Genomic DNA, 72,089 nt, shown 5'->3' with positions numbered 1-72,089 from the left:
AATGAGCCATTGACATCACTTCGTCTTCTTCTTCTACTGGCAGGCCGCAAACAACTTCACGGCGTATACAGCCACACGAAGTCCCCGTCCGGAAGTCCCCGGAGTTGGGGACTGGCAGACCGCCAGAACGCCGACACCTCCATGTTTTTTGTGTGTTGCCATAAATTATTCTCTCTCCGTTGGTGCGCGGGGCTAATGCTAATAATGCTAATGCCAGCAAATACAATGGCGACTTCACAAAACTTTTCAGAGTTTTACGGGGCGTGGTTTGCAATTCGCCCAGCCAATAGAAATGGGTACTTTTTTCTCCCCAGGAAAGTACCACCTCTCTAGTAGGCACTAAACATGGGGGTAAAAGTTCCCGACACTAAGTACTCTTTTTGGTGTGAACACAAAATAAGGGGTACTAACGGAACTAAACGGGAAAAGTACGGGGAAAAGTACTCCGGTGTGAACGCGCCTATAGGCATTTAACACATAATAATACAAATAAAAAAACAAAAAAAGACAGTTCATAAATGCGATGAAATACTGGCTGTAGCTAAAAGTCCAATGATAAGGCACGTTTAATAAGCCCCAAGCCAGTTTTTCAGGTTTCAGGCTTGAACATGACATGCCCAGAACAAATGACTATATCTTTGCTTCAAAAAGGGATCAATTAATCATCTTTTTTCTCAAAGCAATGATAAACCTGTGAGTTGGATGTAGAAAGTCAGAATCAATATAGAATTCTTTTATTTTAAAGTAAATTCAGATTGAACATATTACACATTTTGTCCAAAACAAAAACATTACTTATAGTGAAAACCACCCTTGAATGATGGGATGGTAGACTAAAATCTTTAGGAATACAAACTATAACATATAATAAGTACCCTGTAACAAGATTGATGCAAAACAAGTTACATTTGACCTTTTTAGAGAGGTTTAGCAAAAAGAAACCCACTTCTGGGGTCATTTGGGTGGATTTGCCGTTTCTCTGAAACCCATTGGTCGATTTTGGTGATTGACATCTCTTTTGAACCGTTAGATCCAATAGAATGGAAGGGGAAGTTCCTAATCTAAATATTACCATTGAGGAGTGAGAGTGATGTGCATGCAGTTTGCCAAAGCTATTACGCTCTGAAAACTGAAAACTGAAATGTCCATAAATATGATGATTGATTATCAGTAATCATTTCAAAGTGACACAGACACATTGGATTAACCGTTTTGGCTCGGTAAAGCTACGTTGTGTGATGTCTGGGTTTGCTTACCCTGCTGCGATCGCACAGTGATGATACTTATACCTCTAGAATCTGTGGAATCTCAGCTTTAATCTGATATCTTGTTTGTGCAGATCCGATAAGTAATAAAGTATTTCTACCGTGAGTTCTGTGCTAAGTGCGTAAGCACTTTTTAGCTCAGGGCTAATTCAGAGGCTCGGCGTTAGACTTGTGTTTTGTTTAGCTAAAAATGGTTCATATCGTCAGTTAGCTGAGTTTCTTCCCGTTAAGTGGATATGACACATTAATAGTTCGTTAAATGTTAAGAAGCCCTCAGACGCTGTTTCTTGCAAGATGTTGCGTTTTGCCCCCGGTCTCGGGGGCTCCTTTAAATAAATAGAAAACTTCTATCAAATATAAATTTAAATCACTAACAAAAAGACTGAGTGAAATGCACCCTTTAAACAACAACAAAAACATTTTTATTTTGTTCTACTCAGACCTTATTTAAACGTTTTCTCTGTCTGCATGGAGTCTCATCCCATGCTGGTAACAGGCTTTATTTCCTTTTTTAAACTGGCGACTCACAGTTTCTGCAAAAAATGAACTGAGTATTCGTTTCAGGAGTATCACGCTAAACGAGGTCATCTTTTTTGGACCCCAACCCATAGGGTCTCCGCTTAATATTCTGGGCTCTCTCAATAAAAACATCCTCCCCTCGGTCATGAACCTTGGAGTGACCTTCAATAGCGCTTTTACATTTGATAAGCAGGTCAGCACGTAGTCAAAACCTGCTTTTTAACAAAATAAGATTTTAAACTCCTTTTATTTGTTTTTAAAGCCCTAAATGGGCTGGCTCTGGCATATATAGCCGAACTCCTCCATCGCCACACCCCAGCCAGAGCTTTAAGGTCGGCTGACCAGCTGCTGCTGATAGTGCCCAAGACCAGGCTCAAAACCCGAGGTCACCGAGCCTTCGCAGCAGCGGGCCCGAGGCTCTGGAACACTCTGCCCCTCCATGTGAGGTGGCCCAGACCCTAGGTTTTTTTTAATCCATGCATGCTAAAGACTCACTTCTTCTCTCTGGCCTTCTAGTCATTTCCCTGTGTTTTGTTTTTATTTGCTGTTGTAGTAAAGTGTTTTTATTACATGTACAGCACTTTGGCTAGAGCAAAAATCGTTTTTAAATGTGCTATATAAATAAAACCTGATTTCATTTGAACCTTCAGGGTCATTCATGACAACTTTTCACTTCTACTTTTCCAAACTGTCAGTCAATCTGCACAACTTTTCACTTCTACTTTTCCAAACTGTCAGTCAATCTGCAAACCAACATCTGTATTTGTTACACACAGTGCGCTTACGTTTGACTGTTTTTAGGCCAAAAGATACTACATATGTTGGCTTACAAAAAGCTCACCTCAATAAGGTGTTCTGGAGCTTTCACAATCACAACATTCGTCAATAGATGTAGTTTTCCCATGTTGATGTCATTATTAAAGTTAAGAGTTAAAATTTCTTTTCGTCCACGTTTGTTTGAAAAATTGGTTCTGAAGTTGATTCTCTACCAATTTATAATCGCTGTTTCCAAGGTGACAAATAAACTCTTAATCTTTGCTTGTTATCTCTTGTGAATCAAAAAAATGCCCACTCACTTCAGAAAAAGAGGAGATCTTCAGGAACTTAAAATATCCAAATCATTTCCTTGTGCAGAAGGTGAAAAAGATGATTGTTCTCTGACTGAAACCTTGATTTGTACTACATTGTGTTGGCCTTTGCACAGTAAAAATGTTTGACAACATTAAATAAAACATTTTATATAGTTGGTGAGTCTATTGAAAAGATAAATCCATTACTTTTGAGCATGCAAAGCACAAATGGGGTCTTAACTTCTCCTCTCTTTTAAAATAAATGTGTTTTTGAAAATGAATTTATTCTCACCCAAAGTGAATGTCACACAGATGAACACATATATTGGAGGTCATTTGTCTTGTAATTTATTATCTGTACACCTTTTTTGATTAATGCAAAGGCTGTATTGCACAACACCTCTGTTAGAGCAGATAGAGCAGCTTGCGCTAATAAGGCAGTTGGCATGACAAATATATTGAGACAATTAACAAATCTGATAAAAAAATGTTAATGTAATTCTGCTCACTATTGGACTTTTCTTTAATTAAGACACTGCACATATGCACCAGAAGTCTCAGTAATCAAGCTTTACATTTCAATATTTCTCTCAGTTTGACAGGAGACTTTTGCAGCACAATAATCTCAAAACAAAGATAGTTACCTTTGGATGTATTACCTATGTGATACTGGTCATCAGATGTTACATGCAGCACTGTTCCTCCGTCTCTGTTCCCTTCGAGAGGTAATCAAATATCCAGCTTCAATGCAGCTGTATGTAGAAGGCGTGGTGAAAGAGAGGGAAGCCGGTTTGGCACACAGGTCTGGACAAAGCTGCAGTTTGTTTTTCATTGTTCTTGAAGATGTTTGGCATTCTACACATACGTTTCAACAGAATTCAACTTCATAGCACCAAAGAGTAAGTGAGGTTAACTGTAGTGTTGGTTCAAGGGGCAAACAAGGTCTGGTTCATATTATTCAAATCCTTTGCGAATAGGCTTTGAGGACCCAAAGAGTACAGTAGTACATTATGAAAAATGTAGGATATAAGGCTTTGGTTTCAAACTACTGTTCCTGCTCCACTACTGATGACTGCCTGAGGTTTGCTCTCTTGCACATGCTTGAAGTATTTTGTAATGGTCTTCACAAAAAAGTTAATATTCTAAACAACTTAGACAACTTATACAAACAATTACAACATAAAATAATAAAGAACAGGCATACCATCAGGTTAAATAAGAGAGGTGTATGGAGGTTTGTGACGGAGCGGATCACAGAGTGACTGACAGCCGCGCAACACACACACACACACATGCATAAAAAGCTCAGAGTTGAACTGAGGCCGATCCCCTCTTTTTAAACAATTATTTACACACACACACACACACCTATATGAGTCACTGTGCTTTTAAGGAGTGTGGAGAGAAACACACACACACACACACACACACACACACACACACACACACACACACACACACACACACACACACACACACACACACACACACACACACACACACACACACACACACACACACACACACACACACACACACACACACACACACACACACACACACACACACACACACACACACACACACACACACACACACACCAAACATTTCCTGCTATCTTCTGTTCCCCAAGCCTGTTTTTCAGGTTTCAGGCTCGAAAATGACATTCCCAGAACAAATGACCATATCTTCCCTTCTAAAAGGGTTAAATTAATAATCTTTTTTCTCAAAGTAATGATAAACCTGTGAGTTGGATGTAGAAAAGTCAGATTCAATATAGATGTTTTATATTTTAAAGAAAATTCAGATTGAACATGGTAAAAAACTGTAAATTATAGTGTCCGTCCAAAAATATTTTGTACTTATAGTGAAAACTAACCTTGGATGATGGGTTAGTAGACTAAAAGCTTTAGGAATCCAAAGTACAACATATAATAAGTACCCTGTATCAAGATTGATGCAAAACAAGTGATATTTGACCTTTTTAGACAGATTTAGCACAAAAAAAACCTCTTCTGGGGCCATTTGGGTGGATTTTTCATATCTCTGGCCCCCCTTGCTGGATTTTGACATGTGACATCTCTTTCTAACCGTCAGAGCCAATGGAATCGAGGGGAACTCCCACATAGTCCTTATTTGGTAATGTGTGTGTTAGACTGCCGCATAACCAAGACCGGAAGCAGCAGCCACTCTGGTGGCTACCATTAGCAGCTAACTATTGCTCTCCGATTTTTACATAAAAATGGAATTATGGATTATAAATGAAATAATTTTTTTATACAGAGACATTAAAAACCTATGGATTAACCGATTCAGCCGCGTTTTTTTTCATTGTAATGCCATTGAACACGTCTTTTGATCAGATTGACAGCTACGGTGAGACGATCTCCCTAGAAGCTCCGTAAAGGTACGTGTTGTGATGTCTGTGTTTGCTTCCCCTGTCGCAAGTTCGGATGAATCAGTGATGATACTATATACCTAAACAATCTGTGGAACCTCAGCTTTAATCGGATATCTTGTATGTGCAGCTACGATAAGTAATAAGGGTACTTTTATCTTGAGTTCTGTGCCAATGTCCGTTAGCATTTTTCGCTCAGGGGTCATTTAGATGCTTCTTATGAGACTTGTGTTTTGTTTTGGTAAAAATTGTTTGTATCGTCAGTTAGCTGAGATTATTCCCGTTAATCTGGTATAACACATTAATAGGTTCTTAAATATTAAGATCCCCTGAGACTAGTGGTGCACGATAATTATCGGCCCGATAATTATCGGTCCGATATTAGGAATTATGACGTCATCCCGATAAACCCGATAAAAGTATTAATAGCCCCGATAATATACAATTTTTTGGGTTAAAAAAAAGAAAAAAATACTGCGGTGTGGGTGGATTGGGATGAGGGGCACTTGTTTTTCACTCAGCTCCTCCCGTTTTGCCAGTACTGTGGTATTAGTGGTTTAGGAAGAGGGGAGTTTTTCACAAATCCAGCGCTCCCTAACTCATGCCTGGCTGTGACGTAAATGGTGTGCGGCCGTGAAGCCAGGACAGTAAACAAACATGTCGTCGGTAGTATGGGACAATTTCAAAGTTTCAGAGTTAGATAGTTCGCTTGCTATTTGTATTAACAAATGCAATGCAGAAGTTCCACGAGGAGGGAAGAAGGCAACGAGCTATAATACTTCCAATCTGATCAGTCACCTGAAACATCGCCATCGCTACGATGGTGTGTTAAAAGCGTACGAAGACGCCTGCGCTGCTAAACTAGCGGCGAATCCAAAGCCAGCTGCAAAGGCACCTGGGCTTTCACCTATCGACGAGGCTTTTGAAAAAGGCAATACTCAAAAAAATACTCAATTATATTTATTTGGGAAAATAAATATGGTCACTTTGAAGAGTCAAAACTGTTCTTGGCTTTGTTTTGTTCATAGTAGTAATGCTCATGTCATTTGCTCACTACTAGTCTTTTTTTTACCACCAGGTGTGCAAAAATTACAGGTACATTTAATATATATATATATATATTAGGGCTGTCAGTCGATTAAAATATTTAATCGCGATTAATCGCATGATTGTCCATAGTTAATCGCGATTAATCGCAAATTAATCGCACATTTTTTATCTGTTCTAAATGTACCTTAGAGTAACATTTTTCAAGTTTTTAATACTCTTATCAACATATGAGTGGACAAATATGCTTTATGCAAATGTTGTTATCATTTGAACAATCACAAATATTCTCATGAATATTAAATATTAAACAACAACCTCTGAACATTACAAATATTCACCTCAATTCAACCTGGAAACTCTCTCATTCAATAATACAGTGTGTGTGTGTGTGTGTGTGTGTGTGTGTGTGTGTGTGTGTGTGTGTGTGTGTGTGTGTGTGTGTGTGTGTGTGTGTGTGTGTGTGTGTGTGCGTGCGTGTGTGTGTGTTGGATCGTTGGAGCTATGTGCAACTCAAGGCATATGCTCGAACGGGAGCTGCCTGGACGCTGCAATCATGTTGTGCACTATCCGTGCTGAGTGTGCTGACTTTTCGTACAATGTCCCGCTGTCTGGCTTCCTGCATAAAGTCAAGTGCTCGGCGCAGTTGTGGCGAAATGTCGCTCCTCTGTTTTCATTTAAACAGCTTGTTACGTTCCCTTGTAGAGCTAGGGATACCAAGGGAAGTAGCGACACACCAGACAGCCGGACGAGAGAAAAAGGAGAGGAAACGGAGGGCTGAAGGAGTTTAAGTGAAGTTTTTAATCCGTCAATACGTAAGGCGGCTCACCAGCCACATTACCACACAATGGTACCATAAACAACACAACTAGGCTGGGTTGTACACAGAGACAGGCTGCACACATGCAGCCAGACGAGAAGGAGAGAAAGAAGGCCCTCACTGCCGTCCTCTTCCGGTCCTATATGGAATCCTTGATTGCAAAGTAGGAGCACCTGGGAAGAGGCTGCACCTGGGAAGAGGCTGCACCTGGGGACAAATCAGAGGGAGAGAGAGGGAAAACACACACACACACCCACACACACTACGGCACGTAACACAGCTCCTTATATCCGTTAGCGCAGCTAGCTAGCACCAGATGCTAACAACAACAATGCACCACACGTAAGGTCTCTCTCTCGCTCACTCGGGCCACACATACACACACCCTCCCGGTCCTCCCGATGGCCAGTCGGTGCCTGCCGGTGAGCGTGGAAGTGTGGTCTGCTGCAAGAGGGCGGCAGGAGCGGGGCTGTCAGCATCAGCTTGTATGGTATTTTAAACTCGATGCGCTCTGAAACTACGGGGCGGCCGAGGACAAAAAATACACATGCGTTAATCGCGTTAAAATAATTAGTGGCGTTAATTTTTTTTTGCGTTAACGCGTTATTAACGCATGTGTATTTTTTGCGTTATTAACGCGTTAACTTGACAGCCCTAATATATATATATATATATATATTAAATGTAACCGATAACCGATAATAATATAATATTATTATCGGTATCGGTCTTGAGAAGCAGGAAGTTATCGGTACCAATATCGTGCATCCCTACCTGAGACACAGTGTCGTGAAAAAAAAAAAACAGGGCGGTGACCTTGGGGCTTAACAGGTTAAATCATCACTAAAACCTGACCCTTTGTCCCCTTCCTTTCTGTAGCGCGACCATAAGTGCTCGCTTGTGAGTATACAATTATTTAAACATACATGTAACTAGTGATGTTACGTATTGCGCCGAGGCTTCGGAGCATGTGTCGAGTAATCCCCGAAGCTTTTTGTGAAGGCTTGTATCGTTTTGGGCCAGTGACGTCACCAATGACAAACGAATACCTGTCGATACCACGTGACTGCTTCAGGAAGCGATTCAGATCGGTTGAACCTTATACCACAACGCTCATAATACCGCATAATACCCATGGATGTATAATAAGAACCATATTACTCTTCCTGTACCCGGTGACACGATGGAATTAAAAGAACTCAGACCCTCACTTATATAGAGGTCGGAACATGTCATAAGTATAAATGGATACAAGCATAAATAAATGTAGGAATAAAAAACTGAATAAATAATTGAATAAATACAGGAATAAATATGATACTGTGTTTTCAGTGAGATTCAGCGTGTGTGCTGTGGCTCAGCTGGAAAGCAGTTGACTCATGACCGCAGGGTTCCTGGTTCAACGACTGAACAATACTTATTTTTTGTTGTTTATAAAAGCTACAGCTCAATGAGATAATGTAGTTAATAAATGTATTCTTTGATATGGTTTCGCCTTTCTCAGGCTACAACATGGTTAAGTTTAAGAATATTATTAAGGAATACAAATCCCTCTTTGCAATGTTTACCAGCCTCCTTCGGCTTTTCAATCACAATCATTCAGTTTGTGTTCAAATGAAGCCCATGATGAAGCCTCATGAGAAGAACCCTTTTGCGAACCAATTGGCTGGAAAGCTTCAAAGCTTCATAGGGCTTCATCTCGCCATCACTACATGTAACTATATTACACGATACTTTCGTGGGGAGCGGCGGGCGGAGTTTCGCTGCCGTCTCCCCAGCAAAGGGAATGTGGAAAAGACGGAGGCGCATCACTTCCGTGATTTAAATGGAATGTCATGAACCATGCAATTTATTATTTATTTTGCGTTTATTAATTATGGGGAATGATTGTGTTAAGAGGTAGTTAACCTGTGTATGTTTGGGTCGGATAGTGTCCTCATGTTTGAGGGATTACATTTATGTTGACAATGTGGTTTTGGAGTTAATTGTGTAACCTGTTGACGGTAAGCCTGTGGGGAGGGGCTATTGGGTTAGGGTTAGGTGTTAGTACCGTAGTGTCGTGTCAGGTGGGCGTGTCGTATACCATCGTGTACCGTCGTGTACTGTCCGCGGCCGCAGCTAGACCCTTCTCGAGTGGTTTGCCATTTTTTTCTTTTTTACAACGTCTCGTGAGTAATGTGCAGTACCGGAGTCCAACAGAGAGGCAGCAGCTACGGGACAGTAGACTGCGTACTGCGAAACCTTTCCTGCCCTTGAAGCATGCTCCCCCCCCCTTAAAGCATCAAAAGCACTCAGTATGCATAATAACCGTCCATCGGGGCTTACTACCACAGTGCTCCGATAACCACTGGAACTTTACTATTGTAGTGCCGAGAGATATGGAGTCAGAGGCGGTGCATCGAAGGTGCAAAAGGGAACTTTAATGAGGAGCAGAAAAGGACATGTTGCTGGCTTGCAGTCCGAATAGACAAGAGAGAGATAAAGGAAGGAGGACACAGTATATGCCCCGGAGGTACAGTAGGCATTAGTGTCCGTGCGGAACAATACCCCCAACCTGTAGTTCCATGATTGAATTATGTACCAGTGGTTAAATAGGTGGTCACCACACAAGCCCCCCCAGAATTCAAACATGGCAAAAAAAATATATCCCCACGTCCGTGGAGGAAGCACCACAAGGGCCGAGGAGGGTGGGGCCGCAGGTGAGGACCGGGCCATGGAACGGGCCACGAAACGGGGCCGCAGGAGAGGGCAGGGTCCCTAACGAGGGCGAGGGCACCCACACCGGGGGCGGGCCGTCGTAAGGGGGCCGCACTAGGTGTTGCGGAGAACCCAGCAGGAAAGAGGGCAACCCGGCCGCAGGCAGACGCACAACGGCGGCGGGCATGAAGTCCTCGGCAGGCGTCGAGGTATCCCCGGAAGAGAGGAGCAGTCCCCCTGGGAGGAAGGAGCGCAACCCGGCCGCAGGCAGACGTGCCGCGGCGGCGGGCATGAAGTCCTCAGCAGGTGCTGAGGCATCACCGGGAAGCAGGAGAGGCCAGACAGGGTCTCCGGAGCGCGCCACCCATGGGCCGATGGAGCATGGGCGACGTCCGGAACTGTCGAGGCGAGAGGGGGTCCAGGAGTGCGCCACCCAGGCGTCGATGAACGTGAGTGGCGTCTGGATATCCCCGGAAGGCAGGAGAGGCCAGACAGGGTCCCGGAGCGCGCCACCCATGGGCCGATGGAGCATGGGCGACGTCCGGAACTGTCGAGGCGAGACGGGGTCCAGGAGTGCACCACCCAGGCGTCGATGATACCGTGAGTGGCGTCTGGAACCGCCGTCGAGGTGGTGAAAAAGATGAGAGTGTCCACATGAGGTCAACCGGCTGGTCGAACCTCCTCTCCGGCACCGGAAAAAAAATTGTTAACAGTCAGATGTCAACACGTCGTTAGTTGCTAGCCGTTAGCTGCCGCTGTTAGCCGTCAGTCATCGTTGTTATCCGTTAGCTGCTAGCCGGCGTTAGCCGTTAGCTGCTAGCCGGCGTTAGCCGTTAGCTGTCGTTGCTAGCCGTTAGCTGCCGCTGCTAGTTGTCGTTAGCTGTTAGCCGTTGTTAGCTGTCGTTGTTAGCCGTCGGTAGCTGCTAGTTGTCGTTAGCTGTTAGCCGTTGTTAGCTGTTAGCTGTCGTTGTTAGCCGTCGGTAGCTGCTAGTTGTCGTTAGCTGTTAGCCGTTGTTAGCTGTTAGCTGTCATTGTTAGCCGTCGGTAGCTGCTAGCCGTTAGCTGTAGTGGTTAGCTGTTAGCTGTTAGCTGGTGTCGACGGCCGCTAGCCGGAAGCCGTTAGTCGATGTCGTCAGCCCCAGAGCCTCTGCTAGGCGGCGTGCCCCCACCAGGGAAGGTGCCGCTGCGCGCAGTGGCCAGCACCTCAGGGGTAAATTGCCGGGTGGCCAGGAAGAACCGGTCAGCTTCTTCGGCTAAAGCACAGGGCTCAACACGAGCCGTGTTAGCTAGCGCAGCCTGGACACGCAGCCGCATGTCCCGAAGAAACAGTTCCATGAAGTAGAAGTCGGGGTCTTCCGTACATAGCAGGTCGTGCATCGTCTCCTTGTAGTCGGAAGTCTTGCTGTCTTCCAGTGCCGAGACGATGGGGGAATGGCGAGCAACGTCCTCAGCCATTCCGTGAGGGGCGCACCGAGCCTCAGTCCGTGTGCACGTGGCAGCCACGGACGTCTCCAAAATTCTCCGGCAGTTTGCGAAAAACGGCCTCTCTAGCCATGTTCGGTCCAATCTCGGAAACTTCTCGAGACTTGTCAGGGTCACCAGTGTAGTGCCGAGAGATATGGAGTCAGAGGCGGTGCATCGAAGGTGCAAAAGGGAACTTTAATGAGGAGCAGAAAAGGACATGTTGCTGGCTTGCAGTCCGAATAGACAAGAGAGAGATAAAGGAAGGAGGACACAGTATATGCCCCGGAGGTACAGTAGGCATTAGTGTCCGTGCGGAACAATACCCCCAACCTGTAGTTCCATGATTGAATTATGTACCAGTGGTTAAATAGGTGGTCACCACACTATACAGTATATCACTAATGTATTACCTTTTATAATGTTTCATTTATAAAATACAAAACAAATGTGTTGCCAAAAGGCATTAAAAATATATAGGGGCCATAAATAGCACAGTAAAAAAAATATCAAAATTGTATGCAATTCTACCACTTAAGTACATTTACTTTACACCAATCTACTCTATAATTTGCGCAGTAAAATGTTTCCAAATTCCATCACTGAGTCAGATATGTTGGGTGTGAATATCTTTCCTAAGACGGCAGACTTATGAGAAGGAAGCAATTACAAAAACTAAAATACCTTCCCCTGTGGTTCTGGACAAGACCGTGTATGGTCCATTCAAGACCTACTATAATAAAGCTCTCGATGGGTGGATGAGATCCAACTCAGGCAAAACAGCCTCAATATACAACATTGCCGGATGTGTAAATGAGGCTTTCCTGTCAGCAATGACACCGCGAAATGTCATTTCTGGATTCAGGTCCACAGGGATCTACCCATACAATCGAGATATCTTCCCTGATGCAGAGTTTGAGCCATCCATGGTGTCAGACAGGCCAAACCCTGAGTTACATTCTGCTGCTCGAGATCATTCAACCACTGCAGATGATCCACCCGCTGCAGATGATCCACCCGCTGCAGATGATCCACCTGCTGCAGCTGCAGATGATCCCCCCACTGCCTCGACCTCCATAACTGCTGAGCTTCCATCAAGCTCCACTCCTGGATGTGCTTCACCAGATGACACAGATCTGCAACCTAGCCACACTGCATATGTGTCTCCAGATAAAATACTTCCGTTACCCAAAAGTCCACATCCCAGGGCACAGACGAAGCGAAAGCGGGTGAAGACCAGAATATTAACTGATACACCTGAAAAGCAGGCAATTGAGAGGGCTCATGAAGAGAGAAAAAATAAACAGCAGGGGGAAAAGCAAAGTAACAGCAAAGAAAAAAAAGGAAAGCTCCACAAGAAACCAACCAAGAAGAAAATCGCAGTGAACAGCAGCTCTGAAGAGAGTGATGCTCCAGTCCAATATAATGACACGTCAGAGTATGAGAGCTCTGAGGATGAGCTAGGTCAGGGGTCTTCAACTAAAATTCAACGAGGTCCAGTTAGAGAAAATGTCCCCATGCAAAGGTCCGGAACATCAAAATGTCTAACTTGCTTCATGAATTAGTGTGAAATATATTGAAGTGACCTGTAGCTTTATCAACGTCTGCATGTAATCAACAACTGACTGCCAATCAAATAAAGAAAGTACAAAAACAACAATATTTATTGTAAATTAACATTACTTAAATACTGTGGATATGTGTAATGTTCCTCTCGGGCTGCATTTACAAATAAAATAGAGAAAATAAATAAAATAGCTTTTGAAAATATGTGCATCTTAAAAGTGCTTAATTTTAGATCAATCAAATAAAGTGTAGCAGCTTGAGTTTCCCTTTTTCTTTGTTAACCGTTTCACATCATGACTTAACTGTTTCAGACGATTATAGAACAATATCAGTCTTTACACATAACAATTGAACAGTGTTAAAGTTTCTCTTTCTTTCCCTCTTATATTGCAGTCCCTCACTCACTTTTTTTTAAATTCAGTGTGAGAATTGAGCTGGAGCTTGTCCTGCCAGGAGTTTGTAAATCTGGGCCGACATGGAGTCAGGGCCATTCTCATTGGTTACAGTGATGCAAACATAGGTATGGGGAAAAAAGAGAGAACTATTCGAAGCAGAAAAAAAACAGCGTAATATACCATCTGACAAAGGCCTGTGCTATAATGCTTCAATTAACTGACTATTCTACTCAGATCAATAGGAGACAGAGATGTTATAAATCAAGGGTTTTTATTATTATTTACAGCAGGGGTGGTGGGGACCTTTTTCATTCAATTTTTACAACATCCTCGAGGGCCGTACAAATGATTGAACTCAGCCTCTGCTTAAAAAAACTAAAATCACAGCCCATTCATTTCGCCTTACATGCTGTGCAAAGAAAAAGCAACCTCTTAATCCAGATATCTCACCATGACTCACGCATGCATGCACGTGCACGGTGTGACATGACCACCAACACAGAAAGATATGGACACAAGATGTGTGCAAATGTATTTAGTATCCTATCCATGTGAACATGATTTAAGTAGAGGGGGGACCTAACCTCCTCTAGGGGGGTCCGGGGGCATACTCCCCGGGAAGATTTTTTTTTTTAAATATTGAAGTTAAAAGCATCAATCTGGTACACTTTGAGAGCAACATGAAGAGATCTATGGATACATCTCTCAACACCCAGATGAAACAGAACTGTAAGCATATTTTTCTTTTTGGATATTTTACAAATCACTCCCCTTTTAAACTCTATTCCTGTTATTTTTAACAACTTTTTTGTTACTGTCATATAGTATTTTATACCTGTTTTTCATTTAGTCTCATTAATAACTATATTGATCACATCAAGGTGTGCCTTAACCTCACTGAGCTGAGGTTATTTGAGCCTCTCAGGAGAGAGCTCTCTTCCACCTGGTTGTAGAAAAGCTCTTTAAATTCGTTAGCATAGCTAGCTAACCAGATGCTAATAACAACAGATCGCCACTGTGCTTACAACTAAAGACACAGCCACGCAAACACTGCGGCATGTATCCGGCTCCTTATGGGTATTGCAATATTTTAAGGGCTGGAGCGGCGTTCCGGTGCTCTTTGTCAGCACCCCCAAAACGAAAACTCTTCGGTTCTCCACAAATTACACAAGTCACCCAAATCAGCGTTAAAAAAGCGGGAGGCGCCGAAAAATCCCCTATTAATGTATTGATTATAGCTCCGGGTCCGTATAGGTCGGCGTCTGGGTCCGGATCCGGACCGCGGTCCGCCTGTTGCCGACCCCTGAGCTAGGTGAAACAGACACCACAGATTTGTTAGTTGGGGACTTTGTCATCGTAAAATTTCAAACCAAATGCAAGTGCTACAATTACATCGGAATGGTTGAGAAAATTGACGGAGATGAAGTTAGTGCACGATTTCTCCGAAGAATCCCGGGGAGCACTGCCAAGGTGAAACCCACTTTTTGTTTCAAAGAAAATGATGTGGCACTTTTCCCACAACGTGATGTGCTGAAGAAGCTACCTCAACCAAAAAAGGTTGGAGGAACTGCACGGAGGGAGCAACAATTTACATTTCCCTGCAACCTCAAGGGGTGGAATGTGGAGTAGCAGAATAAAAGTAGGCCCAGTTGAGAGCTCATTGTAGGCTACATTTAAAGTTCAATTTACCCTGTTTAAGTGGTAAGATGTATGAAATTGTATCTTTTAACATGTCAAAAAAAGAAATCAATCAATTAAATCGAACTTTATATTAAAATATTTGAAAAACTAAACTTGTATTTGGTAAGTTGTTCATTGTTTATAGTTACAATTAAGATTGTTTGTAGGTATGCCCAGGTTTAAACTAGAACAAATGAATTGGTCAATTTACCCAACAGTGGTTCAATTTACCCCCTGACCTGGCTCAACTTACCCCTAACCCGGGGCAAGTTGAGCCACAATACCACTTTTTTTGTACAAGTAATATTTTCACTGCCCTTGATCAAATATTCATTCTTATCATTGCCATTGATAGGGGACATCCTGAATTATAGGTGTGTGCTTTCATTTTTACTCTGTGTCATTTCTCCTTGCTTAGAGGACAGCATGACTAAAACTTTCTTTCACACACACATACGGATTTTGGGCCGAGGGCGACACCGTACTTCCGGTATCTGTCATTTCACGCGAGGTGCAAACAGAATATCATAGTCTATTGCCTTAATCAATATAGTCAACTCTAAAATACCACATATATGCATTGGCATGATAATATTATTGTGACAAGTTTGGTATTCACCTGGTGTTTCCAGAAGATAGACGTAGATGCTGCCAAAATCGACCGAAGGCCACTTTCGAGAGTCGTTTTTCCATAGGCCTACATCTGCAGGCAGTCTGTAAGGGCAATCGGACAACCCACACAGCTCTAGTTTACGCTGGTAACGACCTAGAGCGCACACCCCTCAAGTCCAGAGATGTAATCCGAAGACATGCAGCGATTTCTTCGGTCGTTAATTCAGAAAAAAAACCTAGTGCGCTCTACCTGGCTACGTTAGCTAGCTGTTTATATTAGCACCTCCAGGATATTAGCACCTCCAGGAAAATGGCGTATTTATATATATATATATATATATGGCGCGCGTTGCATTGTCGGTAGCTCGTGACGTCACTGTGTGTGAAAGAATGGCTCAATTTACCCCACTCTCCCCTACATAATACTCTTCTATTTTTAAGATTAATGTATTTTTTATCATAGACTGTATATATAAAGATTGTTATGCATGGTCCTTCACTGTTCAATAAAGATTTTTAGATTTGTTGTAGAATTGTTTCCCATCATATTGGCGGAAATGTCCTGCCATACATGGGATTGCTTCAGCGAACAGGGCGCTGTTCCTTTAACTGAGCGCCGGCTCTGCGCAGAGCTCAGCCCGCAGTGACGACTCTCCTGAACCGCTCTAGAAACATCTCTGCACCACTCGGGTTTTACACATAGACTGGTTTTACACTGGGTTTTTAGCCTTTAAACCTTGACGACAATGTCTGTCTTTAAAGACACGTGTTTATAGCGTCTAAACACACTCGATGAAGTAGAAGCAATATAAGCATGTTTTCTTCTTTCTGACAAAGTAAGGCTCCGTTTCCTTCACAGGTTTAGCTAGTTTAGCTTTTTGCTAGGTAACTTCTGCTGTCAACATATAACGGTTATTTAAATATGAGAGCCGTTAGTTTGCTCTTTTCTGAAGGTTAGTCATTGTTTTACTGTTATTTACGGTTGTTGTTAAAAAGACGGCTATCCCTCTAAAACTTAGTCCAAGGTCAAACTGTTTATCAAAAATTGGAAAGAAAACACGTTTGTATTTTATTTGACTTATTACACCATGTTAATACTAAAATGTAGTGCGTAGATATTTGTTTAATATAGGATGCGAAATTGGCAGACAGTTCTCTCAAATATATATATCTTCTCTCCGTTTTATTATTATTCTGAAGATTTTTCGATTTTGGACTGGCAAAAATATATCACCTTGGAATGCTAATTTAAAAAATAATTATCTGCAAATAATTAAATGCTGAAATTAATAACTGGTTGTGGCCCTTGTTAGTTTACGCCGCTGTTTTGATTCATTTTAGTCGATAGTTCAAGTTATGTTCGACTGTTTTCCATAAACCGTATAAGCAGATCAATAGACTGTTTGATGGAGCACTGCTTTACTAACAGCTTTAGTGATTAATACATCGACTTTTTCCTGTAGGACAAACATCAACCCTTATGAACCCAAAGGTGACAAACACAACTCATCCAGTGTGAAACAATGTTAGCCTATCAATAATACATCTTAAACTAGGTTATTTATTATATAAGTATAGGGAAATTATAGTTATGTTAATAACCAGTTAAGCTGCACTTTTTCCCCCAAGTTATTTACTGATCATTAAGTATATCAAATGTCAGAAAATACTGAAAATGCCCAGTATATATTTCTTCCAGAGCCCAGGTGATATCTTCAAAGCGGTATTTTGTCTGACCAGCAGTCAATATACAAAAATACTCCTCTGACAAGTTATACAGTATTTACGTCTCCTATCCTTTAAGTGATTGTAGTGTGTTATCTACAGTAGCTGACGGTCGGCACCCCCCAGTTTGGAGAAACAGACATTAGTACCAGCACAGGAGCAAAACAGTTTACTTCTGTGGACGTTACATTATATATATATATTAGTTATTATGTTAGAAGGCCGTTTCATAACGGGGAACTGAAGCTGTTATCAATGCTGTCCAAAGACACCTTTGACAAAAAAGCAATTTAGCTTTGAAGATCAGAGCAGATTTGGGTCTACTCCTTCTTCAATCAGTTAGATTGTAGTTGTGTTATTGTGAGACTTTGTTAATTCAAAGTTCAGCTGGTACTCCTGTCTGCTTCTTCAAAACGGGGGTGACCAACATCTTCTCTTTACTCCACTTTCTGTGGAGTACCTTGACACCCCCACTTTGACAAATCAGATTTGCCCTTTTAAAAATCTTTATATAATCCTCTCAGTTGGTTCTCTTTGAGTTGTCGAAACATCTTATAACCAGGGAAGGCGCATTTGCAGAGAGAGAGAGAGAGAGAGAGAGAGAGAGAGAGAGAGAGAGAGAGAGAGAGAGAGAGAGAGAGAGAGAGAGAGAGAGAGAGAGAGAGAGAGGAGAGAGAGAGAGAGAGAGAGAGAGAGAGAGAGAGAGAGAGAGAGAGAGAGAGAGAGAGATATAGATATAGATATAGATATAGATATAGATAGATAGATAGATAGATATAAGAACTGGTAAGATAGCAGGGTTTCCCACACATAGACTTTACTTGGGCGGGCGGGCGGGCCGCCCAGGTATATTAACGGCCGCCAAAGTATAATTCGCGAGCTATTTAGGTTTAATTGTTTTAATCCGTCGGTGAGCACGACGGCATCTGCGATCCTCCCCCCCCCGTTCATAAAGTCAAGTACCCCTCAAAAGGTCCGGTTTATTTCATTTTAAGGATGCGCACAAAGCAACATCTCCAGGTGCTCCTTTGAGAACCAGGGCAAAAAAGTTATGTGCACCCCTGCTTATAACAGTTGATTCTGTGTAGCTTCCCTAAAGCATGGAGAGCTCAGAGTCCGGCCCATCATCGGGGCCCTTTGCAGCGCCGGACAGAGGCACGGAGCAACCCTCAGCATCCCATAATCAGCCCTCCAAGCACCGGGAGCACCCGCCCAAGTCACCAAGGAGACGGCATAAGGGGACGAGGTCGCAGCAACGGGGGGTCGGTCATGAACAGCTGCTGTGGGAGAGTGAGCGGCTGAGGTTGCCAGGCCAACAGGAGCACCTGGAGCCCTCTGGCTCGGCGAGCGACACAGCGGAAAGCTCTCCTAAGAGGTTTGCACTGCAGGTTGCCAGCTGGTCGGCCGTGCCTCTGCCACAGCTCTGTTGCCCGGGACGTGAGCTGTTGACCTGTCCTCATTTTTTTCCTCCATCCTCACAGGAGAGCCCACTTTCTACATGGACCGTATCCAGCCACTCACTTCGGACCCAAAGCCTGTATTCTTCCCAACCCAACTTCAGTCATGTAAGCATGAGGGTCGAACTTTGTATAGTGTTCACACTAATTGAGATTGCTGTGATTGGGTGGCTAACAGAACATAAGACAGATGCTAGTTTTCACCTGGTCTAACGAGTGTTTACCTGGACTTGATCTGAAATCAGACATGAAATTATCTGCACAAAGCCTGTGATCAGCCATTCAAAGGAGGAGAGACACAAATGGTAAAGAGCGGAAGAAATTTATAGTCTGATGTTTGGAGTTTGGACCTCACTCCCCCTAAACTGTTAATGAATGACTGCCGCTGCAGATGTATTTTTACTTTACTCAGAACATGATGTAAGACATGGTGGCATTTGACTTTATTTGAAAATCATCAGGATCCAGCAAACTAGCTTAAAGTAGCAAGACAATGTAACGGTCAACTTTTTGGTCTGTTTCTGTGTCTAACGTATTGACACTGACACCGAGTGTTCGTTTACTCATGTGTATGTGTGTTTTCTGGTCTCAGGCACATCCAGGACCCGGCCAGCCAGCGGCTCACCTGGAACAAACCTCCTGTCAACGTTCTTGTCATCAGGAAAATCAGAGATGAGAGCCTCGTCGATCCTTTCAAAGAGCTCTGCAGGTTTCTAGTGGAGGTACTGGATTACAAAATATCTCCTAGTATTTTTGACAAGATTAATGTTTTATGATGTTAATGTGTTATTGCAGAGGCGGACTTTGGGATCTTAAACTAAAATGAAAACTGATTTTTAGTTTCACTTTGGGGCAATAATAACACTAAACTAACTTTAAATAACACTAAACTCAAACTGTAATTACCTCTTCATCAAAAAGAGAGATAAAAACAGCACGACTTTGATCTACCAAAGCTGCAAGGAAGATTGTGGTGATGACAAAAAAGTGAATTAACCTTTCTGAGACATCTGCAGCAACATGACAAAAATGAAAATAGATTAAACAAAGTAAACTGATGCTCTGAAGAAATGATAGACACACAAAGTAGTGTTTCAGGGTTCCTGCAGATCTTAACAAGTATTTAAAAGCCCAACGGTTTATAAGGGCCAGCAAGATCATTCATAACAATAGCAATTCATAACATGGGCAGCTGACCATGTTATGCTGACAATCACTAAGACGAAGGTACCATAAAGCTTTTATCTGCTATTGAGAGTTATCATATCTTGTAGCTAATCTCGCACACTGGCTTTTTTCCGTAGAAATCTTGGAACAATTTCTCTACGTTTCATGTCATGTCTGGTATATTAAAATGACTTGAACCTAAACCACATAACAACCAGATTTACAAAATAAAAGCTTAGCCGACTAGCATGCTACAGCTGACAACAAAGACAGCATGAGCTGACAAAACTGTCTGGTTCAAACGATCAAGTGTTATTGTGTGTGTATGCAACATTAACAGCTGTTTGTGTACCAGGGCATATCGAAAGCACGTTGCAAACCCCAGTATTGCCAGAAAACTGTTTCCATGTGAACTGAAAAATGATCTAACTCTTAGAAAAACAACCCAGGAAATTATTCAGACATGTAAGGTTACTGTCTGGTCTGATGACTGGTCAAAACAAGCGGCTCTCTGTGTAACGACACTGTCTGAGCGAGCTCATGTATTTACATTCCAGACAGGCGGCGTCACATTAAAGCACACATGTTGCCCTGTGCTTAACTTCATCACAGAAACAGTGCTTTTTGGAGATGTCTGTGTGTGTTTTGGCTGCCGTCACTAAAGCGTGTGTTTCAGGAGAAACAGATGATGGTGTACGTGGAGCGCAGAGTAGCAGACGACGCTACGCTGTCGAAGGACGAGGCGTTCGGATCCATCCGCAACCAGCTCTGCACCTTCAGAGAGGGTGAGGCCCCACAGTAAACACACAACCAGTATAATAAAGTAGGCCATTTTATATAAATATTCTGGTTTTTATTTACTATAAATATCTAGTCGTCATGTGATTTAAAAATAAAATCTAAATTATATAAACATTTAAAATGACAGTTCACATGCTCCGTGTTATGCATGGCTGCTGCACCTCGCGGGAGCGTGCACAGCGTAACGCCAAAACTCACAGACATTTCAATGATCTGTACGGCACAGTTAGGTTTGGAAACGGTATGATTTCCTTTTTGGAGGGCATGCATAACACGGCATAACACCGGCGCCTCGCTGCGGGGAAACTTTGGCGCTGTTCCGAGTTTGTTCTAATCTAAAAAATGACGGACTGCTTTCAGATTTCATTGTCAAAAAAAATCCGTCATAGACGGAAAATATTCGGTTAACGCGACCTCTGATCAAGTCTGAAGCCACAGAGCTCTTCTGTTACCGTCCTTTTTCTTAGAGGAAGTCCAGAAACACGTAACTCTGGATTTGTTTTAATCTTTGAGGAGCAATAAACGACACAGCAGCTTTTTGGCATGATACAACTATTATTTTCCGCCTCGCTCATGAGAGTAACAGCCGGTGTTCCGGTTTAACTGGTTCCCCGATCAACTGGTTGACAGATGTGGGGGCGTGGCCTTCGACTGAAATACACATTTCGATCGCTTCTTCTGTCGTTTACATAAATCTTTTGGTATATTTGGCTGGATAGGAACACTTTGATGCACATTCAGTACCAGTGTGTGAGGTTGTGGTTACGATGGCGATATCCGGACGCGAACAGCGAGGACTACAAAAAGAAAAACGAGTTGACATGGGCATGTCTGTTCAAAACATTGCGAGCTCCAATAAATCATTTAAACCAGCTATTGTTGGCAGACTTATTACTGAATATCGTTCTTAATGTGATACCAAGTCCATCTGAGACCTGTGTACACCTTCAGACAGCCTCCAAGTGAAGCACACGTTGTTTACTCACAGTTTGAAAGCAGCGTGGAGAAGTCTTCAGCTGTGTTAAGCTGTGATCCGCTCGAATAAATCCTTAAAACCAGATATTGTTGCCCGAATTATCACTGAATATCATTCCTAATGTGATACCAAGTCCATCTGAGACGTGTACACCTGCAGACAGCCTCCCAGTGAAGCGTACGTTGTTTACTCAGAGTTTGAAAGCAGCGTGGAGAAGTTTTCAGCTGTGTTAAACTGTGACCCTCTCAGGTAAACTGTGATTCGCCCAGGGAAAATGGGATCCGCCCAGATTAAACTGTGTACATCTTCTGTGGCTATCTACCAGCGATCATGTTTAATATGAAAGACACACACATATACATCCCTTATAAAAACGGCATTCTGCAGCACTCATCCAGATCACATGTGACTGTTAACTCGTTTTGCAAAGATAGCAGCAGAAATGTCATTGCTGCATGTGCAGGGATATTTAGACTTTAAAATGCTGATGGGTCATTAATCTTGGTCTCGGCAAACAATATTAGGAATCTTCTATTCCAACTACATAATATTCAGTGTCCATCGACATGAAAATAACAAAAAAGTTCATGCTGGACTCAAACCCGAGTCCCAACAGCGAAAGTCACTCCAGCCCTGCACGTTATGAGTGCGGCGGGGATGTAATTTTCGCCCGGAAGTGACGTAGGTGTTACTCTCATCTATGGGAAAATAATTAACTACGGTCTTTAATTGTCTTATGTTGCTCCTCTTACACTCTTAGAATAAATGAAATGTATTATGCACAACTGGCAACACACATATGCTATCTGACTTCTGAAACAAGAACTTTTACAGTACATTCATGAATTAAATCAGATTTTGAGCATACATAATGTCGGTAAATAGAAAATGATTTGTTGATTATATCGGTGTTTTTTGTTTCAGGTTACGATGATATCTCTGACTGCATCGACCTGATCATCTGCCTGGGTGGAGACGGGACTCTGCTCTACGCCTCCTCTCTCTTCCAGGTAATCACTCTTTGATTGACGAAGTCAGATGTCTAAACATTTTATACTTCAAACATAAATAAATGAAGAAATATCCATACATACAGACTACATACATTCATGATGTCTATGTCCTTGACTTGTGCTTTCACTCTCCATATGAAACATATTTTAGAACACAATATTTCCTCTATAAAGACCGCTCTTTAAAAGTAAAAAAACCTAAGCCACAGAAATTGCACGAGTGATCTGATGTTGATGTCTGGACTGATATTCTTCCTGCAGGGCAGCGTGCCTCCGGTCATGGCGTTCCACCTCGGCTCTCTGGGTTTCCTGACGCCCTTCAAATTCGAGTCGTACAAGACCGAAGTGGCCAAAGTGTTTGAAGGTAGAGAAGAGCATTCCATGAAACATGAATCGAGATGTAAACGCTCCTTTTCCTGAAAGCTCAAACCTAGAAGTAAATCATGCTCATGACACAGATCAGAGGAGATTAGATTTAACTTCATTGTCATTGCAGAAAATAACATACGTCAGTTTAGCACCTAACCAGAGCATATTTACCTATGTAGCATGTGTTCAATAGTGAGATAATGTGATTTATATGCAGTAAGGTATACAATATAGTATGGGTTGAGATATATCATTGAGCTTACGTTGCGTTTTAAGACAATGCAAAGCAGCCAATTAAAAAAGCGTCCTCCCCAGTGTAAATGACTCCTATGTATACACAGTATGCACAGTGCTATACCTAATTATATATATCACTACAGACTGTGAATAGTGTGTATTTGAATGCCACGTGAGTGCTTAAGGTGTCAGTATGTCTGTGTTTGGACTTCAGGCAATGCAGCCATCACTCTGCGCAGCCGTCTGAAGGTGAAGGTGGTGAAGGACATGCTCCAGAGGACGGGCCAGCAGCCGAGCAGCAGAGAGACGCAGCAGCAGGAACACAACGGACTGCTCCCTCACACACACACCAACAGCGAGGCCGGAAAGGTCACCCTGCAGCTCCAGGTGAGGACCCTGAGGAGCAGGTAGGAGAGAGGAGGCCAGGAGCTTATTGAGCGGAAAGATAAATAACTGCAGGGACTTTTACAGGGGAACCATTTCAGGTCCTCTCAACCCGACGACTTGATTTAGTTTATTTTCCAGGTGCTAGAAGAGTCCCTGCCCCGGCCCACAAACTATTAGTATGCAGTGCTTATTAGTCAAACAATAAATACTGTACGCTTCTACAACTTGGTATACAGCTTAATTCACACATTAGGAGGCACTAGGAGAGACTAAAGTCAATATTAGAATGACACTCTGGCTTTTCTGCTAAAGTGAATTGACCTTAAAAACAAACTTCAGCTTTTCAATTAATCTAAAGAGAAAGTAAAATGGAGAGAGGGTAAACAAGCTGAGAGGAGCATGGATCAGAGCAATTGGCTTAATGCTCATGGCTCTCAGATGCAGGGAAAATGCAAACATGGATATGTAAGCGAGCGTTGGGGTGCTGTGCAAAGAAAAAGGCAACCCTGTGTGGTATTAAACCAAACACCTGATCGGTGCACTGCATGTTACTACCATGTGGCAGCCACTAGCGAGAGGAACATGATGATCGTACTGGGAGAGCCCATCAATAAGCAAATATTGCCCCGACTGTTTTAGATACAGCATGTTGCCATGGTGTCACCGTTTTATTCCATCTAACTCTGCCTTGACTTCACCCCTAATCCTCATCCTCCCGCCTGTTAGGAGAGAACCTCCCTCTGGGGGGAACACAGGGGTGCTAGCCTTTTGCAGACCATTGGCACAGAAGACTAATAGGGCCTCTTTAAACAGGGATGTTTAAAAGACGATTTATAGTTCTTCACTTTAGCTTGTGTGGGTCTGAGGTTGAAAAGGGCGATTTGTTGTTGTATTTTGTCCTCTTCATTCATTCTTGATCACACCCGGAAAATGATGCGTGTGTGTGTGTCCGTGTGTGTGTCCCTAGTTTTCCTGTTTCATCCTTGGTGCTTTTGCATGGATCATAAATGTGTAGCGAACCGTGTGGCCATGGCGACAGTCATAATAAAGCTGCTGGCTGCAGATTTGTACTGAAGTTCTGTTGAGCCAGTTGCCATGGAGACCGTGGCATCAACAGCATATTCAGTGAATGGATATTTAATGAGCTCTGACGCTCCTCTGTCTGACACACACACTCCCTAACTAAACAACTGCCTCACTGCCACGAGACACACGCTCACACACACTGCTGCAGTGAAATACATTGTTTAGTTACAGAGCAACATGCACACACACACACACACACACACACACACACACACACACACACACACACACACACACACACACACACACACACACACACACACACACACACACACACACACACACACACACACACACACACACACACACACACACACACACACACACACACACACACACACACACACACACACACACACACTCCCTAACTAAACAACTGCCTCACTGCCGCGAGACACACGCTCACACACTGCTGCAGTGAAATACATTGTTTAGTTACAGAGACACATGCGCACACACACACACACACACACACACACACACACACACACACACACACACACACACACACACACACACACACACACACACACACACACACACACACACACACACACACACACACACACACACACACACACACACACACACACACACACACACACACACACACACAGTAACTCCTGCGAGACACATGCTCACACACACTGCAACTAAACAATGTATTTCACTGCAGCAGATACACACACACACACACACACACACACACACACACACACACACACACACACACACACACACACACACACACACACACACACACACACACACACACACACACACACATGCAGGCTTTAACCAACAGTTAGCTCTCATGACGTCATGTCTGCTGCTGCAGGATGTTGGCTCTGCTGCTCGGCTGTCGTCAGGCAGACGTCACACTCAGCTGCAGAGCTCTGAGGGGGGGACGGGGACGTGCTCTGTCTGCAGCTTGTCGGCACGACAACATCTTTGAACTGCTTTTACTTTCCTGCTGTAATGCTGGGATGTAATGCTCTGCTGCTGCCTGAGTTATTGTTGTTTCATATTTATTTATGTTTTATTTACTGTCTGTGGAAGGAAAGGCTTGACATTAAAACTGATGTTTGGCAGAACTTGTGGACAGCACATCTAACATCCACAATGTAATAATAATAGTGTGTCGAATGTGGAGTAGAAGCCAAACACTCTAGCACTATATATTTTGATTTTGCCATATAATATTTTTAAATGTTATACATGGTATACATTCTGCAAAAGCTGCTAGGATATGATATATTTATGAGCTACTCTGTCTATAATTTAAATGTTACTGTAGAAAATGTGAGAATAAGGCAAGTTTATTTATATAGCACCTTTCAACACAAGGCAATTCAAAGTGCTTTAAAACAATGAAAGACATTAAGAAAATGGCATTTAAAAACAGTCATTAAAAAGCAAAGATAATAAAATAAACATTAAAAGAAAAAATACATGAATAAAAGTTACAGTGCAGTTTAAGATATGAATATATCAATTAATAGCAGCGGCAAAAAGAAAAGTCTTTAGTCTGGATTTAAAAGTAGTCGGAGTGGTAGCGGACCTGCAGGTTTCTGGGAGTTTGTTCCAGATATTTGGAGACCTGCAAAGACACCATTACAGTCGTCGAGTCTACTGAAGATAAAAGCATGGACAAGTCTTTCCAAATCCCGCTGTGACATTGAAAATAAGGCGAAACTAAATATTTTTGATAGCTTGTAAAACAGCTTTCACAAAGGAAGCGGGGTAAAGTGGATCCTCTGCCAGGAACAATGGAAGGAGACGGTGAAGGAAATCTATATAATGGAAAAACTGAGTCATCCTCTGAGATAACAAGAAGCACGGAGGGAAGAAAAGTGGGAGATTTAGACATTATTCAAGGACAATGAGAAGAGACTAGGACATGGAACACCATTGTGTTCTTATACAGCACAGCAGATATGTGTCTTTATCATCTCCACCAGAGAGCTTGTTTCAAAGTGTTGTGCTTGTTTCTTAATTTCTTTTTTAACAGATATTAATGACATTGTGCACGTTGGTGTGTTTTTGTTGTGGATAGAAACACCATGTGGATTGTATAAGCACTTTATTATCAATCAATGTATTGATCAAACAACTTATCATGGCAGTTCAGCTCTGTAAAAGTTTTGCTTTTGTAATAATATGATATTATTTGTATTGGTTGCCAAATTCACATATTCTGCATATAAACTGTATTTGTCTATTCAGATAAACATGTGAAAACCTTTACAGCATTTGGCCTGTAGATGGCACTAGAGTAATGTTCAACTTTAAATGGTACCAAGTCTAATTTAGATTTGTACAGATATTTAGATGTTACTTAGGATTTAAACATGGACACGTGTCACCATATCTGCCGTTAAGAGTCCAATTAAAGGGGTGTGTGTTCAGGTGTTGAATGAGGTGGTGGTGGACCGAGGCCCCTCCTCCTACCTCTCCAATGTGGACTTGTACCTGGACGGTCGCCTCATCACCTCGGTGCAGGGAGACGGTGAGAGCAGTCATGTGACCCCCAGCTTCTGTCTCCCCGTAGATATGATGAATACATAATGTGACAAATGAATAACTCAATGTCCCCTCTGCGTCCTCCAGGTGTGATCGTGTCCACGCCCACAGGCAGCACAGCCTATGCAGCCGCAGCCGGAGCCTCCATGATCCACCCCAACGTCCCCGCCATCATGGTGACCCCCATCTGCCCCCACTCGCTCTCCTTCAGGCCCATCGTGGTGCCCGCGGGGGTCGAGCTCATGGTGAGAGGCACACACTGAGATCCTTGCATGGTGTTTACAGAAAGGTGACAAACAAAAACCGTAACCAACAAAATGTCTTAGAAAGTATTGGGTCAACATCATCCCCAAATGATCAGAGGTGGGAAGTAGTGGAGTACGAATACTTTGTTACTGTACTTAAGTAAATGTTTCTGGTATCAGTACTTTACTCCACTACTTATTTTTCTGACGACTTTTTACTTTTACCTCTTACATTTTTAACACAAATACCTGTACTTTCTACTTCTTACATTTTTTCCAAACAGGCTTGTTCCTTTAGTCTGAATGTGTGTTTGGTGGCGTGATCATTATTATTTAGAGTCATTGCGTGCCTATTGATTTGAACACGATCCGTGTATCCATCATTTCCTGGTCTTTTCTAAAGAAGAGGGACCAATGGAAACGTTGCCGTTGTTCAGCATGGAAACATTCATTAGCTAACAATGACATTATTGTTCTATTAATATAAAGGGAGGTCAGGTACTCTTTAAAACAGCTGGTAGTTATGGGTACTTTTTACTGAAGTACATTTCGAAGTCCATACTTCTTTACTTTTACTTGAGTGAAGAAGTTTAGTCAGTACTTCTACTTTTACCAGAGTATTTTTAAACACGAGTATCTGTACTTCTACTTGAGTAAAGGATGTGTGTGTACTTTTACTAAATCTCTGCAAATTATATTTCTTATTTGAGTGTTTAGTTGTTCAGCTGGGTTGAGATCATTTTGAAACGATATAAAGATAATACACTTTTTTTTGTATGGTATCTTTCATGCAAGAAATACAGCTGAGCACGAAGGGCTTTAAAGTACGGGAAAGTAGAGTTTAAAACACGGATAGATTACTAAGTTCATGGAAAATAAAATAAATAGAATACAAAAATATAAACAGAAAAAGGTTTCAATACATAAATTGCATTGTATAATATGGACATTAAAATCCACTGAATAATAAATAATGACCTCAATACAAATCAACAAAAAATAAACAGGCAAATTACAAACAAATGTCAAATAATAATCTTAGTCTAAGACTTAAAAGGCCCAGGATCTTACTACTGTGGGGGAAACTTCTGAAGCACTTGGAGTCAGGACTCAGAGAGAGACACGATGGAGAGCTGGAGCTTTGATGGCAAACACTGACGTTTTATTCGGAGCTTCGGCCGGAGAATTCACAAGACATGTCACGGGCCACGGTTTGACCACACAATCAATTCTGAAGAACCCTCCTGTAGCTCCAGGTTTTAACGTTCAGAGTGTAATAATCAACATTCTTCAATAGATAGACTAAACAGCTGAGGACACTGAATCACAGTTGTTGTCGCTTATGGCTCGGGGTCATCTACACCCCGAGAAGGATGTGTTCCAGGTGTCCCACAACAAGAACTATCTCAACAGAGAGTTGCCCGGTCACAAACTGGCAACATCAACAATATGCTAGGGCAGCCCCTCCTTGAGGGAGATAGCATGCTGGGCATCTGCGTCAGAGGGCGAAGGAAGACATGCAGGGCAAATGATTCCCCAACAACTAAGGCATTTTTATTTTAAATATTTCCATGGACACTTTTTAGCAATGCCAGCACCTTGTTATAGATTAAAAAGTGACCGTGTGTCCTCCTCTCCATCAGATCACCTTGTCTCCCGATGCGAGGAACACGGCCTGGGTGTCGTTTGACGGCAGGAAGCGACAGGAGATCCAGCACGGAGACTGGTAACGCTCACTATCATTGGCCTGTTCCATCATACAGATTAACGTTACTCACTTTAACATTCATTTCCTTCTACCTTTCCTCCGAACAGCATCAAGATCACTACGTCATGTTACCCCGTGCCCTCGATCTGCTGCCACGACCTGGTGTACGACTGGTTCGAGAGCCTCGCTCAGTGTCTGCACTGGAACGTCCGCAAGAGGCAGGAGCGCCTGGCCGACGTCTCCGACTCCTCCGACACAGAAAACTGAAGGGTTGAGTTATTCTCTGTCACATGTTTAAGTCTGCGCTCTCCAACACCACCCAGGACCTTTAAGTTAGAGCAAGTGTGTCTAAATACCAAATCAGTGTTGAACAGTCCTTTGAATAGCATGTGTGTATTCAGTATTTTATACATTTGAGAAAGCATCTCATGACGTTCCAGTACAAACACCATCTGTAATTGTATCTGCAGCTTACTGGAAGAAAGCATGTTACTCGCATAGAAATGGGGAAGCAATACAATCACTAAAAAGGTTGCAATATATTTACATCATTATTTGATTATTCAGTGTTTTAGACATGGAGCATTTCATATTGAATATAATGGTTATTTTCGAAGATCCAGGCTTTACTGGCATACGCTTGGGGGATTATGGGTAAAAAAACAGCGATAGATTGAGAAAAAGGACTGCAAATATAAATGTGTACATACAAGATTAAAGGATACGTGTATTTAAAGGTGGGGTAGGTACATTTGAGAAACCGGCTCGAGATACACTTTTTGTTATATTCCATGGAATGCAGCTGGCCCGGCTAAACGGATTGGATTGCCGTCCTGTCTGTCACCCTTCCATCTCGTGCACGCACAAATGTATCTCGTGCCGTCATTGGGCGTGCCGTCATTGGGCGTGCCGTCATTGGGCGTGCCGTCATTGGGCGTGCATTGCAGCAGTACTTCAACGACTCGCCAGCAACAGACGGCCACTTTCACCAGTCTGCTGACGCCATGTGCGCGTTCATGTGTGTTGGAGGAGGTGCTCTGTAAGGAAGTCTGAAGGAAGGGGCGGATTCTTTTCGGCTGTGTCCTTTCAAATTTTAGTGCACTCGAGCCGGTTTCTGAAACTTACCTACCCCACCTTTAAAGCCTTATTTATTTGATATTTATATACACTGAACAAAAATATAAACGCAACACTTTTGTTTTTGCTCCCATTTTTCATGAGATGAACTCAAAAATCTAAAACATTTTCTATATACACAAAATAACCATTTCTTTCAAATATTGTTCACAAATCTGAAAAAATCTGTGATAGTGAGCACTTCTCCTTTGCCGAGATAATCCATCCCGCCTCACAGGTGTGGCATATCAAGATGCTGATTAGACAGCATGATTAGTGCACAGGTGTGCCTTAGGCTGGCCACAATAAAAGGCCACTGTGAAACGTGCAGTTTTGCTTTATTGGGGGGGTCCGAAAACCAGTCAGTATCTGGTGTGAGGGGTAGGATTAGGGTTAGGGTTAGGGTTAGGGTAATGTTGTGAATTGAGTGGCCCATGGTGGTGGTGGGGTTATGGTATGGACGACGAACACAGGCCACTCGATTCACAACATTACCCTAACCCTAATCCTACCCCTCACACCAGATACTGACTGGTTTTTCAGATTTGTGAACAATATTTGAGAGAAATGGTTATTTTGTGTAAATATTTTGAGTTCATCTCATGAAAAATGGGAGCAAAAACAAAAGTGTTGCGTCTATATTTTTGTTCAGTGTAGATGGGTGCTTGAAAACACTGATCCTTAATTTCTATTACTGAGTCAGCCGAAGACTACAATCAAATTTTACAATTCAAAGCCGACTTCCTGTTCATCCTAACAGCAGCTGTTTACGTTTAAATACATATGCTGCTCTCTCATCTTCTCTGCCCAAGTTCTACAGGTTAGATTGCATGTTGTAGAAGAATACAAACTAAAATGAGGTGAAGACACTTCTGCCAGTCATGTTTTCATTTTCATGAAGCTGTTACTGAAGGGGAAATAAAGTTTAAACTTGTTTTGTGCTGTCGGTTCTTTGTGTACACCTGTACTAAAACTGCTCTAATTCTTATTATTAGACAACGTGAAAATAAAATGAAGTACTAAATGGTTCAAAATAAAACCAGTGGGCCGAGTCCTTCATTGAGTTTGACCAGAAAATACATTTGTAGGTATTTTTTGTAGGACATACTATACTATGACATCTTATGACATTTTTGAACATGCTATACTATTACTTTTTTGAAATGCTGTACTATGTATTTTCTTTCTACTTTACTATGACTATAACATTTTCAGGGCATACTCTTTTTGTCTTTTCATGACATTTCTAGGACATACTAAGACTTTCTTTCGACATACTATACCGCCTTTCAGGACAATTTGATTAAATACTTTATGACCTTTTCTACTTTGCTATACTTTTATTCAACATACTGTGAATACAATGACTTTTTATTTTACTTTCGTCAGTATGGTTGAAGCAGCAACTACAAAACACTGAAATGATCTCATCCTGTCTCTCAAATGTCTTGGACAAGGTTACAAACTGGATGAACAACATTTGCTTACAGTTAAATGCAAACAAACAGTATGCATGATGTTCAGTAAACGACCAGTCATCATTGAAGGATCCAATGTGTTTTTAAACGGAGCAGAAATAGAACTAGTCTCCCACTTCAAGTATTTTGGAGTCATAATGGGCTCGAACTTGACTTTTAAGAAACATATTAAGAAAGTATCCAATACCATTAAATTCAACTTGCAACATGTTAAACAAATCAGACCCTTCTTAACTGTCAATGCTGCAAAGTCATACCTCCACTGTATGATTCTATCCCACATTGAATACTGTTTGACAAACTGGTCGTTTGCTTGTGCCACAAACCTGTAACCCATAGAACAGCTGTACAAGAGCGCTATCAAGGTGTCTGACAGAAAGCCTTATTCATACCCAGAGACCAGAGTTCCCGTTAGCCGGTAATTACCGGACTACGACCCGTAAAATATGCTGAAGACCGGCAAATCTAAATCTCTCCGGTCAAAGTGTCCGTTCAAAATAATAAATAATAATTTATGTGACAGACAAAAGAGTATGTGACAGACAAGAATAGTCAATTCTAATGGGTTCCGGTGTGCATGTAAACAAATGCATAATCCTCCGCTATACTTTGCGGCCTCACCCGGTTGCATAGCGATACTTATTGTTTAGGTGTCTTTTAATAAGCAGGTAGTCATATCATTAGCTAGAACTAGCTAGATCTGATCGATATGGACATAAACGCGAGTGAAGTCTAATCTGACGGGAGAGAGAGATCAGCTGCTGCTGACGAGTCGACACGCAGCTCTGCATGATCAGCGGTGAGCGGACAAAACACACACTGCAGGTTAGAATATCACACGTAGCTATTTTAATCACCTCTCAAACTACCGTAACTAGTTATAGATATGTTTAGTTTCACTGTCGGGTCACTCATTACTGATCCGCGAGCTGCATGATACTGACGAGCTGTCAGGAGAGGGAGAGAGTGCTCCGTTTATTATTCCCGTGTTATTAAGTTACTGTTCACTTTTGAATAATGTAGTTAATCTACTATGATTAGTTTAATATTGAATCATATCAATTTGTTTTAAAGCTCAATAAATAACAAAGAAGACCTTTGACCGGCACTTTTCTAATTTTGTCCGGAAGATTTAAACTTTAACGGACATGTTGACCGGCGAAAACATATTCTAACGGGAACTCTGTCATACCACCACTGTAGTGTACCATCCTTGAAAAACACAATTTCTGGAGTTTTGAGTATGCACTTTATTTTAAATAAATGTTTACATGGACTGCTCTTGCTCTTTTGCATATCATGTATTTTGTTTTTGCTATGTTTGTAAACTTCTTAAATGTTTTATGTGAGGGACTGCGATGGAAATGAGCTCAAAGCTACATCTGGCACTGTTACGCTTGATACATTTGTTTTAAGTGTTCATTACTGTGCATTGTCCCTGCCAAATAAAAACAATTACATAAATAAATAAACATGTTCAAATGTTGTGCTGGATTTGATGTGCCACCAAGGATAAACCAACCCAACCAAAAAGACACGTTACCTATAAAAACATGACAATAGTTGTTTGCTTTCTATATTTTTATTGCAATAAGATACAGATATATTTCCAGACATCCAGTTTTATTAAAGTTTACTCCAATATTGCATGAGACAGTCTTCAGAATGAAATTGATCCAAATGAAGACAACTAGGTGATCAAAAGACAGACTTTTGACCATAGATAAAACATTGATGTTTTACAATTTCACTTTTTTATTTCCCCCAGAGATGTGCGATAAGAAGCAGCAGCATAGTGTAATAATACTACAATATACAACAGACCAATACTGTGCGACAGTCAAGAACTATTGGGAGAATTGGTATTCTTTCCTCTTTTGTGAAACGGTTAAGCCAATGTTTAGAGAACAGCAACTGGCAACTCAGGAAACAGAGATGCACTTTGCCCTTTGGGGAAGAAAACAAATATAATCAAAAAGAAAAAACATGGAGTCAGAAAGTTGAAGAGCTACACACCTCAGTGGGATTACAGGAGACAACTAACAGTCTACGTGAGTTCACTTTCAGGTCAAACAAACTGTACAGGAAGCCGTGTGGAATATATTAACTCATTGTTTTACGAGGAGAGATTTTGCCACTGGTTGTATAAGCTCGGGTTAATAACTGACCAATTGTTAGTGAGACAAATCCACGTGGAAACAATCAATGTTACGGTAGGAAATGTAAAAATATACAGAAAAACTTGTATGTAATAAATTCCCACTGTTTTCTAACCCCAGATGTTTCCTTTAAATAATGAGTTTGCGCTTTGTGATCGTAGAAAAAACAAAAAGCACATACAAATAAAAATGAACTAATACAAAATGAAAGGAAAAAGAGTTTTATACTTTATTATACTGTTATGTTTATATTTGATATATCCATAGAATCCATATATAAATGATACTATTTCTTATACTTCAATATAATCCTTGCTATGACTAAAAAGAGCCTCTAGGCAGAAAGTGATTTTCACGACGGCCTCTGAGAGAGAAACGGTTTACGTTGGGCGTCTAAACGGTTTCATTGAGACCAAAAATCTTTGTTTAGCTACACACTAACAACTTTGTGCTGTGCTTTTTATTTTATCAAAGACGTGAAAGGTTTAAGGAGTTTGACACGGCGGTTACAAAATCAACAAATCAACAAAAACGTACCCTCGCTCTCAACAATCCGCATGAGCCTGCATAACATCATTATTAGTCCTGTTTGGCACTAGAGTCGACTTTATATCTGGTTCGGTTTGCAATAAACAGTTTCATTAGAGAATTAAACATCTTCTAGCTTTAGCGGTACAACAAATGCTGACAATCTTTTGAAGAAGGAAGAAAGAAAGCTAAGCACGCCAGCTGTGTCCCAGCTCGCACTATGGTCAACATCTGTCTGGCATCACCTCCGCTAGCTGTACTACTCTGCTCTCATAACACTCCATCCAGCCACAACATGGTCGACTTTAGGTTTCGAGTAAACTTCAGGGTTTGGTCCATCTGGCTTGGTTGGGGTTTCAAAGCAGACATGCTGGTCAGTTTGATTGGAAGGGAAACTTCTCCCCAAATCAAAGATGATATTTTTCCTCTTGCCGGTATAGCTTTTCATCAATCTAGCTTGATTCTGTCTTTGGGAGTCGCTGTTGGAGACATCAGAAGGAGGACGGCTCCCTTCTCTCGGAAATATTATGGAACTACGTGGCACTCGACTCGAAACACTCAACGCCACTTTCCTATTCCGGAAATCATGACCCAGTGACTCAGGATAATCCTTTCACTTTCTACCGAATCACTGCACAGAAAAAAGTGTGCATGTACTCAAGTTCTAGTGACAGACAGGGTGAGATGTAAACCTTAATGGTGCCCTCCTCAGATGAGCTTAAACAATATAGATTGATAAATTGTACAACAGGTTAGAGGAAAATGTGTGTCTTTGATTTTGGGGTGTACTGTTCCTTTAAGCTCTGCCAGGCTGCTGGAGCGTTCTCCTGTCACAAAAACAACGAGGGCTTTTTGGCTAACGTGATTGTACCAACAACATGGAGCTCAAAGACAACAGGGGGGGGGCTCTGACACTGACTTTTAAAGAAAGGGGACATAAATAAAAACATTTGGAGAGGAAACAACAGCAAAAGAAAGTTGACGTGAGAACAAAAAGGACAAACTTCCTCAGGCAAACAAGTCGGTGGCAGTTTTCGTTTTGACATAAATAACATGTGGGTGGGAGGACTCGGATCCTCTGTAAGGCTTCTTTTAGATGATCCCCCCCATTGTCGTAGCCAATATCTATTTTCCCCTACGTGTCCATCCCGGTGCTGTTTAGTGGAAGATCTCAACACGAAGAGATGGAGCGGCTCCTCGGCCTCGAGGAGGGAGGGAGGGAGGGAGGGGGGGGGAGAGAGAGAGAGAAAGTGTGATGGGATTGTAAGAAGTTTATGTTTCAGCAGTCTGAGGACTCGTCTCATTCTCCGCCCCTTCTTTCCTCTCTTCCTCCTCCTCTTTCCTCTCTTCCTCCTCCTCTTTCCTCTCTTCCTCCTCCTCTTTCCTCTCTTCATCCACCTCTTTCCTCTCTTCATCCACCTCTTTCCTCTCTTCCTCCCCCTCTTCTTCCTCCTCATCTTTCTTCTCTTCTTCCTCCTCCTCCTCAGTGTGCTGCTCCAGCTCCTCCCTGGTGATCATCTCAAAGTCGTTTCCGTTGCTGTGCTGCGAGCCCTCGTCCTCCCGCCGGTCGCTGTCCGTGTCTGAGTGACGCTCCGCCCCCGTCCCCCCCCCCTCCGCCTCCTTACTCTCCTCCACCTCTTTGTTCTCCTCCTCTTCCTCCTCCTCCTCCTCGTCCTCCTCATCGCCGTCCTTCTTCTCGCTGTCAGACTTCTCGTCGCTGTCTGATTTCTTGTTGCCGCCCTCCTCCTTGTCGTCCATCTTGTCCTTCTTGGCTCTCGGCCCTTTGTAATCGTGAGTGTAGAGCGGGCGGAACGAGTCGATGAAGCCCACGTCGGCCGTTAGGTTGGGGAGGAACCAGAAGTGGTGGCGCCCGCCCGTTACCACCCAGATGACGAGGAAGAGGATGCAGCGAGCTGAAGACAGACAGAGACGGGTCAACTTTAAACTACAGCTGATTAAATACAGCAAAGTATACATCTCTTCTGTGTATTTTTTTATGTATTTGTTGTCAAAGCACTTCAGATATTCATTGCCATCGGGATGTTAAGAGCATTCCATGGAATATAACACAAAGTGTATCTCGAGCCGGTTTCTCAAACTTACCTACCCCACCTTTAATTATATATTTTTTCATTTTTCAAAATTCATACATTTAGGTATTACATTACTTTTGAATCACCTATTTATCCATGAAAATAGGAAATTGTACACAGATAATCAATTGATGTAACATTTGTTTAATCAATTATTCAGCTAGCCAACAGTCATTTATTTATTCATTTTAAATGTTGACAGTTCATCATCATCATCATCATCATCATCATCATCATCATCATCATCACTTGGAAATAATAGTTTTTGCAGATTAAAACTCACATCTGCTCTTCTCCTAGTAAAGGTTAATGTATATATATAAAGGATGTATTTAAGTTGATGCATGAGACCAGTACGTTTAAAATGAACTTTCTGTACTCACCGACAGCGAGAAGCAGAATACTGGCCACGAAGCAGCCTGCGGCTACACTCAGATAATAAACTCCAACTCGCATCTCTGCCGGCCAAAGAGGGAACAGCGTGGCTGCGATCACTGCGATGACTGAGAAAAAACACACACACGGTGAGTGAAGAAAGTAAAATAAGCTAAAATAAATTCTTGTTCAAAAGAAATCCATTTATGGGTTTCAACCTCCGACTCACCGAGTATCAGTCCCATGGCGAACGTCTTGAAATGAACAGGATCGTAAATCCAGACAAACACCTGAAGAGAAGAGACGTTTCAGATCACCATTCATTAGGTTGTGTTCAAATCTGGCGTCATATGCAAAGGTCTTTTATTGATCTTTAAATGTCTAAAAATATGTTCACATGACTGTTGCATATCAGCGAGCCCAAATTATTATATATATGAAAACTCACTTCTTCAATCTGGCTTTTAATGTGTGATTGTTTTTGTATTATTTGACTTTAACTTTAACTATATATTTATTTGTTGTTCCTTCCTTTTCCCTTCACTATATCTGTAAAGGGTCTTTGAGCTCCTGTAAAAGCGCTAACAAATTAAATCTATTATTATATATATATATATATATATATATATATATATATATATATATAATAATAGATTTAATTTATATATATATATATATATATATATATATATATATATATATATATATATATGGAAACTCGCCAGAAATTCTGATTGTGGTTTGTTTCCGTCCACTCACCTCGTTTCCGTCTAGAAACAGCTGATCCTCATGAGGCTCCAGTTTGAATTTCTTCTTCACGTCTTTCTTCTTCTTGGGAGTTCCAGGACTGTCATCCTGTGAGAGTTTAAATAGAAACATATTATAAACAATCTGCTAAGTTCACAATGAATGCAGAGTTTTAGATGAATAGTTAGCTGGTCAGACCCACAATGCAACGTCACCGTTCATTCACAGAATGTTGGCTGCTGCAGGTGAACAGTTTTAGCACACCTGCTTTAGTTTTCTTAAGAAATTATATTTATATTAAGTTAGAAATAGTTCAGGATATGCTACTGTCTCAGATTTCTGCACAGAATTCAGAAGTGGCATACAAAATATGTAGGGGAAGGGTTAGGGGGAAAGAGGTCGCCCTGGCGATTACACTAGGGCGTTATTATGCAACGGGCAGATGTTATTGACAAAAGGATGACGGCATTATCTTCTTTCAAGAATAGACCAGTGTTCCCTGGGAATAAGGATCATTAAAGCCCCTTCCCTTCAGAAAATGTTACCGCCTTAGATATTCGCAGGTGATTGATTTGTTAGAAGTCTTTAAAAGCAGGACTGTTTACCCACAGCCCCTGATTCCAAAGTCAACATCCACCTGTTTACTGTGAGGACCAGCAGAATCTCTGATTGGTCATCCTGTTTTTAATGGATCCCACTGCCAAAGCAGCAATACAATACTAAATATTCATATTGATGTTTTGAGACCACACATTAGATCCTCTAACGGTTATCTAACACTTTCTTGATAAGATAGATATATTATGGGTTTGTTTTTCAACATAGAGGTCAAGAGTGTTGAGTCACGTACGCTCTTCTCCTTCTTGGTTTCAGCAACTTCGGACTCTTTCTTCCTCTCTTTTTCCTTCTTCCCTTTTTTCTCCTCCTCTTTGCTGCTGTCGCCCTTGGTCTTCTCCTTCTCTTTTTCCTTCTCCTTTTCTTTTTCCTTCTCCTTCTCTTTTTCCTTCTCCTTCTCTTTTTCCTTCTCCTTCTCTTTTTCCTTCTCCTTCTCTTTCTTGATCTCTTTCTCTGGTTTTTTCTTCATCACTTTGAGAGCCCGGTGGAAGAACTGCTTCTTCAGGAGCCTACAGAGGAAGGAGAAACATTTCTGGTTACTATGCTCTTTATTTAAAAATGTTTTAGTGTAAAGGAATTTCCATCCATGTACACAAATTCAGAGCTCATGAAAATGATTTTAAACCGATATACCAGAAATATATTTAAGCAATAGCTCACGACAGGCCGTGGTATATGCTCATTATATCACAGCTAAGGTGAGCTATTACTTTTATAAAACGGTTACCAAGTGTGGCAATATGAAAAAAAAAATACACTCTAATTTAAATAGTAAATAATGATGTTCAAAATAAAATAATCCCTCCGTTGCCTTCTGCACGAAACATAGTGCGGGGTGGTCGCTATGCAACAACACTAACAGCTAGCGAAAATATTAGACAGAGAGCGTTGATCCATTATTTGGCTATTTATTTACATTAATGTGTATGTTGCCGTTTATTTTGCACCCACTGAAAAACTGTCCAGCATCAGTAGAATGGCTTACGTGGCGAGAATATTGCTCCACTTTCTCCGGTCCCCGAGATTCGGCTTCCAGTAGCTCTGGAGAGAGCTTTCGCACCTGTGGCCACTAACGGTCATCATTTCTCAGCTTTGTTTCAAGACCCGCATCAGAAAGCTTTTGAATGGTGCTACTTTTCCAGTTGGTCTACCTGCTCTTCACGTAGCTCTGCATGTTGTCGTTTAGGTGCATTTTGTTTTCTGGAGATAGGCACGGCTCAATCCTCCATAGTAAGACCACCGCGGAGGTCGAAGTTAACCGTAAATGGTTTCCATCTTAAGCTTTGTTAGTTAGTTAGTTTTGTAACGGATGTAATGTAACAGCTGTAGCTTTTTCAGATTCAGATTGCTTGATTTGACTTGTCCGTTTTATAAGATCATTTATATATTGCTTGAATGTTTTTTGTTAGTTCCAACACTTCATCCAATAAGACAATTGGCTGGTTTTCCTCACCTTCTATGACACTAAAGTGAATCTCCATCAATTTGAAGACATCACTGTGTTTTTCCACCATTGTTTTCATGGCCGTCATAGACCAGTAAGTATTAAGGCCCGGACACACCAAGCTGACACCAAAGAACTGACACAGACGGACCCCCGACTGTTGTGTCACCTCGCGTCTCTCGTCTTGGCCATGTGTCGCACTGGAACACACCGCAAAGACGGCCAAGAAGCACTACGAACTGCACATAACTCTCCTTACCAGCAGGCGGCGGTAGTGTGTATTCGTCATTCAAAAGAGGCAACAACCGGAAGACAGACTGTGTGATAACCGAGAGATGAAGAACAGACTGCGTGATATAAACAAACAACACATAGCGTGTGCGTTCCATTTTCACTCTACACCCAGAAGCTCACGGGGCTTTCCCGAACCTGTGTCGAGAGCTGGAGTTAAATGAAATCTCAGATTTGCCTTCTTAATAGTTTGTTTGGGTCCCTCACTTCCGTTTCGCTTCTCATGCACTGATTCGCTAAGCTGAACAGCCAATCAGAGTGATTTCTTTTGCCGGCTGCCCACCGATTCCGCATGTTGAATCGGTGGGTTTTCGGCCGAGAAGGTGTCGGCACGGCTGAAAAGACACGACGGTGCGGGACACACCAATCTGAGTAGGGCGTGTCGACGCTCATCGTCGGCCAAAATCGGCTTGGTGTGTCCGGGCCTTAAGATAAAAAAAAGAATCCATAAATCAAATGATACTGAAATATCATGATTTGCAGTCCTACATCCTTATACTAGTATTACAACCCGGGTATATATCAATGACCTCGATACCTTATGACGGTAATCAAAAGTGCACCACCATTAAATGGTTGAAACCAGAACCTCCCACCTATAACTGTGGATTCAGAGAGAGTGGGATATCCACCACATGGAGCAAATAACATATTTATTACGCCTACAGAAAAAGCATTTATCAAGCGATGGGCCCCTCTAATGCTTCTACTAATACCAGTGTTTCCCCTACCATTGTTGGAGCCCCCCCTGAAATTCAAGTTTTGTTTTTTAATAATACATATTTATAGCACCACATTGCAACTAATCTATCTTCTGTCACTTTTCACATCGAACATGTGCTCTTTTCTTAAATAAACTAAACACTTTCATTTTAAGTTGTGAGTTTAGTATTTTTTACCCTAAGAAACACCGATGCATTAATCAATAAAAACACTGAATACAGTAAGAACAGTTAACACCTATGTATGTCACTTGTATTGTCTTTCCATCATTATTATTTTTTGTTTATTTACGATTCTAAGGTAGGCCATCTTTATTACATTTTTTTTATTTTTAGGCCTGGAGTGGTACTCTGTTACTGGTTGACTAATACATGAAACATATTCAGGATTGTATTGATACAACTGGGAAATGTGACTGAAAGATATATTGTGCTGTATTATTGTTTGAAACAAAAAAAATAAGGTAAAAAAAAAAAATAATCCTACATGACTAAAAGTTATTCTCCTACGATATCAGGTGTGCAGCAGAGTGTTGGAGCGCACCTGTTGCAGTACTCCACCACAGACTCCCTGGTGGTGAACAGCGCCTCCTCGCCCTTCTTAGCCTTCGCCCACTTGGAGTCCAGCAGGCAGTCCACGGCCTTCGAGGCTACGAGTCAGGACACAAAGACGGACTTTAACAAACACAGAGTGCTGCAGGGACTCAATATTCAACCTGTTATCTGGACAATTATTTGAATAATCTAAAAACAAAGAAAGACACAGATGGGAACTTTTTGTTTAGTTAAGTTTAGAGGGCAGTGTAAGTGATTCAATCAATAAAGTAGCAGCTGAGGGAGTAAACAATGAGCTGAATGTCACAATAAAGCGCTGTTAAGACGAGGGAAACTGCCGATTCAGCATGTTCCTCACCGCGAACACATCTTATCATTTTTTATATTCTTGTAAAAATAGATCGCCACTTGATTGGCAGCCCATCCCAAACTTGGGATCAAACTTGAATAATGGCTGTGGAGCTCTATTCCCAGTAGGTGAGAGCCTGTAAGGTCATGTGATGGTTACAGCGCCTCAGCAATCATAACCTTTTCCTCGAGCAACAACGGAGCAAACAGCATTTCCCAAGACTGACAGACATGTGTTGAAATATATCTGTCAGTCTTGGGAAATGCTGTTTGCTCCAACATAACACAGAACAAGCAAATACTGTGTGGGAGGATCCGGTCTACGATGCAGCGGAACATATTTAATTAGTCGGACCACTCTTCAGTAAAGAGGCACAGGGTTTTCCCTAAAATACTAATGTGGAAAACCCAGCTGGCTTTCGGTTTTTGTAATAAAATCGAATGCAGTCGCACTTCTGTTCAGTAAATCCATCAAATGTCAACAGAGGGCAGGAGGTAGGAGTTGTTTTGCCAGCTGCCTCTGATCCAATGACTGAGCACTTACCGATGAAGTAGTCGACTCGATGGCCCATCATGTTGGTGGACTTGGTGGGACAGTTAAATCGGAGGTACTTGGCCACCGCCTTCTCATCCTTGGTGGGCTCGCTCACCTCCTACAAAACACGACAAACACGCGGTGAATAGCACACACGGCGGGGAAGTGATTTCAGTCAATTGCAGTAAATTCTACAATGTCATCACGTTTTTGAAAACACAAAAGTAAAACAAATACATTGACTTGACGCTTTTGGCTTATCAAGTGATTCAATAACCGACACATTTAAGTAACTCATTTATGCAACAATTGTGTAAGGAAAATATGACCATAATAATGCTGCTTGTTGATTTAAAAGACTGCCTGCAACAGCCTCATGCAACCAGAGATAGGTCTGTAACTTGAACTTGACCTGTGCATACTACATTATAACTTTTGCACAAAAATCCAAAGTTGTCTTATGTGGTTGTATTGAGAAGTGACCACACGTTGTTTAAATGATGTTGCAATCCAAGTGTCTAAACAGAAGCCTGCACAGTGCGGACCTCTAGAGATTCACATTGGGTCCCGTTTCATATAGTGGTGCACGATAATTATCGGCCCGATATTAGGAATTATGACGTCATCCCGATAAAAGTATTAATAGCCCCGATAATATACAATATATTTTTTGGGTAAAAATAAATAAAAAATACTGCGGTGTGGGTGGATGGGGATGAGGGGCGCTTGTTTTTCACTCGGCTCCTCCCGTTTTGCCAGTACTGTGGTATTAGTGGTTTAGGAAGAGGGGAGTTTCTCACAAATCCAGCGCTCCCTAACTCATGCCTGGCTGTGACGTAAATGGTGTGCGGCCGTGAAGCCAGACAGTGAACAAACATGTCGTCGGTAGTATGGGACTATTTCAAAGTTTCAGAGTTAGATAGTTCGCTTGCTATCTGTATTAACAAATGCAATGCAGAAGTTCCACGAGGAGGGAAGAAGGCAACGAGCTATAATACTTCCAACCTGATTAGTCACCTGAAACATCGCCATCGCTACGATGGTGTGTTAACAGCGTACGAAGACGCCTGCGCTGCTAAACTAGCGGCGAATCCAAAGCCAGCTGCAAAGGCACCGGGGCTTTCACCTATCGACGAGGCTTTTGAAAAAGGCAAGAAGTTTGCCAGAGTAATGCCAGGTAATAGTTGTTTCCATTTCTTAATATGGACCACTCATTGTTCAGGGAAACACATTGTCATTGATATTGACTGATTGACTCAATTATATTTATTTGGGGAAATAAATATGGTCACTTTGAAGAGTCAAAACTGTTCTTGGCTTTGTTTTGTTCATAGTAGTAATGCTCATGTCATTTGCTCACTAGTCACTACTAGTGTTTTTTTTACCACCAGGTGTGCAAAAACTACAGGTACATTTAATATATATATATATATTGTATTATTATCGGTTATCGGTATCGGTCTTGAGAAGCAGGAAGGTATCGGTATCTGTTTCAAAAAACCAATATCGTGCATCCCTAGTTTCATAGTGTAGATGTTTATCAGTAGCAATGACATGGAGTGGCCAAAAGTCATCCACACTCCTGAACACATCTGCAGTGTGTGCCGGCCTGCAGCTCTGAAGCACAGGCCAGCACAGAGGGAGGAGAGCATCAGCACAATGAGAGTCAGTGCTGCTTTCTCCAGTCCAGATGGCTCTGAGCAGCAACACGAGGAAGACGAGGCCATAAAACAAGCCTTTGTTTAAAGAAGCCGGTATCAGTCGCTAAGCTCAGTTACATGAGACCCCTACACAGAAAGCACCCTGTCCCCGTCCACACGATCTACCTGGCATAAGCACATGCGGATAAGCTGCTCTGCTCCAACAGCAATAGTATGTGAGGACAGATTGCTACTGTTCCACACCAAACACAGGTCCTTTCAAACATATACTGTAAGTAACAGTTTGGGCTTAACCGTGAATATTGCAAGACACAATGGGAAATGCCGAAATGCCAAAAAAGGAGACAGGTTGTGTAATTTGGCATGGTCATCTTAGAACAGGGCCTATGTGTGTCATGCAACTAGACTAGAACATGACCTGCTCCTAGTTAGCGCGTGTGTTACTAACTCCAGCCACAAACTAATGCAACAGCTCTGGATTTAAACATTTCTATATAAAAGTTACGGAGTTGCAATTGTTTCAGAGAGGTGTTTGTGGAGCTGTTGAACTGTTTTGATTCATACTGAAAAGAGGTTCTACCCTTTTGGGTTTAAATTGAGCATTAAAAAGCTCTCAAAACAAAACCTTATTAGATTGTTGTAAGACTTAGTTAGGGCAGGCCTGTTCTTAATTAGAGAGCACTAATTGTCTAGGTGTGCATTGAAACAATAATTGTGGCTTCATGTCAAACCTTGAATACTGTGATGTGGCATTTTAATAACACAAGGACACGAGCTAGTTTGAGTTTCAGGTATGCTCATAAATGAGATAACAGCATGTGTGTGTTATAACTGAACCTCGGACAGACAGGAGAACTATACAGCTGACATTAGGTAGAACTCAGTCTAACAACGACCCTGCAGTCATACCGTCATTCAGGTAGACTGCTTTTGTTTGTGTTTCAGCTGAACACACACGTAATGAAGGTAGGATTTAAAGCAGGCCTGCTGAATTGCAGAGTATTAGTTTCAGCTAGATGCACTTCATAAAACAGGTAAGTAACATTCTCGGTTAAAAATAAACGTCAGACCCTAAATGCTAAAAACACAATTGAATGGTATTTTAGAGATCATGAGAAAGTACAGCATATATAATTGATGTCTAATACAGAGTGATGAAGAGGCCTTTTTAATAGTATGTGTATAGTATGTGTATTCAGCTGAGCTTAAACATAATATTACAATGTCAGCTTAATGCCACGCAATACATTCCATATTTTACTAAGCACAGCATATGGAGAGAATCATCTTAGGTTATCTCACTGCTTTCCACAATGACTGGGTCCCAATACCATATTGCAGTACATAGTAATACAGTATGTACATTACAACAATAATCTCTATAGTATGTTCTGCAACTGTTAAACAATCCACATGCAGAATTTTTTATAATGAATACCGACATGTTTTATCACACTGACATGACTTTTAGAAACTTCAACACAGCTCGTGAATGAAAACTACAAATCACACTTTATCAAAAGGACTCCATACAAGTCTTAGCATATCTGTGTCTAAGCATATGCTTCAATGGGCAACTGGAATGGGAGTTACAATTTGGATGTCATGTTTTTGGAGAACTATATGGGATGCTAAAATGAAACTACAAACACCTTGTTTAAAACAATGTATTGGAGTGAAGGGAATGAACACGTAGCCACTCTGAATAAGCTGTTGCTTTAAAGTGAAGAAATGCTCCAGTCTGTGAGGCCTACCACTTCTCTGCTACCTGCACATGATGTTACAGAACAACAGTATGATGTACTGTGTTGCCTCATTAATTTAAATTCCCTCAGATTGCCCCACGTTATGTAAACACGTTTAGTTAGAGCTGACGCAGCTAAGCCTGAAAACGTTAAGTTTATTCAGAATAACGATGGTGCACTGTGGAGACACTTTAACAAAAAGTTCTTCAACACCATTATCGTGTTTATGTTAGCGTGTGAGTGCTACAGGCGATACAGATAATAAATAGCTCAAAAATAAAAACACTAACATTTGTTTTCGCTAGCCAGCTAATGCTAGCTACCGTTAGCCGTCATCTGGCTTCATCCGCAAACGGTTAACGGCTCCCCACAAAGATGCTACCGGTAACAAACGGCCCTCAAACTCTCCTAAACAAGGACACGGCTTTAATTCGGTGTCCCTTAACTTCTAGAGGGGTAATTTGTATGAGTTCAGTGATGTTACCTGGATCCGTTTCTTGTGCTTCCTGCGCTCCGCCATGATCCTCCAACTCAGCTCCTCCGACGTGCGCGAACCTGCGCACGCGCATAGATAGTGTATTATCGCGAGATCTTGCGATTTAGGGTTGAAGCATAGACTGGGTTGAAGCCTTGAAGCCTACAGAATTTAGCCCATGCTGGGCATTGATGTCACCACCTGCACCGGCCCAGTCTGTCACTTTATTTGATAAAATGTGATTACTTATAAATGGTCTATGCATTGGTTTTTCATGGGGGGACATATTTTGTCTTCTGCTATGCTGATGTTAATCCTGGAGAAATTGCCCCCCCACCACTTTTCTAACAAAGTGACGCCCATGTATGTATGAATATATATTCACACAATTCAGAGGGAAATAGTGTACGTTCCACTCTAAATATACAGTCTATAGTTCCACTGCATTTATTTGTTTTCTTAGTTACTTTGCAGATTTAAATAAATAATAGGCAATCGTAATCTGTTACTATTGTTTTTTGTTCTTTGTGTTACTATGTGTGTTTTTTTTATTTGAAATGCAGATTTATGAAATTGAATCCTCACTTATTTATTCCTTACCATGACAGATAGGTACTGCAGGTTCTCAGTACAAAAACCCTTTATTTAAAATACAACAAACGCAAGAAAGGTATCAAACATTCAAACATCTCACTTTGATTATTCTGTAACCATGTAAAACCATTCCCATATTATGTCTATGGTCCTTATAACGGCCTACTGGATGAGTGACACTTATAGCAGCTTAAACAAATAGGTTTGTTTAAAGCTACAATCAGACTTTTAGAGGCCTGTTGTGAACAATGAAAAATATCTTCTTAACTCACACATCAGCTTCACTTCACTTTTAAAAATATATTCACTTTTATATATAAAAAACAATTATTAAGCTGATACTAATGGGAACTGCATTAAATGGCAATGTTTAGCAAGTAGTAAAAGAAGCATAATCAATCCAGTAAATGTAAACAAATTCATCACTGAGGCAGCTTGATGAGAGCCTTGCAGACTGGTGAAGTGTTTTCATCTGTCCACATGTTCAGTCCTGATCAGGCTGTCTCGCTGCTGGCAGACGGAGGGGAATTGTTTTCTGTCTCATGAAGGTGATCTGTGGATTTGAGGACTTCGGGGTCTCTTGGACTCGCCAACATCTCGTCACTGTTGCAGTTGACAGGAGAGCCGATCTCTGAGGAGCGGTCCGCAGCCTTCTCTGGAGTGGCCTGCAGGGCGGAGGAGGAGAGCGGCAGGTTCATCATGTACAGCATGTTGCCCACACGCCTGGACACCTGAGGGGGAATGAGGAGAGTTTAAATATATTAGATTGAATAGTGTTTGCAGATGTGTCTCCAAAGACATGAAGTAGAGGACAGGAAGTGCTGCAGATGTTGGTCAACATCTGTATGACATCTGTTTCCTCCATCTTTTTACAGAAGACATTTTGAAATGTCACAGTAGGAAAAGCATGTATACAAAACGTCCCGGTTTCTGGCTGCGTTCTATTTTTTGGAAGCCCAGGGAACTCGATATTTAAAATAGAATTGTCATTCTTATTTTAAAAGTCAGAGAAAATTCAATTTTCTTTTTTTTTAATTAAACATGACATTAAAGGAAGCAGGTACTGTTGTTAATATTGCATTTGAATTTTTGAATTTGTATTAGCATTTAAAAATAGTCCACTGTACAGCAGGGGACAATTTTGAAAATGAAATACAGCTTTTCTATTTTTTTTCATTCATTTATTTCATTTTTAGCAATCCCTGTATTTTACTTTGACAGTCAACATATAGCTCTGATAGTTAAAGAATAATCAGTAAACCTAGTTCTACTATTACAACATTTTCAACCAAAACAAATTTGACAAATGATCATATATTGTATAGATATTGAATCCATTCAAAGTTGTTAGAGTTGTCCTGACATTTATTCTCAGATAGCACACATCTCACATTTTGTTTATGTGTTTAATCCCAGTGTGTTTCTCCTACCTGTGAGCGGATCTTTAGTGCTGGTCCCAGTTTGAGCCCCAGTGTGTCCAGCAGATGCTCCTCTGACAGAAGGGGCAGCGTCTCCCCGTCAATCATGTGGTCCTTAAACGTCTGCAGAGAGATGCCACACAACATTAGCACAACAATGACTGAACAGAAAGAATAAAGAGAGTTTCAGATAACAGAAACCAACCTGAGCATATTCTGAACATGTGGGTATGCTGTTGATAAAGTTGTAAACATCATTCATGTTCCATTTCCTTATATCTTCGGACCCTTCATCCCCATTAAGAAAGAGATTTGGTCGACCTGGAAAAAAAGACATACATCTTAGTTGGTGTTACATCAGTGGTGGACTGTAACTTTGTGACCTAACGATTTTGAGTTACTTTACTTTCCATATGTTACTTTATACTTCCAATCCTACAATTTAGAGGGGGATATTTCACTTTTTACTGCACTACATTTATTTGACATCTTTAGTAACTAGTTAGTTTGCAGGGTCAGATAAATAATAAAAAACATATTAATCATCAAACACATTCCTTTTTAGTATTATAGGTGAAGCTGACCAAGAGTAGGCAATATAAGATGTTTTCTTTTTACACATTAACGTCCTGAAATGTAACTTTTTGTATATGAGGACTTTTCCTTATGTTTTTAAATATATTTTGATGATAACACTTCCTTTAGTAAGAATTTCAACGCAGGAATTTGCATGTGTATTGCTACTTTTATTTAAGTAAAACATGAGCGCCTTTTCCATTACTGTATAAAATACTGGGTAAAGGATTTTGCTAAACTAATATATTGTAATCTAGAAACTAACCAGGTGGAAGGAAACCATTTCCAGGGACTGGGAACATGTAAGGCATGCCAGTGAGCGCTCCACCAGCGGAGGGATCCATGAACTTCTCCTGGAAAGCCGAACACTGGCTGGACATGTCTTTATCGTTTCCCCCGCTGTTGGCCACATCCGACCCGTCCTGACTGTTCACACAGGATTTACGCAGCCCTGTCTCCCCATCTTTGTAGTTCTTCCTGCTTCCTGCTGTGAGTTCAGAGTCTATTTTTGCTTGATGGTGCGCCTTGCTGGTGGCACACTCCTCTCCCATATCCCCCTTTGCCTCCACCTCTTTCTCCTCCCCTGACGTGGCCCCCGGGCTCTGCTCTAATCTCTTATCTTCAGTGTGGCCCTTCAGGTTGGATACGTGGCTCTCTGCGCTCTTGTGAGATGTTGGCCTCCTGCCGACCCTGCGTCCTCGCTCCCTCTGCAGCGTGCCGATGTGCGGGTAAGGGCTGGCCGACATGAGGATGCTGTTGGAGTGCAGCTCATCCAGGCTGGGGCGGTGCACGAAGACATCGTGGCCGTCTGGCATCCGCTGACGACCTCTGAACGCCATGGGGTTTGAAGAGTAGGCCATGGGGTTTTCAATTCCCAATAGTCCCTTCTGGTGGGCGTTCTCCAGCTCCTTCTGGTGCAGGATGGCATTCATCTCCATTCTGAGGGGCACACACACATATTAGACGTGCAGTTCGTGCATGATGGAGACAGATTATCTCACTTTGTTATTAAAGCCATACTTCATCCTAGACATGATCATTTCTATATCAATTCTGTTCCACATTACATTTAATTTGTGAAGTAAACTATGAATTGAAGTAAATTGGTGCCACATTAAACAACAGCACAACTATATCAAAACACCAGTTTATAAAATCTCACTGAATCTTCCCACATGCATCTTTGCTCGGACTTTAACACTTAAAACACAAAATAAACAGAATGTGCACCAACGAGTCGTTTGGAAGTAAAAGAGACCTAGATTATGATAGAGGAGTTGTGTGAGAGATTTTATAGATAGTTTTGCAGTTGTCAAACACGACCCCCATTTATTTTAATTCAACAAATCCTTTCTCTGTTTTTCGATTGGTGAACATGTTTTGTTCAAGAATTCACAGTAAAGCAGGTGAGTCATTGATATAGAAATGTTCATTTTGTAAGTTAAGTATCTCTTTTAATATAATGTCCAAAGCTATTGTTTCAGTTTCATTCATGTGAAGTGGACCTGTGTGTAGGTGGTATAGGTCTGTGGGATGTTAATTACTTTCTGCACACAATACCTGGCTATATTCTGCTTGTGGATGAACTCCTGTCGCCGAGCAACTGTTTCCATGGGTTCGGAGGGCATAAAACCATATCCAGCTGAAAAACAAAAAAGACACACAGGCTGTTAAAACTCACTCATATTCCTCCTAAAGGAAAGGCAGAGAAAGGCTTCATCTGGCCATGCTCTCTTCGTCTTATGTACATTGCCTTGTCTTTTTATGCTGCTGCAACGCAAACATTTCCCAATTTGGGATCAATAACGTACTAATCTATCCATCTATCTATCTCACCTGCTCCAGGGAAACCTCTTCCTGGCATGACATTGGCATGGGGGGGCATAGAGGGACCCATGTGAGGTCCCATGTGCATCTGTCGGGCCTCAGAGGCTACCATCTCAGAGGGGGGAACCATCTCTCTAATGACAGGAAAGCATGACAAATCAGTCATCTACAGCGGTTGAAGGTAACTAAGTACATTTACTCAAGTCATTTTCTTAGTTACCATTTTGAAGTACTTGTACTTTAATTGAGTATTTTCATTTATATGCTACTTTATACTTCTCCACTACATTTAAAAGGTAAATATTCTTTTTTTCCTACAGTACATTTATTTTTAAATCTTTAGTTACTTTTCAGATTAGGTACAATTATCGAATATATTTGAAGCAAGTTAAGAAAAGATAGTCGAACTTTGTCTACAATAGTAATATACTGCCTAATGCAACTACAAAAATACTGTCATATATATATATAGATATATATATAGACAATACTTATACTCCCATATGGAGGCCATTTTTGCACTATGAGAACTTTGAATACTTTTAGTTAATGTTGCTAATAATACTTCTGTACTCTTACTTAAATAATAAATGGAATGGCACTATTACTTGTAAAGGAGTATTTTGACAATAATGTACTGCTATACTTTCACTCAAGTACAGGATCTTAATACCTCCACACCTGGTCATTTATATACGACTTCAAGGAGCAGGCTTTAAGAACGGCTAATGTGGTCTCAATTAACGCTTTGTCATTGTACAAAGTGTACCTTGTTTCTCTCGAGTTGCCATGTGTTATTTTCCCTTATCCACCTTTGACTGTATATTCTCAAGAGGCCCACAGAGCTACTGTTTCAGTTTTAAGAGTGAAGTCAGGTACAGACCTCTCCATGAAGCGAGGTTCGAACTGCGCTGGAACGCCCTGTAACCTCTGCTGCCCCTGGGCGAGGATCTGTGGAGCCATGGCCATCTGATTCCTCATTATCAACTCCTGCCTCTGCCTCAGCTCTGCAAGAGAAGAACAAGCACCACGGGTCACCAGGAAGTCAGTCTATAGCCTCTATATGTGAGACGTGCACCGATTGACTGTAAAAGCTGAAGCCTGCAGGTACTACTGACCAATACACTCTGACAAGGTCAGACAAGTTGGATTAACCTGTTTGGAGCTCAAAAATGCATATTCGGGCTTCAGGGTGGTGTCGGGATCTGCATTTTTACACATTCTCATGAATTCTACGCCAATTTTTTGTGTTTTTATATGTTTTATAACATTTTCTTTGAATCTTCTAGTATTTAACATTGTTGTTTAGAATTGTTTTTGAATTTCTCACCTCCAGCTGACATGCCGTTGACCAGACGGTACCAGTGCTTCTCATCCAAAGCACCCTGCTCTCCCAGCGCTGTCATCTTCCTCAGCTGCTCTCGTGGGGTCATGACACGCGACCTGCGACAGAAACCTGTAAGAGTTTTTTAAAAGTTAGAATATGTGACAATTACTTTTACAAACTTGGTTCTGTAATGGTTCATGACATTTTGTAACATTTTGGAATATAATTTAATAGAAAATGTAACTTGGATGGATGCAGACATTGTGTAATTCTTCATGAGTACCACAAGGAGGCAGCACATGTCTACACATTAAATAGCCTGTTGATGGTTAAAGGACTTTAGGGTATCATCCTTTATAAAATAGTATACTTATATATAACTACTCAAATGCTCACAAACAAACAAACATAATTTGTGACTTCACAACGTCATCATCACATACATTATATATTAAATATAAAAACGTTTATTTTTAACCAATCAAACTTAAAATGAACAGCACATTTTGTGTCGCAACAATTGAATGAGGAAGACTTGAACAATTTAATATAATTAATAAAATATTTGAAAACTGGCAGCTTGAATGAACTGCCAATATCATGTCCATGCATACACACAAATATATTCCTTAACCTTTGATCCTTCCTCGCACCTTTCACCTCTACCTTGACAGTGAGCTATAATCTTAACCAACTTTAGCCCTAACCCTCACCTTAAACCTAATCCTACATTTAAACTAAACACCTACATCCAAATCTTCAACGGAATACCAACCCCTTAACATGTGGAGAAATCTTCGGCGATATTCATCTTATCTTTACATTACATTACATACTGTATAGTTATAACATCACACACACACACACACACACACACACACACACACACACACACACACACACACACACACACACACACACACACACACACACACACACACACACACACACACACACACACACACACACACACACACACACACACACACACACACACACACACACACACACACACACACACACACACACACACACACACACACACACACACACACACACACACACACACACACACACACACACACACACACACATACCATGTATACATCACTTCAGGGGACATTACATTGACTTACATGCATTTCCTGGAGACTTATCCTAACCTTAACCATAACCAACACATGCCTAACCCTTACCCTTAACCTAACGCTAACCCTTACCCTAACCCTAATCCTAAACCTAACCAAGTCTTCACCCTAAAATTAATGATTCCCCTCATGGGGACCTCCAATTTGTCCCCATAAGGGAAGCCAGTTCCCACACGTGACTATGTAAACAGATGTAGGTCCCCACAAGTATAGTAATGCTAGACCACACGCACGCACGCACGCACGCACGCACGCGCGCGCGCACGCACGCACGCACACACACACACACACACACACACACACACACACACACACACACACACACACACACACACACACACACACACACACACACACACACACACACACACACACACACACACACACACACACACACACACACACACACACACACACACTCCAAATGGCTGGGCCAGCAGCTTGTGTAATGGAGCACAATTGACTTAGACACCTACAATTAGCCTTCTACACTGCACAAATCCAATTACAAAATATGATACTGTAAATGACAGCGCGATAATCCAGTTCTGCTAATCCAGGAGCAGAGTGTTCAATATGCCTCTATGTAGATGAGTGCCCACACATTCACCACCACCTCTTCATATCATACACGTTTACAGTGATCATGATTGTATTTGATTAATAATCTGGTCAGTGTTTGGGACAGGTGCAAACTATGCATTTTTTCTGCTGTCCCCTCCCCCAGAGAAGATTTACCCAGAGGCCTTGAGCATTATCCACAGTCCCTCAAGTTCCCTCTGAAGCTCATCTAATCTGAGGGCTGTAATCCGCCTATTAGTCCTGCAACAGTCTGCTAGCTGCATCTGGTGACCTGCCTGAGACCGCCCTGCTGGACCGTCCCACCCCCATCCTCACCTCCCAGGCCTCTGCTACCCTCAGGATCCTATTAGCTAAATCCTGGCTATACAGCACTTTAAAGGGATGTGTTAGAGGTAATCCGCACGTTTAGAGTTTTACCCTCAGCAAACCTTGCCTGTAAGCATCCTGGACAATACACCCTAAGTGCTAAGCCTATTAGCCTCCATTAGCTCCCAGGATGTCCTAAAAACACCTTGGGGATAAATCTGGGGATGCAATCGGTTTATGTGGAGCTATGTGGTGCAAACATATGCACCCTTCCACCACCTACTTCTCTGTCAATGTCACAACAGCTAGCATCAGCACATGAGAAGAAATGTATTCCAACATTTATGCCTCTGTGATTCAAAAGTTGTCTCAAAGTCCCGAGACTCAGGGCATTGTGACAAATGTATTACCGATTTCCCATTCACTTTACTTGGAATCAATGTTTAGAATTTCATGTGTGATACATCTGTCTGTTCTTCAAGAATATTAAGCTTTTAAGTGTTAAGAGTTTCCATACTTGTTTGATTGTAGAAACAAAAATGTAAACCTAGAAATAGCCCTGATCCTTTAAACATAAAAACATTTCAGAAACTGAACAAGAGGAGTCTGTGTTAGCACCCAAGTGTGCCTCTGTATGTTTTAGCATTACATGCAAGTGACAGAGCTTAGCTGTTTAAAAAAATTAATAATTTATATGCAACGATTTCCATGATCCCCAAATACTCTTCTGACCATTAGGATAAATAAATATTCAAACTGCTGCAGGATAACAAACAATATTTTTTACTTTTTTCTGTTGGAGCTGTGCTGGACATGACTTATGTGCTGTGATCTTAAACACAAACAAAGACATGTTGGGTTTTTTTTGTTGAGTTTTTCAGATTTTAAATGATTCATCGTGTCTAAATTGTGTACAAATATCCATCTACCATCTTTGTTTGGATTTGTAAATACACTTCGATCAAAATAATATTTCATACAGATTGCTGAAAGAGTCTTTTAGGATTCTGTACATACCATATCATTTAGTGTCAAATGAAATGTTAGGTTCAATAAAGGTTGTTTTTCTTGAGGAACATGTTAAGCTGCATAATGTAAAGGTAATACTTGTGAGGAGAGAAGTATGGCTACACCTGTGGGAACTTGATTGGAATCCTCAGTTGAGGCCAGTTCAATCACAGCTAACACTTTGATTAAGTTAAAGTCTTGAAGATGAACTTGTGGCCTGAGACTTAACATGTTGTAACACATCCTCACTCCTTACACATCAGGGTATTTATATGCAACCCAGTCTCACGGCATTTCGTGTTATAGTCACGAAATTAATTTAATCTATTGATTCGTGTTCACCAACACGATTTTCGCATTTTTGCAATGCAATGTATTTCTATTGGTATGTTTCGTGCCTGCACCACGTCTTTTTGTCCGGTCGGGTCTTGGAATACCGGGAGCTGTGTGGTTCATAAAAACATTTTCTTACTCAATATCTTACCCTAAGCCTAACCCTATCCCTTTTATTTTAAATTGTATAATGTCTGAGTTTTTTTGCCGTCCGCAAGGAAAAGAAATGGCTCAGAGCCTCAGAATACTGAAATCTGTATTTGTTTTAATCTGTTTTTCCTTCTAATTATTTACGTTGCTTTTAAAATCGTTCTGTGTGACACGGAAAAAAATTGCGAAATCGTGTTGGTGAACACGAATCAATAGATTAATTTCATGACTATAACACGATATGCCATGAGACTGTGTAGTTATATAACCTTACAGGGACTTTTAAAGCAGACTTTTGTGAGTGAGTGCGTCATCACAGCTGATAAACTCCTGTCTCATATTTCCTCGACAAACCAAGGCCACACCACAGCTGCCAAATCCGGGGATTTGCTGTTGCTGGTTAATCTCATTACAAGAATTAATTAAAGGGAAAAATTGCTGACGACTTGGATGCAGTTTTGAGGAGGTCATATCAGACAAGACAGAAGTATTGTCTAGTCCTTCTTAATCCTCACACAACATACTCATGCTAAAGCCATGCATGTTCTGCCAGTAACAAAAGCAGATTACATTTGATTGAGTTGTTTGTGGTGAGAATTACACGTGGTGTCATAAGCTCACATGACAAAGTGTTTAAAAGGATGATTGAAAGAATACAAATCAATATAAATCAATATATTTAAATGAATACAAATCACCACAGTTGATACAAACATCATGCTTATTTATGATGTATTTTAGAATCATTTCTTTTTTTTAATAAGCGCTATTTACAGAATGGATGGTAATTATCCAGATTTCAAGGTTGTTTCCCCAATCATAATTTGCATTTTTATAACATTGTGATGCAAATATCCAGCTTAACACATTTAGGATTGTTTGTTATGTTTGCTTACTGAGGCATACGACACTTATAATGCATAGTCAGGAATAAACTAAGAAGATTTCATGCTTTTACAAGAATAACTGTAGAGTACATTTGATTTCCAACAACTGAAATCGACGTAGACAAATCAGTCACAATGAAAGAAAAAGACAAATGGGCGAAGGGAAATAAATGGAAGAGGAATATTTAAATAACTTACCTTCAAGTTCACACTAATGAGCAGACCTGGGAACTGGTTTTGTATCAATTTGGTCAAAAAAGTCAAACAAGTGAAGGGAATACCAGCTCACGACGGTCTCTCTCTTCAACTTCCAACTAAATGGCCTTCCTCGAACCAGCCAACTGCTCTGAGTGTTGCCAGCTAACTGCCTTAACTAAAAAAGACCTCTTAAATACCGATTCATTTCATCTCCATTAGATGGCCTTATCTCCGGCGGTAAGCCCTCCCTGTCCTGACATCACTATGATCTCCCATCCAACTGCCCGCCGCACCTTGCCACTGATGTGTAATTACTGAAGCAGCACTGGTCCTAAGCATGGAGTGCTAAACCTCTTTCAACATTTACCTCACTAATCCCTTGTTAGCGCTTTAGACCATAGTTAAGACACCTAAATGCTTAGCTTCCTTTTCCAGTTGCAAAATGTCGCATGCCCTCTGCTCTGAGGCCACATGCAGAGAAGCTGTGACGCTGTTTGCAGACTTTTTTTTAAATCTAGCAGATCAGTCTTGTTTTTGTTTTTCTCACATGTCTAGGTAGGGTGTCAGTAATATGCTCCCCAGGGGGCCGAGGGGTTGACCCAAACATGCTTGTTGGTAATTTTCTAGAAATCCGACTAAATGTTGGGCGGATGATCCTCTCAGACCTCTTAATCTGACAGTTTGTGCTCACCAACCGCTTACAGCAAGACCCTGCACTTCTTTGAATTACGTTTTTCTCTTTAATGCCTGGTGGGCAGAAAGGTGTGCACAGTTGGTGGGCCGGGGGGACAATTTGTTAAACTGTAGTTATGATATGAAAGAGCGGGGACAGACTGATGTTTCTATCGTTTTCTACAAGACAGCAAAGAGCTCCTGCAGAGTTGAGTGAAATTAGAGGTCACTGAACCCTTGTGAGGTTGAATGGTCTTTCAATATACCACAAGGTAAAATATGGCAGTAAATAAACTCGTGAATTTTAAAGCTTTTATTTGTCCCAAAACGGTGGTTGTTAACAAGTGGCTAAATTATGATGCTAAACGTCAACGCGCCACACAGAGTCTGACTAAGGTGGTGACATTAAAGGTGGTGTGTAACTTATTTCAGATACACTTTTTGTTATATTCCATGGAATGCTCTTAACATCCCGATAACAATGAATATATTAAATGCTTTGACAAAAAATACATTAAAAGAATTCCATCTGTGGAAGCCGTGGCGCTGTAAAAAGCACGACCAATCATCTGAGCCGGCCCGGCTAAAGTAACTTGATGGCCTACCTGCCTGTCAGCCTTCCATCTGTGCACAATCTTATCTCGTGCCCTCATTGGTCATGTGCGCGTCCGTGTGTGTTGGAGGAGGGGCTCTGTAAGGAAGTGGCAGATTTTTGGTTGTGTACTATCAAATTCTAGAGCACTCGAGCTGGTTTCTCCAAAATTACATACCCCACCTTTAATAATAATAATAATAATAATAATAATAATAATGCATTTTATTTATATAGCGCTTTTCACAACTCAAAGAGAGGGTAAAGTCATTTAAGTCATTTAAGTCATGGGACTGTGGATTATACCCTATATAGTCTATGATTATACCTTAATGTTGTTTTTCATTAGTTTGAAAATGTAGAACATAATGCCTTTCCTATTAGCCTCAGCTTTTCTGTAGCCTACGCTTAGTGCAACTGGTAGCTTGCTAACATACTAAACCAAGATCGTTAGCATGGTTAGCATTAAAGCATTGTAGCATTTGCACTGTCACCCTTAGTGTTCTACAAACCTAATAATATAGCGCATTGACAAGATGTCTCTTTTAAACAATCATTCTTGATCTGCCTTCCCCTGATACAAAAAAATGTAATGCCTTTGTTAAGATCTGAAAGCGACCGAAGTCATGTTTCTCAAAATGATTTCCCAATGATGAGAACCGAGCAGCTGAATATTCTACTCCTCCTCAAAACAGGAAGAGGTGCACCTGGTCATCAACAAAGCTTTGGTACACTCTGTCATGACAATTATGCTAATTTCGTATTGAAAGGGGTTTAATGTGTGCCAGGAAATGACTCACCACACCATTACAGTACATTACAATTCGCATTACAACCAATTCAGGCTTTTACCCTCTGTATACTGCAGCACAGACACATTACACGTGAGTTTCCTTCAGTCATGCTGTTGTTCAGAGCAGTTTGGACATGGAGCGTCCTCATGCTGCAGAAGAATAATAGTGGAGGGATGTCATTATAAACACCAGAGCTGCACTGAGCTCTTATATCAGTGACCTTTAGCTTTAATAAACTGTGTCAGTCTCCTGTGACCTGCTGCTGCTGCTGGATGTGTGTTCAGTTTGTTGCTGTTACAGCTTCTAAAGACTCTATAGACATTCATAATAGAGCTTTGCAGATAGAGCCTTTGCTGTCAGGGCTGCTGGACTTTGGAACAAACCGCCTGAGAAAATCAGGGTCTTTAATTAACTTTAAAAACACACTTTTTTAGAATAGCTTTTATGTGTTTATATTTGTGTTTTATTACTAGCTTGTGTTGTTTTATTCTGAACTGTATAATGTGTGAAATTACAGGGTTTCTGGTATATGTTATGCTCTGTGTGTACAGAATCTATATGTGTTCGTTTTCATGTAAAACATTTTGTGATTTTGTTTGAAATGTGCTGTATAAATAAAGTATACTACTATTATTATTATTATTATTATTATTATTATTATTATTATTATTATTATTATTATTATTATTATTATTATTATTATTATTATAGTTTCAGTCCATTACTATTCTAATAATTACTGAACGTCTTGAATCTATTCTCTTTTCATTGCAGTTTGCATCATAACAAAACAACTCAGTTTAAGAATTACACCTAATGTATTTATCCTCCAAACATAGACATCATTTCATCATAATTTAAACCATGTGATTTGAATGTAAGATAGAAATGCATAAACCTTTGTCTTCATTCCAAAGGTGAAAGTCCATCAATGTGATACTTCAAATAGAAACATCAAAAAACAAGCTTAACTTTTAAAGTAACATTTTATTGCCTTTGATTATGGAAAATGTCCCAACGCTTACAGCCTGACAGAGAATGCCGTTCGATGAAGTGTCATCTTATATGCATAATATACACCGAGCCATGTTGCAGGGATTTTCTTATTGCACATATTGTAACCTTGGTGTTGCATGTTTTAATCTTAGTCTTTGTACTTGTTTTCCTCTGAAGCCATCTTCTACTTAATGAACACAAAAATACATATATTGTAAAAACAGCACCAACCTGTTCCTTTATGGCTTATCAATCTGCATCCTTGGTTGCAGCTGCATCACTGTTTTGTCAACGAGTGCATTAACTTCGATTTAAGTTTTATTAAAATCAATAAATGCTACATAAACCTGATTAATGTAAGTAGAAACTGTCTGTTTGAGCAGGAGACAAAAAGGTAGATTTCTACTGAAAAGAGACTTATGAAGGATTTAGGGAATTAAGAGAGCAGAGCATTAGGACACCTAAACCGCTAATTTAAGAATCTCCTTGGTGTAAGCTTTTTCTGAGGGATTTCTGTCCGTCTTGTTTGCACCCAGCATTATAGAGTCACAGTGAGGCTAAGGGATCAGAACAGGTTTACCTCCAGGAAGAGGACCGGCTATAAATTCACAGAGCACAAACACACGTCCATCTTCTAATTGCAGGAACAATCTGGAGTCCGGATTCCTTGCCATTGAATGACAAATGTCCCAGAAAGCTGTAATCCCTCAGAGGTGCAAGTCTTTTACACTCAGTGGAAATCTTGTTTAGGTCTCGATTACTGTGAGATTTAGGATGAAGAATCCCTGAAATAACTGGCAAAGCCTTTAGATCCTCATTGTATTACATTCAGGTAATGTGTACTGACACAGTGAATGTCATTCAAAGTTTCCATGGGAAGTTAAGCTGGGGAATTTTGGAGATATTCGATGCAAAATTAAACAAAAAACATGACATTTCAACAGATTATTTTTTTTATTAAGTAGAACAGAACAAGTTTTAATTATTTTATTGAACAATTATTTATTTCATTGAAGAACGAAAACAGGAATGTTGAATTAAATATCACTCATTCCCCCCAACCCCACTCATTAAAAAATGAACAAAAATGCACCCCCCATCCAAAAATCCCCACGAAGTCCCATTCAAAATGTTACATGAAAAGAGCCCTTCTCCTTCCAAAAAGTCCCATCAAACAAAAGCAAATCTTCCTTCAAGCGATCCTCCGCATTTTGGCTAAACCCTTTCAGTCAACGGGCTCTTCCTGGGCCTCATCAACATCCAACTCTGAGTCTTCCTCTGCAGTGTCACTGTCCAGCCTTGTTGAGGATGGCTCTGTGTCCGGCTCAGAGAGCCTTAGGTTTGCCCGAATGCCAACCAGTTTGTGTGGTCTCAATAGCCATGCAGTAAGCAGTGTGCTATGGCATGGATATTCAAGTGTACTTGAATGGCATCTGTTTGTTTTAGTCAAGATTATGCTAAAATATACTTTCCCCAACTATATTGAAGTTCCCTATGAAGAGCCAACCTTCAATTTAGAAAATTCCCAGTTTAATCCCGTTAATTCCCGTGGAAAGTTTCCATCTTTGAAAATTCCCGGAATTTTGCAACCCTATTCAAGATTTCACTTAAGTATACAAACGTACGACTTAAAGCAAATAAAACGAAAAGTATTACAGAAAGTCCCTTTAAAGAGTTTTATACTCATATATATATATATATATATATACTCATCATATTATTGAAATATTGTATGCTTTAAAATGTAAGCAACAGTTAGTAGCTTGTAAAGTCATTTATATTGGATTTAATTTAATCGCTTAATATATATCTGTAAATAACTTGGAATTAAAGCTTTAACATAACGAAGTAAAAAGTACAATATTTCCCATCAGAGTGTAATATAAAGGTGTAATTAGATTGAATTATTCAAGTAAAATAACAATTACTTCAATACAATAGCACTTGAATACATTTACTTTCAACTGCTGTAATTGAAATGTTCTTGCTCGCCTAATACTGTAAAAATATGCCTATTTATTATATTATACATTTTTGCTACAACTACTTAATGCTACAAAGACACCATCTTCATCTGAAAGCAGTGGATGGGGAAAACACATCTACAGTAGGTAACATCAAGGGACTAAATTTTATTTTTATGTTGTGAGACACTTGAGGAAAATATCTTTAGGCAGGTAATCTTGCAGGAGCCTCACACGTTTGTATCAATGAAGAAGAACAGCTCGCACCGTGACAGTCTCCAGAGGACTGACCGAACACCTGATCAGAGGCTTTACAATGCCCTCTGAAGTCAAATGGAAAGTGAAATGATTAGCAGGGCCTTCTGCACGATGTCTGAGGCTGTTAGGCTAAATGTAAATCACTGTGGTGTCACATATTGGATCCATTGGACCTTTAATTTGTTTTGAGTCAAGTTGCTCTGATAGCTCCACAATGCATTGAGCTGAAGGCTGACAACAAATGCTCACAATGGCAGACTTTACATGTTTGGCATGTGATGTTTACCCTGTTCACCACCTTAGTCTAGCGTGTTAGCATGCTAAGGTGTGCTGCTGTACTTAGCATTACACATCATGTACAATACAGGCAGACGGTAATCTCAATAGAGAGTTTGGCCCCTAATTTAATACATTACAAAATGCACTTTTACAACAAATAAATGGTGGTTGAGCATTTCATATATTATGTTTGAATGTAATAATACAGTATATGTCATTCATTTTTTAAATATAGTAAAACCAGAGGAAAACTTCAAGTTTAGACGTTTGTGCATTTTACTCAAAAGTCGACCTCACTGTGGAGCTTCTGGAAAGATCAGTGGGTTCACTAAAGTTAGTAGGATCTTTTCTGGATGTCTATCATCTCTACTTATGTCAGAGTTCTTTGTGTAAACAGGTGCATATTCTCCCACAAATGTATAGAAACAGCCTCACATGTTATCGTAAAGGAGGGGCTGATGAAACATATCTATAAAACTCCACCAAGACGCAGATCTTCCCTTCTACCAGTTATACAGGTAAGCAGGAGGCAGTTCTCCTTTTCTACACCGGTGTCTCTTTTTAAATGAATTTATTATAATTATTCCAAATCTGTATAACTTTTTGTTTTATCCAGGTTGTGGAGAAAACATGAACGCCATCCAGGTAATTTCCCTCACTCTGCTGTCCGTTCTGGCGGCCAGCGCTCAGGTCATCATGCCAGGAAGATGCCCCCAGACGGGCGTCCAGGAGGACTTTGATACTGCCAGGGTGAATACAAACTTTATTAAACTCTGTTGGGAAACAAGGCAGCATTTAATTCATATTTCATTAAGTTCCAGGAGTTAGCAAATGAGGCCTTCTGGGACCTGCTGTAATAAACAAAAATTGCAAATGAATGCCTCAAGACTCTGCAGCTCTTCATCAACAGTAAATTGATGTTGTGTTGTTGTGTGTTTCCTCTGCAGTATCTTGGTAAGTGGTTTGATATCCAGAGACTGCCAAACACCTTCCAGAAGGGCGAGTGCTGCACTGCCACCTACAGCCTGCAGAGCCCCGGAGTCGTTGGTGTCCTCAACAGCGAGCTGCTGTGAGTACTCCACATGCATACATTCACTTTTTCATGAAGAGTTTGACCGCTAGAATGTACTTTCTGGAGCTATCACTTATCAAAAAGGGGGTTTCACTTTACTGTGAAGGCTAAACTAAGTTTTGTGAAGCCTGTGACTGTAATTTACATGTACTCAAGTACTTCTTACAATACATACAACTTTGATGTATTGTTACAATACTTGACTTTTTCAATTGTAAGCGAAAGGCTTGTACTACACTACATTATGGATGGGATTACTGTGCTCTTACTTTACTACTATATATTGAAAATATATATTACATTTAGATGTGGTTACTTTACAGATTAAGAGAGCACAAAATAAACACATGATCAAGTTATAAAAACATGATGCTGTGGTTTAGATTAAACTATCCAACAGTTTATAATGTAGGTAACAGAGGATGCTACTGTTAAAGTTCTCTGTAGCAGGAGTAGTGATATTCTTAAAATATGTTACTCTCTGAAAGGTAGCATACACCAAAACACTATGACTTTTACATTTTTCTGTTCATACGTATTTAGGACTTTCACTTTCAGACTTATATTATAACAAAAAAAAATTCCATCACTTTGTGTAAATATTTCTAAATGTATGTTTTGTTTCTTTTAGTTCTGATGGTACCATTAGCAGCATCAATGGTTCTGCCACCGCCAAAGACCCCTCTGAGCCCGCCAAGCTGCAGGTCTCCTTCTTCGAGTGTAAGGACATCTTATTTATTACGAACCTGGAAATATAACTGTTCCAACACTCAGAGTTACAGTTGAAGTGTCCTCTCTATCAATACTGTTGAACAAGGGTGTCCAAACTACGGGCCGGGGGCCAAATGCGGCCCACGAGCCATTTTTAATCGGCCCTCAGCAAATTAAAAAAGTACAATGGAATATGGCCCACAAATTAAACTTGTGCTTGTCTTATATCGTACTTTTCAAATATATATACGTACAAATATATTACACAGTATTCATGTGTTGGTAATCACATTTTTTAAAGTTGAAAACATTTTCTAACAAATGTAAGTTGATAAGACAAAAGCCCAATAACTTATTTACAAGCTTGAAATATACCCTTCATATTTCCCCTTATTATAAGCAATCTGAGGCTTCTGTTTTCAGGAATGAGCTGCTAACAAAATAAAGTAAACTCTATGGAGAGCTGGGATGTAGGCAGTTTGTTTCCTAAATCCTTTTCAAGTATCAAGAATAATTTACCCACATTTGATTGATTTTGCTAACTTATCATATATCAGTGACATTACTGTCTCTTTTCACCTGCAGACGCCCCCACTGCTCCTTACTGGGTGCTGTCCACTGACTACGAGAACTACTCTCTGGTGTACAGCTGCACCGACCTCGGGGTGCTGCACTTTGACTTCGCCTGGATCATGAGCAGAGAGCCCACCCTGTCCGAGGAGACCCTGGGGGAGCTGCAAGGCATCCTGTCCTCCATGGGAGTGAGCGTGCACAAGCTGCTCACCACCGACCAGTCCGAGGCTGCCTGCAGCTCCATGAGCCTGTAACTGAGTCAGAGGAGGAGGCCTGCAGGCGCACATGTGGTTAACTTCTCACTGTTTGTCTCATGCAAAGTCAATGCAATACACTTATTTAAACAGCAGAGCAGGGTGTTGGTGTCTTTTCTATGTTACTGGGAGGTCTGATGTATACACTGTTGATAATGTGTATTGTTGGGAGGTTATAGGTTACAGCTTACTAGTTACCCTTTAAAATATGAATTAAGAAATCATTATACATTTGATTACCCTTTGTTAGAAAAATATCACTCGTCACCGGCTTGAGCTTCAATAATCAGGATACATGTATTTATTATCCTTGAAGTAGCCATCACATACAGAGCACTCGTTCCATAACAGTGTCCCTCAGATGCTTATAAACAAGAGAGGGTGTTACACACACAGTCACAAGATGGAGAAATACCGGTTCAAAGCAGTATACAATGTTTAGTTTAGATCAGCTAAGGCCCACATCAGAAATGATCATGCTTGTCATATGTCTATCTCCATAGAGGCTGAATCATCATGTTATCATCATATGCGTGAAACAGTCCTGCTGCTGTTCTGGGTAATCACACATCCTGTTACGTACACATACAGTTGGGCCTTTGTTATCATGTGCTACTCTGATATTGGAAGAGTACGTTCAGTATTTTCCCAACACCTTCGGTGACATTTACAACTTAAAAAAAAACAGGGCAAAAAGCTGAGAATTCATTTAAACAAACCTTTATTGCTTTCTGGTTTTATTTCGAAGCATTAAACACATTTATCAAATGGTACACAGTATAGTGTGGTACTAAGCAGGTAGGAATGCATTTATGAATGAATTTACCCCAAACATTAACACTTAACTGAAGTCATTTTAATAACCAGTAAACAGTAAATGACAATATGGTGAACTTCATTTGTAAATTGTACAATATGAAGTTATAATTGCTGACAAATACTACATAAAGACACATTCAAATATCTACATTATAATTAGGTATTAACCATGTCTTAAATATTTGTTTACTGCTTGTAAATTCTAATTAATCTAAAATCAGTAACACCCTTAGTTGTGGTGGCGTTTTAATCGCCTTTTTATCGCATTTAAAAGCCACCTCTATCGGGGTTGTGGGTTTTGACACGCCTCTCTTTGTTTCCAAACAACTCAGCGGAGATCGTTGTTGAATTAGATGAGTTTTATTTCAATGGTCCAGACAACATACAAACAGGAGGACACATTTCTTCACTTCATAGTAAAATAAAATGATCAGTCTCAAAAAGAACATAAAGAACACGGTCAAAAGACTTTTCCGCTTCCCCGTCTCATCACCATCAGCTGTGTCCTATCAACCTACCATATATGGGCATATATGCACGTGATACTGACGCACATATCATAACAAATAAGTGAGCCTTAAATGAATACATTTTAAACCATAGTGTGACTCACAAAAATACCTGATAATCAAGAGTTTAATCTAATTTATATTATTATTAAGCCTAACATTCAGACAATAATAACAAAAGGAAAATGGCTCTCACATACCAGCCCCTAATTGCTTATTACATAGCAATTAACAATAATAATATATCAACAGTCATTTTGACAAAACATATAACATCCATCCGTAGCATATTTAGCATAACTAAAGACAAATATCGGTACAATGTTTTCTGTGAAATGAAGTTAAAATTAAAAAGCATAACATGGAAACAAGTGAAGCACTAAAAGGTAAAAATTGTACTTAAGTACACCACTGGGAGGTAGAAGTGAGTTTCAGTATGTAGCACACACACATTTTAGATATTAAATGTTAAAGTTCTTATATTTGTGTATGTGGTTAAGAATGAAGCTCAAAATATTTGTCGCGATGAGCCGCCATCATTGGAGCATGTTTAATATTTACTGCCATAACACTTCATTATGTGCAGAATGCTACACCAGCCGCACAGGTCAATAAACACACATCGTCTGTTTAACTGGACCTTTACTGGTCTTTTGCTGCTGCTTGCACACAAAGATTTTTTATACTTCTTTTATAATTTGCATTTGTTTGTCAGCTCTTATTTTATTGGTGCCATATTTATTCTCTGTAAATGTGTGCAATTTCAAATACAATGCTCCATTTGAGACATAACTGGTATATCATTGGGCTTGCATAATGAACATTTTACAAGTTTTTGAACAAGCCTAGTTCAGCACAACACTGATTTCTTTCCACATGTGTATTGCATTGACTTTGCAGAATGTATACAGAACGAGGCACAGCACACACTGCATACAGAGGTGTGTCATGTCATGAATCTATGTCCACATTCCTGTAGAGGCTGAAACAGAAGCTTTTTACTGGCTCATGGCGCTGCAGAAAGCCTCGTCCTGGTTGGTCGGGACCATCTTACTAACGTCGACTCCGATGGAGGACAGGATGCCGTGCAGCTCCTCCACGGTCTCCTCAGGGAAGGTGGGCTCTCGGCTCAGGATCCAGGAAAACTCCATGCGGAAGATGCCGTAGTCTCTGCAGCCGTAGACCAGAGAGTGACCCTCGTAGTCTGTGGAGAGCACCCAGTAGGGACCAGGGGGAGAAGCTGCAGGAGAGACGAGAATCAGAGTCAGAGCTGTTTAAATATTCAGTACACAAGTTCCTTTGATGCAGTCAGAGCTTGGTAAAGCTGCATTCTCCCACTATGCTCCCTTTTTATGGAATACGCTGCAAGTAAAACTTTGTCTAGAGGCACTTCCTACTGTAAATGCTTTTAAAGGTATGCTACGATTAGCCCTTCATGAAACATGTAACTGTTTTACCTGATGCTATTGCTGATGTGATTATGCTTCTTGCCACTGCACAAATGGCCTTCTGTATTTATATTTGAATTGTATGTTTTTTTTGTTTAATGCCTTTGTTTTATGTTGAAACTTGTTGTGTGCCGTGTTGGTCAGGACTCCCTGGAAGAAGAGATCTTGTATCTCAATGGGACATTCCTGGATAAATAAAGGATAAATAAAATAAAAAAAAGTATACAGATCCAGATGTTTGCAGATGATACTAAAGTCTTCAAGGAAATTAAGTGTAAAGAGGATGCAGAAAAACTCCAGTCAGATCTCAGGGAAATACAAAGATGGTCCGAGTGTTGGCAGCGCAAATTCAATGCAGCAAAGTGCAAAGTAATGCACTTAGGTTATAATATGGGTGATAATTCAAACACTATAAACCTATCCGAGACTCAGAATGAAAAGGACCTTGGGGTGAATGTTGACAATACCCTGACATTTAGTGACCATATCCGTCGGGCAAGTAACAAAGCGAATGGTATCCTAGCAATGATCCGCAGATCATACACTTATTTGGACTCTGACGTAGTACGTAGTTTATACATCTCTCATACTCCTCGAGTATGGGAATGTCGCTTGGTCCCCCATGTACAAAAAGGATGCTGAGCTCATCGAGAAAATACAGAGAAGGGCAACGAAGCTGGTTCCAGAACTAAAGGACCTACCATATCAAGAACGACTGCAAAGTCTTAAAATCCCGAGTATGTATTATAGAAGGGCGAGGGGAGATATGATCGAAGTTTTCAAATATCTCCACAACATCTACAAAACATCATGCCCACTACAACGGGATTATAACACCAGGACTCGTGGACACTGCCTCAAGTTGAAGAAACAGTACTCAAGACTGGCTATTCGCCGCAACTTTTTCAGCCTGCGTGTGGTTGACTTGTGGAATGATCTGCCAGAAAGCTTTGTCACATCCAAGACGGTTAACTGTCTCAAATCCCGCCTCGACCACTACTGGTCAAACATCACCTTCACTTTGGACTATGTGACTGTTGCCAGCATCCATAGTAAATAAAGAATCAGTGATCTACTCATTTATTTATGAGCGACTAAAAGGCCTTAGGCCTATTACAGCCGTATCCTATTGATTGATTGATTGATATGTAGCACTAAAAAGATAATGCAATTTCAGGATTCTTGCCTTTTTCAGCTTGTATATTCATGGTTCAATGCAAGTTGGATAAAGTTAGCTAAATTATATGTTATGCAACTGAATAACCCCGAAATGTTAGTTATTAATTCTTTACCATTGAAGGAGACCTCCAGCTTGACGGGCTCCGCGGGGTCCTTCACCTTAGCAGATCCGAGGATAGAGTTAGTAGATCCATCAGCACTGAAACAAATAAGACGAGGTAAAACATTAAATAATTACTTTCACTCATAAGTCTATTATTTTGAAGTTCTATTGTATCTTATATCCTCCTTTTACCAAATGCTTTTATTTCATACATTTGAAACAAGTATAAAGCTCCATTTGTGAACCTGTGTGTTCAAGGGGTAAGGATTTTGAAACGAAGCTTCATTTATAAAAAGAAAAAAAGCAATATAGTATAATGTGTGGCTTTAAAAAAAGGAAACATATATACAGCCTTCCATCAAAGGGTTGTGAATTTAGACAACTAAATACATAGTCATCTTAATGTAGGTGCAGTTCCAACAATATCATGACGTTAAGCAGTTCCTTTAGGAAAAAAGGATCATATTCAAACCCTTGCATTAGAAAGCGTAGGCCCTAAAGCAGCGTGTACTCACAGCAGCTCACTGTTGAGGACCCCGATGACCCCGGGGCTCTTGGCGCTGTAGGTGACGGTGCCTCACTCGCCTTTCTGGAAGAATGTTGGCAGCTTCATGATCTCATACCACTTACCAATGTACTGTGGAGGAAACACAGGATTTCAAATTAAGACAAATTACTTCTAGACATTCAGTTGTTGCAAAATAGGCCCGATTATCACACTGTACATAACATTTATTGTTAGCAAAGAGAAGATGAGTTTAGTATTCACCATGGAAGAGTTAAAGTTGGCCTGAACTGCAGGTTTGGGACATCTGCCAAACCTCAGCGCTCACTGCCAGCATAGACAGCAGAGTCAGGGAAATCACCTGCATGGCCTTCATCTTGTCAACGACCTGCAGAAAACACAGCAGCACTGTTAAAACATTTAGCTTCTCTGAGGGTTAACTACAGAGGGAGATAGCTGAAGACATACAGAGGTAGAGTGGTGGCTGCAGGCTGCTCACCTGTGAGTATTCAGGGTTATTGTGTACAGGCAGGTGTTGAGTTTTGAGGGTCTTTTAAAGATGTCAAGCTTCAATATTGATCACATTCTTCAGCCCCCTCCTGTGTTTCCAGCTAGAAGAAGTGGAGTGAGAAAGTTGGCACCTGTTTAAATAAAGAGACTGTTCAAACAGGCCTCCCAGCTTGTGATGTTTCTAGAAGTAAATCTATGTTATTCTTCTTTATCTGCCCATTCATCTAAAAAATACCAACTTTTTTTCTATACAATGTTTTTTAAAGGAAGAAAATTAGACAAGATCCAAGCAACTAAATGTATCCCAGTGGTCCAGTTCACAAAATCTTGACTTAAAGTTACATTTCTCATCAAGCAGATTTGAAAAGTTTTAAAGAATTTGAATATCTTAAATACATATTCTCCTTATCCTAGAGATGATTTCATGTTATTAATAATAATAATAACTTGAATTTATATAGCGCCTTTCATAACCTCAAGGTCGCTTTACAAAGAAACATACAAGGACAAGACTTAAAACATAAAAAAAAATTAAACATAAAACAGGGGGCAGAAATGGAAGTGTAAGTTGGGGGGGGAGTGAGTTATTGTTGGAAGGCCATGTTTAACAGTTGAGTTTTAAGGGTTGATTTGAAGATGTTGAGAGAAGGGGCGTTGCGGAGAGGGAGTTCCAGAGGATGGGGGCAGCAACACTGAAGGCACGGTCCCCGAAGGTGCGGAGGCGTGAATGGAGAGCAGGCCAGAGTCTGAGGATCGAAGGGTGCGGGATGTATGGGTGGAGGAGATCTGTGAGGTAAAAGCATTAGCTGCTGTTCTCCAAAAACCAAGGTTAATATCTGTTAGCGATGGAAAAACATTCAAAGAAGCGCCCTCTGGTTCTTTTTAAGAAACAGAAAACACTTTTCGCTGCACTCTTACCAGTCTTTCAATTTCCAACCAAAAGTGCTGTCTCAGGTGATCATTTATTGCATCTTCCCGCTTTCACAGACAAAGTGTTCACTAAAGCAAGCACGGTGTAGAGGGAGATGAATTGGGCACAGGTGCATCTGCTTTTCTTGATGCTCCCACAGCAGCTCTCTCCCCCTCCGATTCATTTTTAATCCCTGCCCTGCTTTTAAAAGAAAGAGCTGCAAGGGCCTTGGAAACCACTTTGCACTGGAAATGGGTTTAGGGAAGCTGAGGCAGTCTGGGTTGGTTTATCAACAGAAGAGATGGAGGAAACAAAATCAGACAAAGAGCTGCAGGACAGAAATGCTCATTAAAAACATTCAAAAACAACGGCTTCAGTTGAATTGTAATCAGTTATATATTCATGTCAATGCAAAATCTAGATTTGTAATGTTTTGCCTTGAAATGCTTCAGAGAATAAATCTGTTGTCTCTTGATGATGTAAGTCTGTTATTTTCAGAGATGATGTTTAAAGTGTTTGTAAAGCTCAGTCCAAAACAGTCTGAGGCAGATATGTCCCTTGATTCGAGGCCACTGTTTTAGTTTTTCACAGAAGGAAAGATGAACTGCTGATTTTCTTTCTGTTTATTTTCTTGCATTTTCATTTGTAACATAACACCGATCAACAACCGAAACCAAATCTATACTACATACTATACTACTCATTTTGTATGGAGAACAAAATGAGTATGTATCAGAGCATCGAAAAAGTTATTATGATTCATCGTGAGAGAGGGCAATGTCTGATCCAAATGTAATTGCAAAATGTATGTGATATTTCTGTCTAAACACAAATGCAAACCTTATTTTGGTGCAACAAGATTTGGCCAAGATGCTAAAAATACAAATAAAAGCATTTTTAGTTCACATGCTAGTTTGATATTAAAGAAAACCAATATACTCTTTTAAATACCGATACTGAAGATAAATCACACATATAAAAAGTCAAACAAGGTAATTTAAGGGATCTTGTTGCAGCCTCCTGTCAAAACAAAGTGGATTTTCGGCCCGCAAGATAATTCTTAATTACTATTAGATCTGGCCCGCGGGTATATTGCACGCACACCTTCACTCCATCCTGAGGGTTTCCTCAGCTCAGAGCCTGACCCCAAACATTGATGAACTTGCACCCGAGATGAGATGCCAAGTATCTGCTTGAACTAGCATCACAGAGCAGCAAACTGAGTTTAATGGATGTTTCCTTCTGCACTTTGTTTCTTGCGACAACAGGGCATGTTTTTTTCTTTGAGGGTAATCGTTTTTTTGAAGCTGTTGTTGGCCTGTGGAAATGAATGCAACTGATTATTTAATGTTGTTTTTATAGGCAATAATTGAAGCTTTGTTAGTTCCAGGTTTAATATGTGCAATACAGTACGTTCATTTCAATAAGTTTTGCAATAAACATTGAACCCATCGACTAGTACCCATTTTTTTTATT

General features: G+C 40.8%; 5 protein-coding genes and 1 pseudogene across 10 annotated transcripts in view; 2 read left to right on the top strand and 4 right to left on the bottom strand.

Moving 5' to 3' along the window:
* Positions 1 to 4,095, bottom strand: part of gpr160 (G protein-coupled receptor 160) — a 6,897-nt gene extending 2,802 nt beyond the window's left edge. For 3 of the 5 annotated variants that reach the window (XM_034105079.2, XM_034105081.2, XM_034105082.2), the window contains exon 1: positions 3,499 to 4,095. The gene's annotated coding sequence lies outside the window, so the exon portion shown is untranslated. The remainder of the gene's footprint in view (positions 1 to 3,498) is intronic. The other 2 variants (XM_034105080.2, XM_034105083.2) reach the window with 1 other exon arrangement.
* A 12,075-nt stretch (positions 4,096 to 16,170) lies between these two features.
* nadkb (NAD kinase b) lies at positions 16,171 to 31,275 on the top strand. Of its 2 annotated transcripts, none has more exons than XM_034105165.2 (12): positions 16,171 to 16,366; positions 18,344 to 18,630; positions 18,737 to 18,820; positions 19,305 to 19,434; positions 20,556 to 20,664; positions 22,581 to 22,666; positions 22,931 to 23,033; positions 23,490 to 23,662; positions 27,158 to 27,257; positions 27,359 to 27,516; positions 29,160 to 29,242; positions 29,332 to 31,275. In XM_034105165.2, exons 2-12 carry the CDS (start codon positions 18,356 to 18,358, stop codon positions 29,489 to 29,491), a joined length of 1,461 nt encoding a protein of 486 aa, XP_033961056.1. In that variant the 5' UTR covers positions 16,171 to 16,366; positions 18,344 to 18,355; the 3' UTR covers positions 29,492 to 31,275. The 2 variants fall into 2 exon arrangements, with proteins under 2 accessions (XP_033961056.1, XP_033961057.1); XM_034105166.2 differs by lacking the exon at positions 16,171 to 16,366 and adding an exon at positions 18,121 to 18,228.
* A 2,147-nt stretch (positions 31,276 to 33,422) lies between these two features.
* Positions 33,423 to 46,225, bottom strand: sec62 (SEC62 homolog, preprotein translocation factor). The gene is made up of 8 exons (XM_071206206.1): positions 46,121 to 46,225; positions 42,240 to 42,348; positions 41,337 to 41,442; positions 38,571 to 38,844; positions 37,733 to 37,828; positions 37,203 to 37,263; positions 36,982 to 37,101; positions 33,423 to 36,418 (listed from the first exon to the last, which is right to left on the bottom strand). Exons 1-8 carry the CDS (start codon positions 46,154 to 46,156, stop codon positions 35,778 to 35,780), a joined length of 1,443 nt encoding a protein of 480 aa, XP_071062307.1. The 5' UTR covers positions 46,157 to 46,225; the 3' UTR covers positions 33,423 to 35,777.
* A 974-nt stretch (positions 46,226 to 47,199) lies between these two features.
* Positions 47,200 to 51,959, bottom strand: samd7 (sterile alpha motif domain containing 7). Its single transcript, XM_034103750.1, has 8 exons — positions 51,857 to 51,959; positions 51,410 to 51,533; positions 50,536 to 50,660; positions 50,260 to 50,341; positions 48,965 to 49,638; positions 48,329 to 48,444; positions 48,136 to 48,246; positions 47,200 to 47,436 (listed from the first exon to the last, which is right to left on the bottom strand). Exons 1-8 carry the CDS (start codon positions 51,957 to 51,959, stop codon positions 47,200 to 47,202), a joined length of 1,572 nt encoding a protein of 523 aa, XP_033959641.1.
* A 5,249-nt stretch (positions 51,960 to 57,208) lies between these two features.
* LOC117462601 (apolipoprotein D-like) lies at positions 57,209 to 64,630 on the top strand. The gene is made up of 5 exons (XM_034104874.1): positions 57,209 to 57,227; positions 62,637 to 62,770; positions 62,968 to 63,089; positions 63,724 to 63,812; positions 64,389 to 64,630. The coding sequence occupies exons 1-5, from the start codon at positions 57,209 to 57,211 to the stop codon at positions 64,628 to 64,630; spliced, it is 606 nt and encodes a 201-aa protein (XP_033960765.1).
* A 2,326-nt stretch (positions 64,631 to 66,956) lies between these two features.
* LOC117461712 (apolipoprotein D-like) lies at positions 66,957 to 69,569 on the bottom strand (annotated as a pseudogene).
* Positions 69,570 to 72,089: the final 2,520 nt, after the last annotated feature.

Source organism: Pseudochaenichthys georgianus, chromosome 17 (genome assembly GCF_902827115.2).
Source record: "Pseudochaenichthys georgianus chromosome 17, fPseGeo1.2, whole genome shotgun sequence".
Taxonomy (NCBI): Eukaryota; Metazoa; Chordata; class Actinopteri; order Perciformes; family Channichthyidae; genus Pseudochaenichthys; species Pseudochaenichthys georgianus.
The sequence above is the reverse complement of the archived record's forward strand: the minus strand, read 5'-3'. Positions and strand labels throughout refer to the sequence as shown.

Bases quoted from the DNA above. Each gene is read 5' to 3' on its own strand.
- sec62 (XM_071206206.1), bottom strand. From the start codon at position 46,156: ATGGCGGAGCGCAGGAAGCACAAGAAACGGATCCAG. The intron at 42,349-46,120 runs GTAACATCACTG...CGTGTTTTGTAG, and splicing joins AGCACAAGAAACGGATCCAG to GAGGTGAGCGAGCCCACCAA. The intron at 38,845-41,336 runs GTGCGCTCCAAC...CTTCCTCTGTAG, and splicing joins GTGGTGGAGTACTGCAACAG to GCTCCTGAAGAAGCAGTTCT.
- samd7 (XM_034103750.1), bottom strand. From the start codon at position 51,959: ATGACCCCACGAGAGCAGCTGAGGAAGATGACAGCGCTGGGAGAGCAG. The intron at 50,661-51,409 runs GTCTGTACCTGA...TCCTGTCATTAG, and splicing joins GAACCTCGCTTCATGGAGAG to AGAGATGGTTCCCCCCTCTG. The intron at 48,247-48,328 runs GTTGGTTTCTGT...ATCTCTCTGCAG, and splicing joins CATGTTCAGAATATGCTCAG to ACGTTTAAGGACCACATGAT.
- LOC117462601 (XM_034104874.1), top strand. The intron at 62,771-62,967 runs GTGAATACAAAC...TTTCCTCTGCAG, and splicing joins AGGACTTTGATACTGCCAGG to TATCTTGGTAAGTGGTTTGA. The intron at 63,813-64,388 runs GTAAGGACATCT...TTTCACCTGCAG, and splicing joins GCAGGTCTCCTTCTTCGAGT to ACGCCCCCACTGCTCCTTAC.
- nadkb (XM_034105165.2), top strand. From the start codon at position 18,356: ATGGAGAGCTCAGAGTCCGGCCCATCATCGGGGCCCTTTGCAGCGCCG. The intron at 23,034-23,489 runs GTAGAGAAGAGC...TTTGGACTTCAG, and splicing joins AGTGGCCAAAGTGTTTGAAG to GCAATGCAGCCATCACTCTG. The intron at 27,258-27,358 runs GTGAGAGCAGTC...TGCGTCCTCCAG, and splicing joins CACCTCGGTGCAGGGAGACG to GTGTGATCGTGTCCACGCCC.